This window comes from Falco cherrug, chromosome Z, assembly GCF_023634085.1.
Source record: "Falco cherrug isolate bFalChe1 chromosome Z, bFalChe1.pri, whole genome shotgun sequence".
NCBI classification, from domain to species: Eukaryota; Metazoa; Chordata; class Aves; order Falconiformes; family Falconidae; genus Falco; species Falco cherrug.
In genome coordinates, this window is record NC_073720.1 from 58,018,802 (window position 1) to 58,089,230 (window position 70,429).

General features: G+C 37.9%; 1 protein-coding gene across 1 annotated transcript; it reads right to left on the minus strand.

Moving 5' to 3' along the window:
• Window positions 1-28,140: 28,140 nt before the first annotated feature.
• On the minus strand, window positions 28,141-60,684 carry SLCO4C1 (solute carrier organic anion transporter family member 4C1). The gene is made up of 13 exons (XM_005446880.3): window positions 60,436-60,684; window positions 55,049-55,312; window positions 48,592-48,786; window positions 45,840-45,936; window positions 44,817-44,938; window positions 43,824-43,939; window positions 43,385-43,529; window positions 41,271-41,466; window positions 36,817-36,970; window positions 34,111-34,298; window positions 32,015-32,079; window positions 30,012-30,149; window positions 28,141-28,906 (listed from the first exon to the last, which is right to left on the minus strand). The coding sequence occupies exons 1-13, from the start codon at window positions 60,653-60,655 to the stop codon at window positions 28,782-28,784; spliced, it is 2,025 nt and encodes a 674-aa protein (XP_005446937.2). The 5' UTR covers window positions 60,656-60,684; the 3' UTR covers window positions 28,141-28,781.
• Window positions 60,685-70,429: the final 9,745 nt, after the last annotated feature.

A 70,429-nucleotide genomic window follows, 5' to 3' on the forward strand; every position in this document is an offset into this window, starting at 1 on the left:
AGGATTTTAATAATTGTATTTCAGACTTCACATGCAATTTATTTTACATCAATTACTTCATGCATTCAGAGTCCATACCCAGCAATATTGTTTTTCCCTTAGTTTGTCAGGAATAAAAAAAGCACTCACCTACTCATTACGTTTAGCTGTGGTATTTCTCTGAAGCAATACATTACAAGGAAGAGCATACTGTAACATCAGTCTTCCAAACAAAACCGCACAAACCTGCAGACCAGACCCATTCTGCCTGTGTTTACTCCAGTCCTGCTGGAGTAAAACTAGTTAGTGAAACTAACGTAGAAGGCATTTCAGTCTTCTTTTGTAATATAGAGATCCATAACAAATTGTATGCCATTCTATCCAGATCTGGAGCCTGGCTAATACTTAGCCATTACAAAATATTTTTGCATGTGTAAGACATTTTAACATATGGAATTTAATGGGGAAGAAAAAAAAAAAAGACTAAGAGTAGTTTCAATTAAAATGGTTGTTTCAAATAACAATAAAAATTCCAGGCATCCTACTAATTTCTCATTGAAAGTAAATTGGTCTTTAAGAATAACTGATCTGAGTGACACAAAATTAATGGGTTTAGAAAGAAACTAATCTATGAGTCATGATAAAACAATGTGAACAACATGAATACCATCTTTTTTTTTTACCAACACAAGCAAGCTACTCTCATCCTTAGTGCTAATTCTGACCCTGATCAGTAAATTAAACATAAAATGCTGAGGGCCACCCACCATCCTTCCTTTGCTGATTAACTGTGCCAAACAAGACGGTCCTAGGGAGAGACGTTTCATGCTAGTTCACAAATCGCTGAGTGAAATGATCAGTAACAGATCAAATTCAAACTGGCTCTGTAATACCATGTCAAGATTAACACAAGCTGGACAGAAGGAAGACAACTCTTTCTGGACACCAGAGGACTGAAATTTGCAGGAATTTCACACCACTAAAGCAGCAGGGAACTGTCAGTCCAAAAACACACGATCAACCAGGTACAGCAAACCCATCCAGGCTAGGTCTTGTCTGCCCTGTAAACTGCACCAGTTTTGGAGATACAAAGACTTACAAGGAGAATTTATTCCCTCGCCTCTACTGGCATGACCTGGAGGCCATCTTCACTGCCACACACCAGCAGTCACAAAGCCACGAGGTTGCACAGCCCTAAGGGAGGGTAGGGCTGAGCTCACATCTTACTTTAGCCCCGTGGTTGTACAATGAAGGTATCATTCCTCCCCATCTCTGTGAGGTGCCTTTCTACACTTTCTTATAAGCCCCGTAGACTTCAGCCAGCTCAAACATTTCTGTAACTGACTTATAATACCATGTAGTCTTATGACCTAATGGATGCAAAGCTAAACCGGCGCTTTTTCCTGTAAGTCTATAACTATTTTTTGTTGCCTTGTGGAATTGTGTTGCCTTGTTTTTCTTAACAACACTTAACACTTTTCTAATTTTTACAAGAAGTTAAGAGATGGGCAATAAACATTTAGAATATCACTTCAATAGAGCATATACTCCCATTTGTGCTGATATGGATTATAAATGCGATTAGCAAGATTTTCAAATGGCAGAAATTACATTAAAGTCATGATAAAGTATGTACCACCACACATGTGAATAAAGCTTAAAATAAGTTTAAGAAAATGTGCTTCAGCAGGAAGAAAAACTGTACATTGAACTTTTCCAGCATCCTTCATCTTGTCTTAAGGTAAATAGCACTGAATCTTTCACTACAGAAAAAATTCTTCCGGCTTCAGCTGACCTTTTCCTCTCATTGCTATCTACAGTAGCAGAGTCATTGAAAAGAAAAAAAAAAATGGAATTGCCCTCAATTGCCTGCAGAATAAAAATTCCAAATATAAACATATTTGTGAGTTTAAACATAGTACTTCATGTTGTGAGGTCAACAAATATAAATTAAAGGCCTTGCTATTGTAAATACATAGCCATCCATTTTTGCATTTTCTTATTCATTGATTTTAGAGGTTTGAGGAGTTTTTTTAGGTTCTGCTACTGTTTTATTGATCAGAAAGTAAAGTACATGTAGTTAAGTAACTTCTCTATGGTCAGGTAATGAGTCAAGGTTCACATATGTGGTTACTGCCAGTCCAAACTACTGATAAGTACTTAACCGGGACTTGATAAGCAACACTTACATCTAGAAAAAAAACAACAAAATGTTGGTTCATTCATGATGTGCTAGTTATCAAGACCATGTGCCTCCATAAGAAGTGCACTACTATGGGAGGTACATTACTGGAAGCATGCACAATCAGTAACCATTTGAAGGCTATGCTAAGTTAACTATAGCACAGACATCACATCAACAAGAAGAAAGTATGACAGTCAGAGGATTAATACCAAATGAAACTTAAATTAGCAAGTATTAATTTAATTCTGTAAATTTCTCAGAAAAGCACCAAATAAATGAAGGGGTTTTTATCTAAAATGGATTTCAAAAGTCACCAGAGTACATTTCATTGAATTGGCAATAAACCTACTAGTATTTGAAGTAGATTCTGAATTGTAAAATCATCTCTGTGTTGTAACACATTTTGTAAATTCATGTTTGTAATATCCATGTTTGTGATAGTGCATAAAGACTTCTCTCTGTTTCATTGTTGATGCATGGGTATTTGTCTGCACTTTACTCTTGCTGCTTGGAGGTATTATGTTTATAGCCCCTGACATGGTAACCAGAGAAAGTTCAGAGGATGATTACATCTGTTAGGGGAAAAGACTAAACAAAATAATCCCCATTAATGTAGAAAAGAGATGACTGAGGAAAGTTAAGACAAATATATATAAAACGATGCATGGCATGCAGAAGGTGAATAATGGATGACTGTTTTCTGTTTCTATGGACTATCCATTTTTTATCCTGATTTTGGTGCCAAATAACCATGCAAATACAACCTCTCCTGTCCTGAGTGCCCACCATAACAGATAGAGACCAAAGTCATGCACCAATTGAACTCAGTGGACATTTTGTGGACATTTGTGAACTTTCTACAGACATTGTACAGTGGTGGTCCACAGACTGGTATTAAATCAAAGGATGGGAATTGTGGTGATAGTTAATGGGGATGTGTTGGAAAGTGTGGCATGATATAAAATGGTATGGAATAAGGTGTGGATACTGTCTTGGTTTTGGCTGGGACAGAGTTAATTTTCTTGTCAGTAGCTGGTACAGTGCTGTGTTTTGAATTTAGTATGAGAATAATGTTGATAACACACTGATGGCTTTAATTGTTGCTAGGTAATGTTTATACTAAGTCAAGGGCTTTTCAGCTTTCTTAGGCCCTGCTAGTGAGAGGGCTGGAGGGGCACAGGGAGTGGGCAAGGACACAGCCAGGACAGCTGACCTGAACTAGCCAAAGGGATATTGCATACCATTCACCATCATGCTGAGTATATAAACTAGGGGAGGAAGAAGGAAGGGGGGTCATCCAGCATTATGGAGTTTGTCTTCCCAAGTAACCATTATGCGTGATGGAGCCCTGCTTTGCTGGAAATGGCCGAACACCTGCCTGCCCATGGGAAGCGGTGAATGAATTCCTTGTTTTGCTTTGCTTGCATGCGCGGCTTTTGCTTTACCTATTAAACTGTCTTTATCTCAAACCAATGAGTTTTCTTGCTTTTACCTTTCTGATTCTCTCCCCCATCCCACTGGGGAGGGGAGTGAGTGAGCAGCTGTGTGGTACTCAGTTGCCAGCTGGGATTAAACCACAACAAATGAAAGTCACCTGAAGTTTAAATCACATCTTGCATAATCTTAGGTCTTACTCATTGTAATAATTTTAAAGCAATAGAATTAGTGGGACCTAAACTCTGAACAGTAGAGTTCACCGTGTTTTACATGTGCTGCAGCTGCCATAGCTCTGAGTACAAATGGAAGTCAAAAGGACAAGTTTATACTCTAATAAATTGTGTTACAAAGAGATTAATCAGAGGTATCAGAAACTCAACATGTGCCAGTTTTATACTAGATTTTACGCTAATTGTGTGATTGATTTATGTACTAAATTGGTATATTACCTAGTTATGAGGAAATAGAAGCAAAAATGACAGGCTTGCACAGTACGTTTTGATGTTAGGACAGGAGTATATTAAATTTAGCTTTTCTCTACCACCCTTACCCAGGTTAATTTGGGAACAAATTTTTACAAATCAAAATTTTGGAAACAGACCATATAGCATCATCCCAAACCTCATTTTTTTCACAGAGATGGAAAAGAATCCTTTTCATTACTATGCATCATTTTCTTGTTAGAATAGTAGGCCTAGATTTAAAAAAAAAAAAAAACACACACACAAAAAACCCAACAACAAAGCAGATGTTGGGAAGATACTATTTATCAAGGCCACCATTTTGATGTGACCAAACTCTTACTTTTGTTCATCTGTCTGCTTTAGTAGGTCTATAAAGTACATAACCTTCTCACAAAGTTTTGTAAATAAATAGCATAAAGTTCATAACTGCTGAACATTAAGGACAAATGTATGTTTCACTAGCTAGAAAAATGGACTCTAGCTGCAAGGTCCTAAGTATTAGCATGCTTCCATTATTTCTTTTTTACACTGGCCTGCAATTCATTATTATTTAGTTACTTCAGCCTTGTTGAAAAACATGCCATTGTACCAAGGAAAAGTAAATGGCATACTCTCAAACGGGTCAAGACCTGTTTGCTTTCGGAAAAAAAAAAAAAAAAAAAAAGACAGCAAAATGGAGGTCTTTGATGTAACAAATACTTACAAGCATTCTCCAAGTCATGGACAGTCTTCCTTCACAAAATGTGTCATACTATTAAAACAGACATCTAAGCTAATTTTAAAAAACTGGCAAGCCTTTTTCTGTTCATTAAAACATTCTTGATTTAATTTATTTTAATTTTCACCTCCAATGTGCTCTGATAGTTCACTAATTTTCAAAGAATGTAGGAGTATCTCAGTCCCACTGAAAAGAAACTTAAAGCCATCATATTTTTAGATGACTGGTTTCAACTTCAGTATGCCTTCCATGGGGGAAAAAAAACCCCAAAGCATGTATATTTGAGTATTTTGATCCTAAAGGACCTCATTTTGCAGCAAATGCCCCTGAAAAAGAGAACATTGTTGGAAGATGTAGGGTCAGAGCAAGGAACTGGGAGGAGACCTGTCAATACAACTGAATATAACATCTGCTGTCCATAGATATTTTCCAAGGGATACTTTCCATATCCCTTAAATGGTCCTTTATCAACATCAGGGAAGTTTGAATCACACGTCAGAGGTTCAGCTCTAGACAATACAAGATGCTACGCTCAGCAAATCTTTGGCATCCTTGTTGCAACTCTTCACTGTACAGTTTCATGGAGAACATTTATCGTTTGGTTGTACACCATAATTCATTTTCATTTCTGTGCAATACCAGTCCTGAAGGTCTGTGAAAAAGCAAAAACAATGGGAACTTACTTTTCCAGATGGCCTTTCCTAACAGCAGCAACACCCAGTCCTGACAGACCAGAACGACTATTTTCTTCTAAATGCTCCTGAGGTGTGCACACTACAAACCCCAAGCTCTTTGCAGTTCAGCCTGTAACTGTCTCCAGGAAGGATGTGCAAACACCTAGTGATGAAGGGGACATGACAGAGCGAGACTCAGGAGTCACCATGTGGTTAGGGATTCATCAGAGCTTTCCCCTTAGAAAGGAGTATATATCTCTCTTCCCAGCATGATCAGAACATTGCTAGATATTTGAAGGCACTTAATAAAGAAAAACAACACTCAATAAAACAGAGAAATTCCAATGAGTCATCAAGATTTTGTGGAAAAGTTCTGTATCCAGGTTCTTCCATGATCTCCCCTTAACTAATGCAAATTCTGGTAACAGCATGTGTGTGTGGTCAGCAGGAAGTTGTTGTTTGGTTTCAGTTTTTCTTAACTCCTGGCACTGATCTGATGGCTTCCTGATATACACTGCTGCAGGAGGAAAACACATAGCAGAAGTATAAAACGTGCCAGCAGTCCTCAGTATCACAAAGGAGCTGACACAGAGCTAGTAGAATCAATTTTCTTATACATAAGGGAGAACCTCAGTCGCTCTGCTAACCTGCAGGTCTCAGCTCCTTAGTCATCTCAAAGACCGTGAAAAGACATCACCACTTCTTCCCAAAACACTTCAAGGAGTTTACATTGAATGAGGCTGAGAGTCTCATGCATGAATCCCGCCATGCAATCCATTATTTAATCATATGAAGAAGTTACTGTGGTTCTGCTACTGTTCTAGAAGAGAGCCCTATACTCACAGCTGTGAGCTCCTAGCCATAACATCTGTAACCTATAGACTTCTAAACTGAATGATGCAATAATTACTTTTCAGATGGCAGTGGGGTCTTTAAAATCCATAAAGTGCAATTATTGATGCTACAGCCTAACTAGTTATATATGTTATTGGACATATATTATAGCCAACTGCTCTTAAAATGTGATAAGAACTTATGCTGTAAAGAAGTTTATAGAGGAGTTCTCTAAAACTTTGAGTAGAAGCACAATAATGACTGTATATTGAGATATCCTAAATGGACTGCTTGGAGCAAAGCCAGCTGCCAGCAGCCTGCCTTTGAGTTCTATCAATTAGAGTTATCTCCATTACTGCATGGTTTAATGCTATGGTAGAGAATGCAGAGTAATTTACAGATCCATAGCCTCTTTCAATTACCTGAGCAATCTAGCTTCACTAGAGTTTTTCCTGAGCTTTAAATTAATGCATCAGACTGTTATGATTAGCTGCTTAAAAATTTAATTGGCATGTTCATAAATCCAGGCCACCATTGGCATCTGCTTATCAAAAAAACTAAAACAAGCACAAAAACAAAAAACAAAAAAAACCCCAAGGTTCTGTAGTTTTGTATTAATATTTCTCCCAGCACATACTTTCTCATTTTAATTACAAAATCTTTGGATCATCTCAAGTTGATAAATGAAACCACTGCTAACAAAAGATTGTTTAGACTTTTGCTTAAGCTCTTTTATTCACTTAGCAGGTGCTTCAGCACCAATTAATCTCAGTTCAGTGCTTTTAATTCAGTAGTTTGTATGATCCCTGGATATAAACAACATGTCAGCTTGCTAGGTTTTGCAGTACATTGAAGAGAGGCACCGTACATTAATGCAAGATCAGTATCATCTTCATATACCTATTATTATTTCAGTAGGTATTTCAACATACACTATGAAACAACAAGAAACAGAACAAGGTCTTAAAATAAAAAGATTAGTCAGGATGATTATGGTACAATGCTCTGGGTGATGCTTTGTTTGTGTTGAGAAAGGAATGTACTCTGAACAAGTAGAAAAGATAAGGTGGGCACCTGAAGGAGATAAGGAGACCATCAAGTCAGGAGATCGTTGAACAAAGAAAATTGAAAGGTCTACTCCACCTAGATCCCACCTATTGTGAATGGAATGATTAGGTGTCAAAATTAAATGAGTATGTATGTAAAGATGTTGTGTAACCTCTCACGAAAACTGCATAAAATACCTAACTTTTCACTGAAAACTTTGGAGCTAGTTTGTCCAGTGCAAATTGGCTAGCTCCCCAACGTTGCATGAAATAAATACCTTTGCTGCTTAAAGACAAAATTCATCTCTGAGCAGTTACTCTGTGCCATTTTGGCATCAACTGTTGGCTGTGAAGCTCAACGCTCAACCTTTTTACTTCTTTAAACAACTCCAGAAGATCCTACTGGAAGAGAGAAGCAGGTGGCTAGTCACCAGTTGATAAGGAGGACTGTAGGAACCTACCTAGCTTTAAACAGAAAAACTCATAGCATTTCATTATTTATTTACATTTTAGTACATACAAAGAGATAACCTTGTATGTCCCATCCAGACATTAGACACTTCTAATGTTTATACCTAAATGAAGTATTGTAATAGGATTTTTAACTCCGTTTCTGTTTACATACTTAAAAATATACACAATGCACATCAGTCACTTTTTGAAATGTATTTACTTTGGTTATTTGTATAAGATTACAGCCCATTCAGATAGTCATAGTTACTTTAAAATGTTACTCCCACAATAATCTCTGCAAAAAATATTTCAGCACATAAATTATGGACAAGCCATTAACTGTGAATATTCACTCTGTCAGTTCTTACTGAACATGAAAATTGCATTACAAGATTTTTCTTATCAGAGAGATGTAAAACAAATTTGGCACAGCTTTTCTTCCTGCAACTGATATGCAGTGGCTGCTGCTACTATTGACTGAAGAGTGGAATTTCAGACCGCTTTGCAAATTTTTTCCTAAACACAAAATACTAAAGATTTAGTTCAAATTATTTAGGAGTTAATAAGGGAATTTTATCTCCACTTTCTATGACACACTTTGAGCTAGTAGTTCTACCATTACATTAATATTGCTGGATTACTAATAGCAGGTGAATATCTGAAGTCTTATAACGATGACAGGATAAAGTTTATAAAATGAAATTAATTTTCTTACTAAAACCAAAGGCAGATGACCAAAGGAAAAAGAATGCTGAAACTTGACCTCTGCCTTTCAGGAAATGAGAAACTGTGGCTTGTGCTGGTTTACTGTTGACAGAACTAATTTTCTCTAAAATGCATTTTTCCTAGTGACTGGATACTAGCTAGAAATTGCTTGCTAAAGAAACAAGAAAGCAAACAGAAGTCCCAAGGACAAAAGGTTAGTTTAGTTCAATTACTGCAAGAGTTTTAAAAAAAAGTTTGAAATCCACTTTTAAAATACGTGACTTTACTGATATTGGCACCTCAGGTCACAGCCTGATTCTTTCCATAACAGCAACACAACATGGGGAAATGGATGGACTTCTGTCAAAACTCTGCATCATAATTTTGTTTAATTACAAATTAGTATAATGGAATTATAATAATATAAGCTACATCTTTCCACAGCACAGAAGTCAGTGGGCAAGGAAACCTTCCTCCCTTTGTACCTGCAATAAAAAATAAATTGGTAATAATAGCCTCTAAAGTTCTGCCCCGTACCTTGCCCTAACCACTGTGAATCCTAATATCCTGCGCCATCTAGCGGCTGAAATTCTGAAAATCATCAAGGAGACTATATGGACAACAAACATGCCATACCAGCAAGAGATGCTTTGCAAGACACGCTTATATATATTAATACTTATCTACACATATACACACATAGAAGGTGCAAATTATCAGCCATTAGAAACTGTGCATGACCTAATAACATTCTGCATTATTAACTTCTCCCTAAAATAATATTTATTGCTTTCTTAAACAAAATAGCTGTCCTTGATGCACTCTATCATCAGTAGGGCGGGCCCTCTGAATAAATATGCATTACAGTTCTGCAGTCATAATCTAATCAACATCAACAAAATGCAAATTATAGAAGATCAAAATTTCCTAATCAAATAAATTTGTATTTCACTATTTTATTCCAAAATCTTGAAAACTGTTCCTTAAAATGTCATTGATACCAAACCCTACATGTTACAAGGAAGCTAAAGTTTACATTTCAAAGTGCACAGCCCTTTTAAAACACGAATCCATAACTTAATATACAAAGTGTAAAAAAGCCAAGCTCCAGCACATATCCAAATGTGTTTGAACTTTATAAGTAGTTGCATTGCAGAAAGTGAAAAATATTTTTCAGCCCAACCCAGGGTATCACAACCTGAGTTTACCTAAATGACACAAATGACATCTTTTATAGAAGTATCTCTGGCAGTACCATTTCAGTGCTTACTTATTAAATTTCATGCTATGCAACAAAATCAGCACCATCTCTGTAGGATAAACCGCACTGCATTACTTAGCTAAAATGGTTTTGGAAAATTAACTGTCATTGCTGGGTTTTAGACTGTGGTTTTAGTGTCTTATCTCCATGAGTTTTATATATTCAACATGAACATGAAACTAGTTAAGTTTATAAAATGTATAAAATGCATATAGTTATTTCATACTATATGCAATATAGTATATAATAGTTATTTCATCTCCAAAAATAGGTAAAAATAAGTCTAAACAGGTAACATTAACACTAGAATTTATGTCAAGCAATCTAACAAGAAATAATTAATTTTATATCCTTAAAGGGATATAACTGTCTGCCCTGAGTGCCAGGAAAGGTTATGGAGCATCATCTTGAGTGCTATCATGTGGCACATACAGGACAACCAGGGGATCAGGCCCAGCCAGCATGGGTTTATGAAAGGCAGGTCCTGCCTAACAAGCCTGATCTCCTTCTATGACAGGATGACCCACCTAGTGGATGAGGGAAAGGCTGTGGATGCTGTCTATCTGTATCTTAGTAAAGCCTTTGACAGCATCTCCCACAGGATTCTCCTGGAGAAACTGGCTGCTCATGGCTTGGACAGATATATTTTATGCTGGGTAAAAAGGTGGCTGGATGGCCAAACCCAAAGAGTGGTGGTGAATGGAGTTACATCCAGCTGGTGACCAGTCACAAGTGGTGTTCCCCAGGGCTCAGTACTGGAGCCAGTTCTGTTTAATATGTCTTTATTCATGTTCTGGATGAGGTGATCAAGTGCACCCTCAGTGAGTTTGCTGACCACACCAAGCTGGGAGGTGAGTTGATCTGCCTGAGGGCAGGAGGCTCTGCAGGGGGACCTGGGCAGGCTGGACCGATGGGCCCAGGCCAGTTGTATGAGGTTCAGCAGGGCTCAGTGCCGGGTCCTGCCCTTGGGTCACACCAGCCCCACGCAGCGCTACAGGCTGGGGCAGGGCGGCTGGAAAGTGCCTGGTGGGAAAGGGCCTGGGGGTGCTGGGTGACGGCCGGCTGGGCAGGAGCCAGCAGTGTGCCCGGTGGCCAACAGCATCCTGGCCTGGACGCAAAATTGTGTGGCCAGTGGGACAAGGGAAGTGATTGTCCCCCTGTACTCCGTACTGCTGAGACTGCACCTTGAATCCTGTGTTCAGTTTTGGACGCCTCACTTCAAGAGGGACATAGAGGTGCTGCGGCTTGTCCAGCTGCAGCTTGTCCAGAGGTGTGGCTTATGAGGTGTGGCTGAGGTCACTTGGTTGGTTCAGCCTGGAGAAGGCTGAGGGTGACCTCATCACAGGTTACAACTTCCTCAAAAGGGGCAGTGTTGATCTCCTGTCTCTGGTGACCAGTGATAGGACACAAAGAAATGGTATGTATGAAGCTCCATCAGGGGAAGTTCAGATTGGGCATTAGGAAAAGGTTCTTCACTGAGAGCATGATGAGTCACTGGAACAGGGTCCCCAGGGAAGTGGTCACAGCACTAAACCTGTCAGATTTCAAAGAGCATCGAGACAATGTTCTTAGTCTTATGATTTAGTTGTAGGTAGTCTTATGAGGAGCAAGGAGTTGGACTCGAGCATTATGGGTCCCTTTATTCTATAACTCTTTTTACATAGCCTAATGTTGACAATGTTTTATATAAACCAATGACAAAAGTTGATTTTATCAGTTGATTAATACTGAGTCCAGTCGCATTAGAAAACTCTGACAGTGTTTGAGATACATAATAAAAGTAACAACAGATATAAAATAATTGCCTTGTGAAGATGATATGTCACTAGATTGAAAAAAAAGGTATTTATAGACATGTGAAATAATGAATTAAAAAAAAAGAGACAGAAGATGAGCTGAAGCATTCAGCTGCATCTGTCATAACATGAGAAGAAAGCAACATTCTCTGAAGCTGAAAAGTGATGACTTTGCCACAACACAGGAGGAAACTATCTTAGTGAGATTCAAAATAAACTAGGTACTGATATAGTTAACAAGAACAACTCTATTACATTAGAGAAGATAAAAACAGTCTATAGACTGTGCTGGAGAGTCAAAGATTAGGCATGTCAAGGTTTCAGAAGTGGCTGCAACTTGGTTAGTTTCATAATTACACCTTACAAAGATCCTAATGCCATTTCTCTGAACGTACAGCCATGGTGATGCTAGGGCTTGTTGCAAAGGCCAAGGGATATTAGAAAGCCAAACTGACAAGATGAGCAGAAGGCAGATGCAGGAGCTGGAAGGCAGCTGGGCAATGTGTATGAATGTGTGCTCTGAATACTCAAACATCTCCACTATCACTTTGATATCACTATCAAAGATAAGATACCAGAGTAAATTCAAAACAAGATTCACCAAGTGTATCGATCTCTTTTTTTCTTTTCATCTTTTTTTTTTGGATTGTAAGAAAACATAGTAGTGCCAACTCTTCTCTGGAATTTTTGAACCCAAAGCAAATTTGAAAAGCTACATTCTTGCTGTGTGAGAATTTCTACATAGAAATGGTGGAACCACTTCATTTTTAACAAGCTCAGAAGTTTTCCGTTTTGATCATCTTTAAGCCCACTCGCATAAAATTTGTCCTTTTTCCTGCAAGGCATGCTCTCATAAGCTACTTTAACACAGGAGATCATGGATGCATAAGTTTTCCAGAAATTAAGGGAAGAATGAACAAATTCATGGAAACTCCATCTGCTAATAAGCACAGGTTGCAGATACAGAAACCACTAACAAAACCCCTGAGTCTGAAAGCTAGCAAACCCTGGAATCATTAATGTTTGCTGTACTGTCTCTTTCCATTTCTGTTGCTCCTGTCTAGATGTCCACTCTTGAACCATAACAAGAGAGCAGAGGGAACAGTTGGACCCAGCAGGGCCATCTTACAGAACATTTGCCTTACAAAACATTTGTTTTCCGTCAGAAGCAGATAGAATAAGGAAACCAATTAAATGACATGAACCTGTGAAACAAATATCTTTGAAAAAAGTTGCAAGCCCTACATTACAACACTTATTATGGTTTCTTGATAAATTCTTTAATCTTTCCTTCAGATAACACAGTATGATACACTATGATATGATGAGATGAAATATGATTAAGTGGGGTCCAGATACAACAGCATTCTGGTCAGTTCCGAGACGTACAATTCCAGCCTTTCAGGACCATTTTGTGACCTTCTTGCTGCCTTTTCCTTTGAAAGTTTTCTACTTCATACAATCCCACAACACTCTCTCGTGACTGTCTAAATTTCTAACTTTATATCTATGGTAGCAGAATGGTGCATTGATGCCCTTTACTCTTCCAGTGTTGTCCTTTGGCAGAGGTGTGCCTGCCTTCATCAGTATGTTTTCTTAATAGCCCAAACAACTGTGACATTTCAGCAGAAAAGACAAGTTCCCATTTCCTTCTTTCTAGATTTTGCTTTACTGCTTGAATACTGAATAGCCCAGGCATATTTTGTTCAGTTTCAACCCCAAATAACAAGATATTTTTTCATAAATTAAGTGTTTTCAGATCAGCTATAAAGCAGAAGCAGATCACAGTGAACAGGCCTTCTCTAATTTGATGCAGCTCTGTTGTCCAGTTTGTTAAATATCACAGTTAAAGAAAAACAATTGCTTTTACTATACCTCCCTCCCAGCCAGGACAGAACTGTTTTAAAACATCTTCACATCTTTTACAGCTTTACACATCAAGCTCAGCATAGAACCTCTACTACAAAATAGTGTTTTATTGTATTTTGTTTGTCCAAACAAGCTTGGTTGTGTCTCACATGGAGATTAAGTCAATGAGAATAATGTCAGCAAATACATTTTGCCATGTCATTTTCAAAATTTATATGGGAAATCTGAAACATGGAAGCTGTTTCATTATGAATTCTTCTATGGGTAGTATGTAATATTATGGGGTAGAAATACTACCTCTTATAATAAAAGAAATACTACCTCTTATAATAAAAGAAAGAGAATGGTCTAATATTTTAGATTGGGGGGGGGGGGCACAAAAAACAAACAACAAAAAAAAAAATCAATTCCATTGGTAATTTCTAGAGTTTTCGTAATTTCCATGGCCAATATATAGAAATATTGAAGATACTTGCTTTATGTGAAAATTTTCCAGAATAAATTCACTAAAAAATCTAAGACTTTCCTTCCACTCCCATCATTTCTGTCATTATGTGCATCAACTGATTTGAGGCAGTAAAAGATTTCATTTTCATTCATCTTAAACTTATTTGTACACTTGTTGCCAATAAATAACAAAAGATGAATGTAAAGAAAAAAACTGTTACACATTGAGTGCATTTATGTGCAGTGTGCATATCCCAAAGAGTTATTATAGATGCTGTGCAATCCCAATATGCAACAAACCCAGCATTACACGAATTATGGAGATGACATGTAATCACTACCCTTGTCCTCATGCTATCCCCAAGCATGCTGTGAAGGACAGAAATAGACTAGAACAGACCAGGTTTTACACAACTTTTCCTCCTTTCTCAAGTGGATTAAGAAGAATGGATTTCTATTCCAACAAGATAAAATACTTTTGAGTATTGATTCCTTCATTTTTCAACTGAAAGGAACTTTAATTTTGGTGCTTTCTTTCATGACAATTTAAGTAGTATCAGACAAAAAGTTCAGGCAGTGACATCATATATGCAAAACCAGTTCAGGGAAAAAAACCACAAGCATTTTGGAAGACATTAAAATACATTTAACTTGTAATAGTGAAATGCTTAACAGTAGGCACTTCCTAAGAAATAATCTTCTAAGTGGTTAATGGTCCAAGATGCAGCTGAGGACCATTAACTCCTCCCAACTGGTCATTAAGTGGCAAAAGAAAAAGAATCCAACTGTGATTAAGATTAATTAATTTAGCTCTTTGGATACTAAGTCACCTTCTCCACATTAAAACACTAAGTCACCCCAAACATTAAACCACAGGAACTTAGCTTTTCTGTTTCTTCAGTTAAAGTTTAAAGAAAAGAGAATCACCATCCACAGAGTCTTCATCATTAAGCTGTCAACATTTGCAGCTCACCAAAATAAACTTCCTGCCTGATATATTCGGGGAATATATGCCTGCTCCAAAATATCCAACCAGCAGCTATCAAAGAGGATTAAAGGAGAGAAAAAAAATATTTCTAATGGTTAGTTTCAGATCATTTAGTGAAGAAAAATGGATAGTCCATATGCAGACTACCTCCCGCTGAATTGTAAGACCTGTGTTCTCTAGGCCATTAGGAAAAAAACTACCAAATTTTACCACAGCCTTAATATATAATCTTGTACAAGTCACCTATGATATTATCATAGGAACATAGGTTTGAAAGAAGTTCTGGAGGTCATCTAGTTTAAATTCCTATTCCAAACCCTAGTTCAAATCTGGAGCAAACCAATTTTCTCAGGGCTTTGTCCAGTCAAGTTTCTAAAACTTCCACAGATCCACAGCCTCTCCCAACTACCTGTTCAGAGTCATTGCCTCCTCTCATTATAAAGATTTTTTGTTGCTTAGAAGGTGCAGTTCAGTTGCCCCTTATAGAACAACAGAAAAACCCCTTTCATCCATCTTTAATCCTGTTTCAATAGAAGTTTTTTTAAACATAAATGAACAGTCACAGGTTAAATGAGATTAAGCCATGTCAAATGACAGATGAACAGGTTTACACCTTGCCTCACTCAGACCCTGCACTAATGCTCCCCAGACTTCCCAGCCTCTATGGCAGGGTGGGTATTGTTCCACTGATGTGTAATGAGCTCACATTAACTCCATCAAATACAATCAGAAGGTCATCCCTTCATCCCCATTCCACCCCCTCACCCCTTTTCTTTTTGGCTTTGCAACAACCACTTCTTTTTGCCAGCATAATGTTTTGGTCAGGAAAGCAAGTCACAGGAGTGACCAGGTTAAAACTATCCATCTGAGAGACAGGTAAACTTCTGGGGAATGTGGCAATTGCAGCTTGTAACTGCAAAACTGCGGCCCTGCCTATATGTCCTTCAATACTGGACTGAACCTCTGCACACAAAAGGTCCTCTATCCTGATTCACAGTCTCTCAATACTATTGCAGTATAATAAACATTGTGTCATGTTTTAAAAGTAACATGTAGATTTACTTTACATATAACAATGACCACCATCCTTCTAAAGATTTTCATTACTTCCAAGTACTGATTGGAAGGAGGTACTAGGATAAATTTCTGAGATTTTGGTCATTCTCTGTACCATAAAGCAAAAGTTTCAGTTTGATTTTGAACAGGGACAGACCAAAAGTTAGGATAAGCACTGAAGTTTTAGGGGTCTATGAAATGAGATTCATACATTCTGTCTCCAAACCAATTTTTGTTTACATTTCTGATTTTGAATGATTTTGGAAAAAAAATGTCATTTGCACGGAGATTGTAATTTTCTGTCTTCTGAGATACAACTGTTTACTTCTGTGTCCAAATCAAGTTTATGGTAATGAACACCACCAATGTCTTAGAGCCAAAATAACTGAGTAAAATAACAATGTTTCATTTGCAAATGCATCAACAGGATTGCCAATGCAATTCTGACTTCAGGCTGTTTAAATTAGTGATTAGTAGGAAGTGGAATAAACACAGCTTGAGTTTCAGATAAATCACTGGGCTTGCTGTGTGGCCTGTTAGAAAAATCTTGCTTTGACTTATTAACTAAGCACATCTGATATGGCAGCTTGAACAGAATACAAATATGGAGTGCAAAGACATCATTTTCACAAACACTTTTACAACCATGCTTTATATGGTTGTTTAACAGACATGTTGGTTTTTCTTCTTTTTATTGTCTGTTTTATTGCATGTTACTTTATGAATTATATTTTGTCCTAAAAGTAAAGTTGTTCCCCATTTATGGAATATGAAGGGAAAAATGAAAGAAAGAAAGTTTGCAGCAGATAGAGCATATTCAGCCTTTCTCTGTTCAGCAGCGTCCCTTATGTATGGAACCATTCAGTATCTGCTGCTCAGAGACTGGAGGTACCAGGACTGGAGACACATAAGACGCTTCATGTGTGCTGAGCCACGCAATCACATTAGCATGGTGCTAAGCTTGAGTTAAAATATCTTTTCTTTCAGTAGAGCTTATTAACTCGAGTTTGACATCACATTAACTAAAGTCTTCTGGTCAAATCAGAACAGAAGCAGAACTAGTTTCCAGCTGCTTTGCAACACACCATAACAATGTGTTATTAAAGCCTTTGTTAGGACAATTAGCTGGAAATTAGGAGATGCATATTCCAGCTCCAATTAGCACAGAAATGTAATTAGTTCAAATAAAATTAATGAGACTTACCCAAAAGCACATCTTTACGCACCTGGAGAAACTTGCAAACAGAATCCAATGCACCTCTAGACTTTGCACACTTCTTGAGATAAACAGCAACCACTCAGGGATTTCAATGATATAAAATTTGGACTTCTGTCCCAAACATAACTTTATTCCTGCAGGTCCTACCTCTGGCTCAGTGTTACCAGCCTTGCACAGACATTGCACTCCTCACAGACTGAATGAGTGTGGCTGCCTCCCTGTGCTGAATGGCTTTATGAAATGGGCAAAGGTTTTTCTGAATTACACCAACAATTAAAACCATTATGGCAATACAAAAACTCCTCTTGTGGTTTTATTGTTTTTCCTAAACTAAAGAGGAAGTAAATACTTCCATCAACAAGCCTTGTTGTGGATGTGCTGTGCACGACTGTCGTGAAAGCATGAAAATTAAAACATCCATCACTATGATCCAAAACAAAGACAGACACATGTGTGAAAGCCCAGACAACATTTCCACAAATGGAACATGAGATGACTGGGTGAGTTGCACCAAAAAATGAAGGAAAGAACCCCCAGTCAAAACCCAACCATCTCTAACTTTGTCTTGTGACATGGAAGCACCGTGCTATCTACTGTAAAATGCAGATACTATGAATTGGTCTGCATTCAAAGGTATAAAGTTATCCCTCATAGGATGGCTTAAATCACCCATGAATGAAAATAGCAATTAATGAACTTGGTTAGACAAAACAAATTACAACCAAGATCATATGCTAGCTCATTTCTCTAACCCAGTTCTGCAACCATGTTTTTTCACAGTAAAGCCCAGCACCAAGCAAAAATACTTCATAGTATTTTTGTACCAGATTTTGTTCTAGCCATTCACTAACTTTAATTACATTTGTAGTATCCTGAAGATAAAATAAGGAGATTATGAAAAATTGAAGTGAGAGGAACTAAGGGGCAAAAAAACCAGTCTCTGTACATAGAGAATGGAGTGGCTCGTGTCACTGTTTTGAGCTACAGATTTGTACCTTCTTGTCACCTTCAGGCCTATTATTGCCACATCAACAATCATTTTAATGGGAAGCAACTCTGAATACAAAACCCTATAATAGCCTGTAAATGATCTTTGTAGCCTGTCACCAGCAGATTTATTTTAACTTCTAGCGTGTTTCCACTGCTCAAAATCACATTTTTGAAGAGCTACAATTTAAGAAAAGATAAGATTTCTATCTGTTGTTGCAAGACCTGAAATAGGCTAACTAGGTACCTGGCTTTCTGAAAGCTTTACTGTTTTCTTTAAAATTGACTTTAATATTATGTAAAAGAATACAGTATCACATAGGACTTATGCTCATTAAATTTCTATACTGATGGACCCTTGAAAAATTCAACCTCCCAGTTTCCACTGCTAACGTAGAAAACTAAACCTTTTGAATCCCTGCTAAGTATGCAGTATTGGGGTGTGACATCTTGCACAGCTTCTGCAGAGCCATTTGGACCCCCTACGTGCACTGTACCCAACAGAGGCTCAGCTCCGTGCTGGGCATGTGGACACAAGTACTGCAAGATACATCTGTCAAGATTTTTGGCACTGGGTCATTGCTGCACTGTACACCATTAAAACAGCATTTAAATTTGTCAAGGAAGAAAGCGGACAACCTTTCTAACATGCTGCAGCTGACACGGCATGTTTCAGATCTGACTCCTTTTTAGACTGTGAAAAAAATAAACCTAATATTGGAAGAAGCTTTATTGGCCTAGTACACTCCATAAGAACTAGCAGGAAAATTCAAACCTAGGAATCTGAGACTACTACTGTAGAAGAGAAAGGGTGTTTTATACAGGCACGTAATTCTTAGAAAAACAGGCTTTTCAAAAGGGTTGAACTGGAAGAGTTAAAAAAGAAGCTGTTATCATCATCATCATCCCTTTCCCACTGTGAAGAGAACAATAAGGTTTAATGGCTACCAGTGTATTGTTCTGCATCAGATGCTGACAGTTACAATTTTGCTTTCATATTTATTTTCTGATACCAATATGCTGATCTCAGCAAATGAATTTGCTGCTTGAAGAAATAAACTCCCATTAGGATCATAATTTAAGAGAGCAGCAACAGCTTGCACTTCTATTGTTAGATCATGTAGTCACTACAGTGCAGTTAATGCAACAATTTAGCAGCATATGGGGAGGCGGGGAAGAAAGGGACCCTAGTGCCCCATTTTATCTAACTTCATTACTCTTACTCTCCTAATACCATTTTTGAAAAGAAATTACTCGCTCAAGAACAACTAGATGTGGCTCCCTGTGACAACAAATACACATTTAAAATGCCAGATAGAAGAATCACAGAACACTTTGCTTTTTAATGCAAGCTGAAGTTTAGAATCCCCTGAGGATGTCTACATTGAAGACTTCTGTTCATCTAGAGTTGCCTGTACAAGCATAAAAGCTGAAATGTTGGATAAATTATTCTATGAAGGAGCTCCTGTCTTCAGTATTTTAAAATGGAACTCAGTTACCTCTAAATTTTACTGCAGTTGACATATAGATAGTCCCTTCAGCTATCTAATTAAGTGGCCTTATTTTTCAGATTGCTGAGGACACAAAACTTTCAGCAGACTTCCCCGGGACACTCTGAAGAGTCTCCACAATGAAACACATGGCTCCTTCTAGCAATGCTCATGTCAAAATATATAATATGTTAGCCTCCTGATAAAATTCTTTTACCTCCTACAAGTAATGTTATGCAGTATGCTAAAAGTACATTATTGTTTAGGCAAGTACTAATAAATATAAGCAGCACATCTGCCATAAATAATGTGAAAAAGTTACAAGATAAACCTAGCAACCATCACCTTCTGCTTTGTTCATTTCAACGTGAACATGAAATGTATAATGAATGCACCAAGCAATCCATGCAGACTGCTACACAGTTCACAGGCGAATGAAATACCATTCAAAGTAAGTCTGAATCCGTTCAAAGAATACAGTCTTGTAAATAAGACACTATATCCCATCTGTGTATAAAAATCCCATGTGTGTATAAAAAGATTTCATACTTCTTGCACAGAGCACATAATGAGAGCATTGAGCCCTATTGAGCCCTGTTCGGCTGGTTCAGATTTAAAAAGCAGTACTTGCAGACACTGTTTATATATAAACAAAATACACAAGCCAACACATGGAAGAATTAACTAGATCACTGCTGTCAGTCTAGTTTAGTTTGTTAATCCTTCAGAAAGAGGCAAACAATCATTGTGCCCATACCAACTTTAATATTGCCAGTTACATACACAGGGGATATCATCTTGAATTGCACTTATTTCAGTTATCAAACGCCATCATAAGACAATGCACAAAGTTCCCCCGAACACTGAAATTGAAAAGTAAATTCCAAAAGGCATATTAATACGCAATTATACATAAATTATATATATACAAGCTATCACATAGAATGTTCGCTCAACCTATCATACTTTTTTTTTTCCAGATTTATCCCTGCAGCAATTCCATCTCTTCTTTCCATGGCTTTTCATGAAATTGACTTCATGGCACAATAATATTCATTAACAACTGGCATATATATACATATATACTACCTGAGTGGGGAACACCACTAGCAAAAAGCTAGTTGAATATAAAAACACCTAACTGAAATCTGTATAGATCTTTTTCCTTGTTAATTCAATTATATTATCCTGGAAATATATCTTTTAATTGGTTCATATTCTATTCTTGAACAACTTTTATGTTCATGGCCACTAAGTACTTTGATTAAGTAATAATGTGCTAAAACTTACCAATGTATTTCCAACTCTCCATTATTTATGTAGCTTTTGTGTGTAGGTAACGCAGCTGTGCCTTAGCTCTGGTGTTCAGGACAGATGTTCTACTGGATCAAATTCTATCCAGTCTGCATTGATTTCCATCATAGTTTATTGTCAACAGTCTTGCTCTGTAGCTTAAGGGCTTCAACATGTATATCAAACCATCCTGTCACATGATACACTTTCTGGCCTAGCAGAGATATCTCCATAAATATTTCATGCAGTTATCATAGCAGCTGCTCATTATGGTTTTTGAGCTTTACAGAAATTTTAGTTAGAAGTCCCCATGCTGTTCCAAGCAGGTTTATGTTTGCTATTTTAATTAAAAGGGGAAGAGAAAAAAATCCAAGTCTTTATCTCAATTAACGCAAACTCCAGCAACAGCCATCTTACCTGCTACAAGTGCTGACCAAACCACCAAACTAAACCAAACCACCGAAATAAAAAAACCAAACCAAAACAAAAAAAAACCACAAACAAACCAGAAAAAAATCACCACACAACTGTACATAGGAAAGAATACAAAGGAATGCAAAGCTCAATCAGATTAGTAAGTGCAATTGTTATTTAACAAAAATGTGCATTCCACACATCCGTATCATCCCAAATGCATCCATTACAGCAATTCCTTTAGAACAGCATGATTCTGAATTGACCAACAAAAGCTTTAACATTTTTTTTAAAAAAATCAAGTACATCTTTACCACAGCATGTACACTGCACAAGCTCAAAAGGAAAAAAAGAAAAACAAAATACTTAGCATCTACTCCTGATTGGCTGCATTCTTGGCCATCTTACTTGCTTAGTTTTCTGGTACTTGACTGGTTTTTTACACTGCTGCAGTTTTTTTACACAGCATGCTTGGATAGCATTTTTTTCTCCAGTAGACCACTTAACACTGAATTGTTTGGGTGTAATACAGGAAACCCCAGAAAACATGTACTGTTTGCTTTTCACACATAATCTCAACTTTTTTTTTCAGTTTGCATGCCTTGAAATGAAAACAAAAACACCTGATACATAACACAGGAAAACTTTCATTGCATTAGTCAATATTCCTCCAGTTAGTTTGAGGACTGCTCACTGGCAACTGTGTAAAGCACTTCAAAGCTTGCATGGGAGAGCAAATAACAAAATACAAAAAATTCTTAAGTAGCTTCTTAGACTGACTAGGCTAAAGCATTTAGTCCTTTTAAATACCTTAATGTCTGACACTCACTATTAAACAGGAGGAAAAATTCATTAAACTTGGATAATTTTTAAACTTGGGAAAGCTGAGGCATTTGTTAGTTCTCCTCACACACATAGCCTCAAATTTTTGAGAAATAAAGAACAAGCTAAAAAAAGTACCTATTTAACTATTCCCTGCACTGTAGCGTCAGTATTTAAAAAATACCCAATATACTTCAGGTTATTAACAAAGGAGGCAAGAAAACAAAGTGCTTTTGGTAATATATATATAAAAAAATTCTCACTCCAAAAGGCTCTGAGATAGACTTTCCATAATAGCTCAAGTATTCAAGAAAAAAATAAATGCCCCAAAAGGTGGTAGTAAGTCCTACTCAAACAGGCAGGAAGACCTATAGTAGGAAAGATTTTATTATTATACAGGAGTTGAATTAATAACATCTTATTGTTTTCCAATTGTTTTTATTAGCTTTGTCTTTTCTATTGGCTTTGTGCTTTAAACGAGAGCCTATGTTTGCCTGAAGGTGTGAACATGATGAGAAAACCGTTTCATGGTAGAAGTCACTGCCTCAGTAGCTCAGAGGTGCTTATAGCCCTTTCCTCACAAACATTTATGCATCTGCTCAGCTTGAAATCTATGGATACTTTGACAGAACAGCCCACATGATTGAAGTTAAATATTTGCACACAGAGTGGTAGGATCAAAACACTAGGCAAGACCTTTTCCGCCTGTTTGAGTTAACAGGGCGTGAGAGACAGTTCTTCAATAGTAAGTGCTAAGTAATGGTAAAAATGGTACCTACATGAAGTCAGAGCCGTGTTTGAATTAAAACTAAGTGAATCTGAAATTTGTGTTACTGTGAAGGTTTTTAAATATAAAAATAATTGCCTGTGTTACTCTTAGTATTGGTTACTGCAGCTTTAAGCCAACAGACTTCATTTTGTTATCCACTTCTTAGGAAACCATTTTGAAAGAATAAAGTTGCTTTTTACAGGGTTCTTAAAATTCTCTTATTCTGGGGAAAGAGTAAAACATGAGCAGAGAGGTATACGGTCACACAAAAAAGTAAAAATAAAAACAACTATAGCTAAGTGAAAGGAAAGCAAAGGGTCTTACAACTAGAAATAAGCTGATCCATGATCCTGGATCAACTAAGCCTGTCTCCAGGTGGACTTGCCCTACAATCTCAGCACAGCCCCCAGCCTTCCCAATGCTGTCTTACAGCCCATCTATGAGCAGCAATTACTGCTCCAGATCTACATGCAATCACCTAGCTGACTTCTAGCTGCAAAAAAAAGAAAAAAAAAATAAAAGGCAGAAGGCCGAGTTACAACTTTCTTTGTGGATGGCACCCAGCTATCTATTCTGATGAAGTCTGATGTACTTTCTGGAAGGTTCACATTTTCGTGTGTCCATCAAATTTGGTACAGATTCACCCACAGCCAAAAAATTCTCAAGGAGGATATGGAGGAAATCTTATGCATGAAGGAAAGTGACAAGAACAGGTCACAATTTGTTTTCTTAGGAGGTGAAGCTTAAGAGATCCCTCATTGCAGTGTTGTTTCAGATGATGGAACATCCAAAGAAAAGCAGAGCCACATTCAAGAGAATGTTGTTAAAAATCAAACCCAGGTAGCTGGAAAGGAAGCATTGACATTTAGCAAGCAAAAATCACAAAAATTAGATTAGCATATGTATTACACAGCCTTACAAAAGAGTAAATCATTTCGACATCAGAAAGTTAAAACAACTTCAGGCTGCATATAATGTATCTTTTTTCTTCTAGCTATCCTTCCACATACTGTAACATGTGCACAGTACCAGTTGTGTTTTCAGGGTTTGTTTCCAGGAGGTAATGCCTTTATGCAATCAACCACTGTATGTCCTTGTGTTCCCATAGCACAAATAATTGATTTATAAAGCATTTCAAATGAAGGTTATTCACTTTGACTAGAATAAAATACAATAGCAATGTAATCTTCTTCCTCTGCTACATGAATTTCCTGCCACGTGTCACATTTTCAGCCCCCATTTCTTTCACCTCATTCCATGTCTCCTGTTGTAGCTGTTTTAGTATGTTTGCCAATATCTTGCTGGAACTGCTTCAGTTCGTTTATTGCAGGTAATTACCTCAGTGTTTTGGACCCTCCATTACCTGTAGCCTGACAGTTTGCCATTCAAAGGAACAGCAACAGATGCCTAAGAAAAGCAAAGCACAAAGGGGGAGATGTGGATTTGCATTAATCAGCAGGCTTTTCCTAATCTATGAAACCAATCTCTACATCTAATAAATTAAAACATGACAAGTGAGACATTTTTAAAAGATGAGTAGGTAGGAAAAAAACCTGAAAAGCACTAATTTTCTCTCTCCAGCTTGCATTTTTATTACAGTTCAGTCATTTCTTATAAGGTTTATAGGTCACCTAATACTTTCAGTTTTTGTGACACAAGCTTCCTCCAGCTGTACATATGGTAAGTGCACCAAATATTAAACACTTTGCCTAAGCAACCTGATTCCCTCTAAATAAATAACAAACCCTTCACTGTCTTCAGACCAGCTAACCTTACCTTATGATTCTGTTTTACTTTCAAACAAATCAAATATTTCCTCACTTTGTTCCTTTAAAGACAATCTCAGAGCAAAATACTGGGGGCAAAACAGATCTCAAGTTAGCCCAGTCATTATTAGAAGTTTCTGTATAATTTGGAGGGAATGACGATCTCCACACTCAATTTGGATTTTATTTTCCTGATTTGTATTTCACCTCTGAGCAAGAGCTCCAATTCAATGCTTAAAGGTTAATCATGATCAGAAAAAAACTTTATATGTGCCCCTGGGACTTCCATTTTGTGCATTTCCTAAGGTATTCTGTAGACTGGAAAGGACTGGCTGTTTTACAACCAGTTACCAGCACACTGATTTTGAAATGCATATACAGAAGTAAGCAGCGCAGATCCATAAAACTCCTCTGTACAGTAGACCCACTTTTCAGATATATTTGTCATGGGAGCAGCACACAAATGTCTCCTAGCTTTTTTCCATCATTTATTATGGAGATACAAGATTAATTGGCTCCCTCTGTATTTCTGTAAAGCTCTTCTAATCCAACACTGAGCTTTGTTGGCCTGGGGATTTCTGTCTTTGGGGAAAAAGAAAGACAAGAACCCATACAAAAACAGAGTTGCATAGAGTGCTGCACAGACATGTCATAAAAAGAAAAGAAATCATACACAGGCATATCCGTGTATCTACCACAAGAAGAAAGTCACTGCCTCTGCAAAATAGAAATCAAGGAGACCAAAAAAACCAGTCACACTTCCATTAACAGAATATTTTTGCCAAAGCTGCATATTTTCTGCTTTGCACTCTAAAGAACTGTAATGTTCCAACAACAATAAAAAAAATATCTGACTTTTGTTAAGAGAAACAGACCCATCTGCTGGCAAAATAACAATAACAATAATAATAATATTTAAAAAAAAAAATCCAAACCAACCAACCAACCGAAACAAAAAACAAAATACCCACCCCAGGCATATATTAAATCACAACTTTATGTTCTGCTACTGTAACAAAATATTATAGACTTATTTCATATTCATTCATTCCCAAACTTAAACACTACTCAACCCAGAACCCTTTTGAAGACTTTCAGACCTGAAAGATGCTTTCTCAGTATTTTTCTTACACTTGTTTTACACTTATTCTACCTTTAACAGGTTTTAGACCAGCAAGCAGTGCAAGGCCTACACTCATCACCTCAGTAATGGTCAGCAACTGAACTTCAAATATGTAAAAACATCTAGCAAGCTGAAGCATTCCTAAGGTTCCCATGTTTCTGTCTATAATATATCAGGAGACATATGTGCATCTACTCTGTTTACTAACAGCCCGGTTCAGGTCATTTTGTTCAGATGCCTCTAATCATGTGCAAAGCAACCATGCAAGCAAGGTATGTATACAAAATACTTTACACTTTTAAATAATTATATGTATGGTAGCCACATGCAAAATAAAATTCAGATGCTCCAGTCCCCTAATGATCTTTGCAGCCCTGCACCACACCTCCTCCAATAAGCCTGTAACACTTTTTCTGGATGGTCCAGAACTGGACCCAGCACTCCAGGTGTGTTCTCAACAGTGCCAAGTAGAAGGGCAGGATCACCCTGCTCAGCCTGCTGGTAGTGCTTTGCCTAATGGAGCCCAGGATTCTTTTGGCCTTTTTTGTGGAAAGGGGGTATTGCTGCCTTGTGGTAACCTTGTCCATCAAAAACCCAAGGGACTTTTCTGAAGAGCTGCTTTCCAGTTGGGTGGCCATCTACATGTTACTAATGAATGGGATTATTTGTCCCTGGGTGTAGGTCTTCACTGTTCTCCATGTTGATCTTCACAAGGCTCCCATTTCCCCCTCCATCTTTTCAAGGTACCTCTGGATGGCAGCAGAACCATCTGGTCTATCAGCCACTTCCCCAGAGCATAATCTATCCCATCCTTCAGGTCTTTAATGAAGAGATTGAACTGAATTGGCCTCAGTATTGATCTGTGGGGCACAGCATTAGCTACTTGACTTAAACTGAACTTTGTGCTTTGATCCTCCGGGCTCAGTCATTTGGGCAGTTTTTAAATTCACCCCTCCTGTCCAAATACCTAGCACACACTTGTTCAGCTTGTCAGTGATGTTTGCCTTTACCTAGTAAAACCTCCGACACAACATCTGCTATCTGTTGCTGTACCTGTTAATTTAATGTTGCTGTGATACAAGGTAAATGGGTAAACTTGGCCAGTTCAAAATATTTGGTCTCTATTCTAACTGCTCCTCCTACACTAGGAAGGGTAATCTAACAAGTCATAGGCTAGATCATGAATTGCAACAGCAGTACTTCCTTCCTTCTCCACCCAAATAACCACTCCAGTGGAACTAAGGCTGATGATGACTTCCAAAGAAAAGGAAGCTCCTGTTGCTCTGCCCCACAAGTTTTGTAACCTGCACAATCACATGAAGCAACAGAAACCATAAACTACGATCTCAGCCCAAGACAGAGCAAGAGAAGAAAGTTTCCCATTTAGCTACCAAGACACTGCATGTCTTCAATACGATTAAGTGATTTTCTATGCCCCACACTAACCATGTTAGAACTGGAAACAGCTCAGAGTTTTAGGCCATATTCCCAAACATCATGGAAGGTCAGTATTTAGCTCTTTCAAGAGAAGTTACCTATCTTGTTGTGAACCCATTTAGCAGGAATGGGTTATCATCAGGAGACATTCAGCTAAACAGAGCAAGCATAAATTCAGTTGTTGCATTCTACCTCTTCCCTCCTCTGCCTCAAAAGCCATGAATTACTTTGTTTTCAGGAGGTGTAGTCTATTTAGCTTTATTTCCTGAACAGTTGTTTCTGAATAGTTAGAGGATCCTCTTCAGCTGTACACTTAACCTTGACCTAGTTTAACAGCTACATTTAAAGAATTAGATGAAACATGACCCATATGCCATAATCCTTTGATTTAGCACTTGTTTAAAGATCTCAGTAGTCAATAAGTACAATCCATGTAACCCAATTAAAAAGGTACACACAGCTACATAAGTGACATGCATAGCCAGTGCAACAGAAAGGAAGTTTACATTAACAAACTAAACAAGTGCAGAGAATACCTTGCTCATTAAAATTGTCCAGTCAATACTGAATATTTCAGTAGCAGGCAATACAGTTTAACATCTGGTAAAAGTGGCCAATTCGTACAGCACATCTATTGTGTTACACAATAAAGTTTTAGTACTATGCAAGGTATACGTCAAGGAATAACTAAAGCTGTATTTTCCTACTTTTCATGCTTGTATATATATTCTTTGCTAGCTTTAGACACTGTTTCTTAGAGCTGAGACATCTAGAACTCAGTCATTTAGAAATCACACAGCACATAAATAAGCAGTAAGAAAATAGGTTTTATTTTCAGATTTTATAGAAAAGTGTTAACAATGCTTAGAAGAAAACAGTTGGACAGCAACTTTCTATATATATTCCAGACAAACTAAGGCACTTTAATTAACAGATAATTTTGTTGCTACAAACCCAGCTATCCTATAATAACTATTTACATTTTTCTATAACTGCAAAAAAGTAAATTTATGCCATTAGGATAACATGTTAAGATATTTTAAAAACCTAGCTATAAATATTCCCAAATTTATCATCTATAGTTAGTCCCCAACTAAGGCACTAGCCCAGATTATGTGCACACTAAAATAAGTCCATTAATCATCTGCAGTACCCCTTAATATACCAAGTTAATTGTTTTGTCCCACTACGGTCTCACTACATATTACTTTATAAGCAGAGGGAAATGGGGCTCACAGTCAGCCCAGTTTAATCTGATTTAAAAAAAAAAAAAGGAAAAATGAGCTAATTTCCTTTAAATTATAACTGCGATATTTAATATTAGACTTTTAAAATTTAAGCATCCCTTTTTTGAATATACATAATGGAATGCTAAAAAGTGTGTTTAGCAAGTTGGAGAACACTACACATTCACAAATATTTTAAGCTGTTCAAGAACAGAGTATGATCTTTTATGGTTAGGTAATCGTGTAAAAGAACTTTTGTACAAGTGTTGTAATATTTTTTATTCTTACTAGCTTCTTTTGAAAGCCCCCGATTTTCTCATGCTTTATGTGCATATGGAAGATACCATTTCTGAATCCTTTCGTGACAGGGTTGCACTTGCTGGTGGAGGCTTATACAAGCATAGGGCTATGACCACAAAGACAATTGTGATGATTTTGCAAGCAGCACCTGAATGAAGAGAATAGAAGAGTCCTTGTTGCAGTCACCTTCAACAGCAGACAAGAGTATTTTAGTCATTTATAAAGTTTCACATGGTGAGTTACACTGTAAGACTTCTAGATGTATGCTGCATAATTCAATGTCTTTCACATGAACTGCACAGGGCAGGTAAAAGCAGTGTTCCAACTGACTTCAGATCCCTCACCTGCCTGCCAGTTCTTGTTTGCAGCAGCTACTGTCATTACTTCAGTTCTGTATTTCTTCATCCCATTCTAGCCTGAAGTGCAAGTCTTCCTTATTTCTCATTTCAGTACTGATCTTCATTGCATCAAGATCCTCTTTGCCACAAACTAAACTCCCCACATGCAAACCTGTTAAGTATTCTTTTCTCAGCTACCTAGAAAAGTTGTTCCATTTACTCATCGCTGATACATAATTGTGTTTATGCAGCTTGGGGGCAGGGCAAGGAGAGGGGAAAAAAACAGGAGGGATATTTTATCACAAATATGCTTGAGAGACACTGAAACATGAAGCTGTGACTCCTGCTTTTTCAGTTTCAAGATTAGGTGTTAGCAGTTCAGTTTATGCGCTGTAAGCATCACAGTTGCTAGTAGCAAGGACAACAGCAGTTATCATATATACCTCACATGTTTAAAGGGAGCAGACTGTTAAACAAGTTAAGAAAATTGACTAGTGTTCAGAGATATTTTCAAGATCTTGATACTAATTTAGGGAAAAAAAATTGAAATAACAAGAGGAAGAAAGCCCCTCAGACTTTAGATGTCAACAGACCAAGCCAGATAAGACTGCAATATGTGCCAATCCCTTAAAATTCACCAAATAAAGTGTGACAATTAAGAAAGACTGAAGAGCAAAACTATTTCATATTATTGCTATTTAAAGTTTTCTAGGCCAATAAGAGCTACTTAATGTGGTCTTGCTCTTTCATTATTATTCTGCTTTTTATTACTTATGAAAAAAAGTTTTTTTTAAAAAAACACTGCTGCTAAGAAATAAAAGTTTAAGGTTCTGTTTCAATACAATTCCCATCTAGCAGTCAAGGTCCATATATCTATTACCTAGTACATGTACTTAATATGAAGTCGTCACTTACTTATGCCCATCAGCAGATAAGCCATTCTTTCATTGTCATAAACCCAACAGGCTCCTTTAGTTTTACATTCATTAATATCCCACAGAGTACAACTGTTGTCTATAGCAACACCAAACAAAATTGGTCCAGGAATAGTACCTAAAAAGCACAGTAACATGTTAGAATGTTTGACTTACCTGGAATACCCTTATCTAATCTTAATGCATACAATGAAATGCCAAGCTGGTGAGGAAGATAAAATGGGAGAGGTACACACTAAATATAACATTTTAATCAAAGTCATAGGGCTCATATTACATAGCAAATGTGCCTCTTCCACTGCTCTCTTTTAGGATAGATAGAGTACCAGTTAATTCTTCATACAGCTCCCACTTGATTATCAAGCAACAAGTTTGTTCAAAGACTTGACCTTCTTGTAACTTCGTCAGTTTTCACGAGAAAAGAAAAACTGATTAAGTGTTTCCCCCCCTAATTTTAATCAGGAAAGCAGGATTTTAATTGAAGGAAAAGTCCCTTTCCTTCAATCATATATGTTAACCTGTTTCAAATGCAGAGAACTAAAATATTCTCTTAATACGTTCCATTGTCCTTTTTTTCCATCCCTCAGACGTAGCCCAGCTTCCAGGAAAAATTTCACATGAAATGAATAGTGTTTAAAATTATTCCTGCGCAGAATTTATTAATTTGTGTGATTCCTGTTATAACAGTGCTTTATAAAGCACAAGTAGTTTGCATCCAGGTATAGCCAATTTTTTAACAAACACTCCAGGTACATCACTGCATGTCTACCTAACCTGCTCAAGGCCTAAACTGCTCTTGAGCTAGCAAGCAGCTATGTACTCACTACAGCAGCTCTGTCTAGGACCTCTGTGTGATTCCTTAGCATAAAGAACTTGATAGCAATGCTGATAGTTACTGCCTTCTTCAGCCACAATCTGTACAGGCAGTGAAAAGGGTTCTCCTATCCTCTGCTCCACAGTACAGTCAAGAGTTAAGACTCCGCCATTGATAATTTTGAGTAAAATGAAACAGAGAACCCCTCATACAATACTTAACACTATCTCCCAGCTGATTTCTAGCTGTGAGGATGTTTATTCTTGCTATGCTTTATTGGTAAAATTACTTAGATTAATTGGAGTTTCAATAGGTACAGCAAAGCAGACCTAACACTGCTAGGTATTTGATCTCAAATGTCAGGGAATGGCTGCAGTACTGAATATTGACATAAAAGTCTAACCAGTAACTGAGCCTTGACCTGGTCTTGAATTACATATGCCATTCAAAAAGTGTCTAGACTAAACAAAGAGTTTAAAAGATGCCTGAAAAAATTCAAACTAATGGTTCAGAGTATATCTACATTAAGCTTTATGTTTTATTTAGGGTGATTCACCTATCTTACAGAGATCCTGGAGATGCTTAGATTTAGCATTTAAATAGTAGATTTCCCACATAAAAACTCAGTAATTATTCACGTACCAGTGCCTAAAATTTCAGTAAAGGTTAAAATTAGTCAAAGGAATTGAAAGGGAAGGCAGAAGAGGGAAGACTCCACCTATTCACTCTAAAATATACTGGCACGGCCCATAAGGACACAACTGTATGAGACAGTGTCTCTTTCTTTTAACTTCTGGAACTTGAGATGTTAACTACATTAAGCTGTTTTCTAGTACATCATTTTTTCTTATCTCAACTTTCAGAATAGGTCTTCTTTTCAGAATAGGCCTTCTTCTGGGGGAAGTGACAGCAGATGTCTTTTGCTTAAAGAATGACAGTGACCTGTATTTTGTTCATGCCAATAAGAACAAGAAAAGCTAAAATGAACACACACACCTTGAAAAGGAATTTGAATCCAGATGGCATCTGCCTTACAACAAATGTATTCTATAAGATAATGACAGGCTGCTTCAAAGTCCTCTGAAAGGTTCTTAATGCAGTATTTTTTAAGTCTAGAAAAGTGTCAAGTAAATTACTCTGAGGCAAGTGTTTCAATAAGGAAGTCATACCCAGTAGTCGTAGAAACACTGACTGTACTCCAAGAGCAAATGAGCGCTGCTTATCTGGCACACACCTGGAAACAAAATTTGCAGTTTAAGACCTGGTAAACAAGGTAACTCTTCCATGTCTCTGCTTTGTCCCTCAGTGAATACACTTTTTCTTAATACACTCTTTTAACCCATTAATTGCAGAGGGGTTTAGAAATCCTGTGTACAAAACAAGTAACAAAACTTCAAGAGGGGTATTGACAACAAATATAAGCAACGCCAGCAGCTCATCAAGGAATTTTAGATTGACCTAGTTTAACAAAACAGTACAAACAAAAACCTAGCTTACCAGCGGCACCCTGATACATTGTTGAACATTTTTTTTCCACACAAGAACCAAGGAAGTTAAGGACAGTGCTAGGATGCAGTCCTAAGCTACTATTCCTAAACAAACAATATATGAATTGAGACTAGGTTTCAGCACAGCACAGGTACTGTATGTCCCATAGCCTTTACATATGGTCACCTGACCTTACAAGTAATCAGTTCTGGCCTAGCTATACAAATCAACATATTTTGATTTCATAACTAGGAAAATTTACATCCTACCCCTTTCTTTCAGATATTTCTCCAGCAACAAATATTTTCTCCTGACAGTGTCTTAAAGTGATTAAACACAACCTAATTTATACAATTTCATTTCAGCACTGTTTAACAAACCGTATAATTGAAGCACTGTCACTGCTAAAAAAAAAAAAGGGCAGTATTCAGGAGTTATTCCCTCATTCTGGAGTATGTATGAGGATTAACCATAGAAAAACATCCATGATGAGCACTTACCAGTCACTGTTAGGATCTCCCTACCCATAAAGAAAATTAAAGGAAGAAGAATGAGTTTTGTATAGTGTGGGTGATTATTTCTAGCACTAGAATATTCCCACAAACATGTGGGTTTACACTTTCAGTTGCACAAAATAGGCCTACTGAAAAGACATCAGATTATAATAACTGACATCACATTCAACTATTTGAATTAGATTTTGCAGACTTAAACTGCTCTACAGTCCTCTCCAATAAAACCCATTTCTTCATTCCAGCCGAAGTGCACAAGGACTCAGAATTCCAAATGCTACTGCTTAGAATTACCTAAATAAAACATCAGCTCAGTTTTGAAGATAATGCAACACTTTACATTATTCTGCCCCACGCTGATATGACAAACTGTTCATTCCAGATTTACCGCAACCCTGAACAGGAAGCTACTACAAAGCTCTGTTGCAATGTATCATTTCCCTTCCCAATGCCCTGCCTAGAACATCTGAAAAAAGAGCATCTAACCACACCCTCCCCAAAGCATCAAGTGTATAGCACATGTATACCTATGCATCATGGACATTTTATCTCCAGAAGTATTAGAGATACAAGTCAGATTTCAACATAAAGTGAAACAGCTCTACTTTCAGAATAATGACCATACATTACAAAAGTTAATGTATCTAGCTTTCATGCATATGAGACTCAGAAATTTGAAAGACAGTCAGAGCACTGGTTAACAGCCACATACATGCTGTCACATTTTATATTAATCACTACCATACATATAACATCAACATTACATGAGACGTAGCCTGCAGTTCTTGACAGACTACAATTTTGCAAGTCAGAACTCTGAACTGAGGCAGGAAGCAAAGCTTAAGAATACAAGACTGATTGTTATTTTATTCTTTTCTTGGTAAAATTTGAAGTCCTGCAACCATTGATACACAGGCTACTTTAATATTTTCTTCATCCAAGCACATGGTGCATTATTATGCTTTGACTACAACAGTCAGGAGTGCTCCTATGAAAGAGGGATTTTGCTACAAGTAGGGAAGATTATTCTTTTTAATATATTCAAACAGTATGTACTAACTAAATGTAATTACAGAGATAATGAACAGTGGTATGACTGTCCTCTACCTCAAGTACTGCCTCCTTACTACACAAAGTACACTAAATCCCTTACACGTTGGTTTAAGTCCACATCCCAAAGCAAAACAAATTATAGAGTATTTCACTGACCTGAGTTTTCACAGGAATGCTACCTATTTTTCAGTTCAAAAAAAAATAAAACATACCTCAGAATGGCCACAGTTGTTGGAGTAACAGCCATAAATGTAAAAACAACAGCGAAAAAGAAGGAGGTCAGGAATAAAGGTAGAAGTCTGCAAAGTGTTGGACATTTCCCAGGGACGGCTTCATAGAGAAAATCTTCTGAACCATTTTCTCCTTTTGGTTTCCCAATACAGGAACAGTTGTGATAAGTCTACAAACAATTTATTAATCAAAATTTAGCTCTAAGAATGACACCAAGTGATACTAATATAGTAGATGTTTATTGGGTCTGCATCACACTGAATACAAGAATAAACCCTGACTTTACTGTATGGGAAATGGTCCATTTCCTGATGATCACATAACATTGTAACCATCATTTTTAAAACTGGTTCAGCAGAACTTGACCAATACATCTCAGCTAAGCAAAAGTTGTTTTTAGTTTTGTGATCTAAAAACACAGTGATAGTCTGCATTTTGTGTGAAGCAAGTTTTTAATTACAAGTACAGAAAACCTGAAAGATTTTCAAGTTAGAGACACAATTATATGCAGTATATAACATAAAAAAACAACAGAGTAATCCTTGAGACACTAAATTTCGCACTGAAATCTTATTACAAATCAGTGATGATAACACCAGTTACTGTGTACAATTAAGACAGGACAAGCTACACTGGCCCGTACAAGATTTTTTTTATATTGAGATATAAATACACACCCAATAATTTTGAAAATATGTAATTTTTAAACAAATCACCTCTTTGAGAACGTTGTAAAACTATGGAGGGTGCCAAGGGCTGGAAGAAGGAAGTAAACACCCATTTTCTCTTTCCCCATATGAGACTGGTTTCATTTGCAAAGTGTGATTTCTGAACAAAGGGTAGCCAAAAGCTGCATTTCCCTCACAGCAGAAGGTATCTTGCATTGTTCAAAAGTCATTTTTCCATTATTGAAATAAGCTAATATTAACCATTACCTAAGTTTGTTAACCAGAACTGCTGATTATTTCTGTACAATTCAGAAGTTATACTCCAAAGAATTTCAAGTGTCTTGACTACTAAAAACCATTACTTGAATTGGGTTAATTGTTTAGATTCACACCTATTTGTGCCACTACTTCCTCAAGCCTTGTTCTTCAAGCTTAAATAACAGATATATCCAGTTACAAACAGTAGCTGAACAAACTGGAAACCACAACAGTTCCCATTCTTCAGAAGTGCTGGCAATTCCCAGATCACCTAGCTTGGCAGCCTTGACTATAAACAGGCTGGTCTTTATACTGGCCTGTACTTCACAGGAAGAGATGTGAGCTCTACTCTAAGATTTAAGCAGGAAAGAACAGAAGCAATGTTGGACTGCTTTTGTAAACAGGTGAACAAACGGAATAGTTTTATGCTCTTCATTATAAATCCACTCAAGTTTGTTTTCAAACAAAAAAAATTAATACATATCAGTGAAGAGTGATGTTTTCACAGCAAGAGGCAGTCAGTCTCCTACATAATACCTCTGCTCATTTACCATTATCTTTTTCTGATATAAAAAGTCCCCATAGGCACTCCCTGGTTCAGCTTGCCTACCTGTAAGATCTTCCTGCACTCCTCCCACATCCCTGTTCAAGACTTTGTTGTACCAGTCAAGACAAGCACAAAAAGTCTCTCAGTTCTGGGAAGGCTTGATAATAACCAGCCACTTACATGGCTTACCATTCCTACATCAGAGGCAACTGATATTCAAGGTTTGGAAACTCACAGAAGCAGGTTGCCATGCATACAATAAACACTGCATTATGCTTAAAGATCTAGGTAAGTTTAAATGTCAAGGAAGTTGATAATTTCTAATTTTCTGATTGTTAATTCTATTTAAAGTACACGCAGGTTTAATGTCTTTTCAGCATTATAAATATTACTAGAAGTAACATTTGCAATATGACACTGCATAAGTGATCACATACTGTTATTGACCAATAAACCCCTACAATGAAAAAAAAAAAAAAGAAGAGATAGGGCAGGATGATTTGCCAATGAAGCTCACAGAACAATGCAGTGTGAATGACCACAGCTGTTGCAAAGAAAGCTATGCAGAAAAGAAACTATGTCTGTTGAGTGGACCAACCAACGGTGTAAGTGTTTCTCCCCGAGTTCATTAAAAGAGTGCAAAAGACTCCTTAAGATAGCCAGATCAGCATGGGGTGGGGAGTATGGCTAAGCCCAACAGAGTATACAAAGGCAGACAACTAGCAGAAGAATTTCAAAGACAGCAATGGCCTTGAGCTGGCTTCAGCCCACACACAACTCCCCATCAACTAGGGTGGCCCAACATCGTGAGGGTTATAGAGACCAGTAATGGGAATCATGCTGATATTGGGACTGAACTGAGTATTGCAATCAATATATTTTGCTAAGTGTAATTTAAATTTTTATTGTTTTCAGTATACTTTGTATCACTGCTAAATTAGAAATCCTGTGTAATATCAACTGTCATCAGGTAAGTAAATTTGGTATTAATCATTACACCCTCCAGAAGTGGAATATCTGAAAGCACTTAGCTCAGAGTATTGACTGGCACATAACAACATCCATCCCACAAGCTGGTGAGGATTGGAAACACACTGCCACTCAATACTCTGATTTCTTGTCATACTAAAGGAAGAATGTTTTGTTTTCTATATAGAAAGCATTTTGCAGGAAACCTGGACAGATCACATCAACTGTTTTGTAGCACAAAGTACCTTTTTCATGTTGTTAAAAAGCTGTGATGCACATCCTGCAAAACAGGGAGAAAAGTACTGGACTTCATCTCTGCCACAAACTGGGTAGTACATGGAGCGCAAACATCCACACTTAGCATTGCATGGTGCTGTGAAGTTATATAGCTTGCCCGTTCTGAAAGGTAAAAGTTAATATGTTTTCAATAAAGTAATTTATATATCTGCTGTTTTTAAATAAGTAATGCAGTCTTTATAGGATAATAAATCTCACGTACAATTCAGGTGATCTATGCACTTAATTCTTTTTAAAAAAGCCATGTTCCTAGCAGTTACAACTCTAAAAATTCCCATTTATCTGTACCTAGCTATATTCCTTCCATAGATTCCTCCAGTTTCCATCACAAAACTGATGACTAAAATTCTGTGTCTTAACCCAATTCTTAACTTTATCATCTCCTTCCCCACACACCCTTATACATTTTAATTCGTTCAATTTACAGTTTTAAGAAAAAAAATGTAAAAAGATTGAAAGCAGCATTTGGTATTGTTTATTCTACTGATCATATTCCAGTGTTTTTCCCCCATTTTGGATTCAAGTCCAGTTGGAAAACCACTGCATTTTTACTATTTTTAACACTGCTATGCAGACATCTAGACTGCACAAGCTAAATGCAGAGTGCCACAACATACAGAGTCTTACCATACCCAAAAGGATCTTAAAGATTTTCTCTGGCTGTTTAGGGAATAACTAATGAAGAACAGTTAAATTAAACACTTGCTTCCTGTAACTACTTCCAATTTAGGCAATTGCTTCCAGTATAGGCCATAGCCTGGTTGTATTTGAAGTAGTCCCAATATATTATTAGTACCAAAAACAAACAAAACAAAAAGTTTTCAATGTGAGAGGACCTTCTTAAGACATAACTGGAGAGAATAAAAACATGCTTTGAATTTCTAATAGTCTTGCCTTAAGAAAAGAAGCTTCCCAGGTTAAAAGTTCAGTCAGCTGAAACCGGGATACTAATACTGCTAGTAGTTCAGATGTTGGACTGTAAACTGAAAGTTCCAGATTCATTACCTAAAAGGCAGATCTTTTTCAAGGGAATTTAAGATGGTCACAAATACTAAGAGGAGAAATAATTTATCTAGGAATTAAGCCAAACGCTTACAAAGAATTCAAACCGCACATGGAATATTAAGGACTTCACAACTACCTATAGACTTAATCTGGTTGTAGTACAGTTGAACCCTACGAAGCTACATTAGTTCATTTTTCATACATATCAGAATTAAAGTTAGTTTGCTCTGGCTTAAAGCACTAAGTACACCATAAGCAAACTCCCTGATCACCGTTTTTTTCATACAGTGCCTTGTTAGCCTGAGGCATGTCAGGCCCAGAAGTATTTAATCAATTCAGTGGCAACATTTGTCCTCTACATAAGCAGACAATGTTGCCTATAGGTCAGGCCTTCCCTGACCTATAAAGGTTCAGTCCCTCTTGGGTTATGCATGGTCAAAAAAAAAATTATCAAAATAGAGAAGAAATACAATGTGGTGTACGTAAGTTTTTATGAATCAGTTTTCTAAAGAAGCCCAGCAGATCAGGCCATTAAATGGGGGTTAAAAGTTCTATAGGTTGGGTATTCTTTCACAGCAAACCAAAATAAGGAGTCCCAGAGACTTGCAGTGACAATTTCTGTAGTTCTGTTTGTTCCTGCATTTCTGTTCCAAGTTTTCAAGGAAAAAAAAAAATGGCCAAAAGAATTTGGCAAAAACAAATCCTTTAAGTGTTTATTAGACAAAGCAAACCACATCAGTTCTGCTTATAGCCTAACTTAGTAATAAACAGTTACTACAGACAATATACTTTGCTCATTAATATATGAGCTCAAAATAGATCCTCTACTCATGTGGTTCTAGTACTGAATTTGCAAAAGCATTCCCCACCCCCTCCACCTCCAGGCTGTTTTTCAACAGCAAATAAATGCTTGCCATGAAGGATTTCTTAAAAATCTCCACAAAAATTACGCTGCAACAATTTTCAAGTCAACTCTCAAAGCGTAGCCATAACTTAGTCTTTCAGAAGCATTTATTCAATAGCATAAACAGAAATCAGACACATAGCTATTCTTCCACAAGTTTATAAATTTGTTAAAGCTACTACAATTATTTCAGTTGCTTACTCCTTCATGGAAAGCAGTTTCAGAACTGGCACTGTGTTAGTGCCACTAACTATTCTGATGTAGGTCACATGCCCAACAAATTACAGTCCAACATGTAACAGCAAATTAGATAAAAATGAACCCTTTTTGTAGTGGATACTGAGTGGAGAGACTTACTTCAGGACTGGTCAACTCCAAATTGCTGTAGATAAGAGGTTTTCAGCAACAGTTAAACTATATAACTGCTGAAGTTACATGAAACTATTAAATACAAGATAACTGTATTTAACCTAGGGTGAAAATCAATTCAGCTGTACCTTTCATCAGCTGCTTTTGGTCATGGGACCTGGTCTAGACACATGGATAACTTCATATACTATTTTCTATACAACCGCTTCAGTATTCAGTTGCTGAATACCGATTCTTTTCCTCAATATATAACTATAAACTTTCCACAACAAAAGTCTACATCCTACTGTTCACAGTTCTGAAGTGTCCACTGTAATCTTACAGCTAGCTTCTTTTCAGGTACTGAAGCAAAGCCATGTTTTAAGCATCAAATATCAACACTGGCCTTTGAATATACTGCCAACTGATACTTCAAGTTGTAAACTGTTTGTTGTATCTACATTTTAAGTCAGTCAAAAAGCATGGTAAGTATCAAGTGAAGAAACCATAGAAGCCTAATTGTTGATTAGATGTTTATCATTTTTTCCTAGAAGTATCACGAGCTTGCATATGTATTAGAGGCTACAAAACCAATCCTTACCCAACCCATCTTCTGCATTTTCATGCTGCACTTCATGCTATTGTGACAGAAAAGTGCAAAGATCCTCTTCCACATCCTATTTAGGTTTAAATGTCTTCTTATGGATTAGAGCATAACTTACAGATTCTGCTTTTGTACAAGACAGTAGTACCTAACTCTTGTCTAAAATGGGGAATTTGGAGAAAAACAACAAAAAAGTATTGATAAGTTATCCACCCAGTTGTACAGCATGCTGCTCATGCTTTTGATTTTTTTCAAATGGCAGCTAGCAGTCCCTAGCTACCACCCTACTAGAGTTATTTTTTACAGCAGCGTCTGTTTCTTGGCAGACCAAACTGCTGGAGTTGCCTCTGGCTCTGTCAATTCATGACAGAGTAACAGATCCCTTGAATGAGAGCACAGTTTTGGCACAACTAGCTGACCTACTCCTGATTTTAAACACTGCTCATGCTACAGAAATGTGTACTATTTAAAACAGAGAATTTAAACATCACAGTCTTTTAGTTAATTCCTTAATAAGGCATAATTGGGCATTTTATACAACATTGTACCTATGGTGGTGATTTGATCACACACATTCAATGCCGAAATTTTAAAAGTGGACCTAGAAATCCATTCTCTAAGGAATGCTTATACTTGCAGATATTTACTCTTGCTACATTTTTGGTTTCACTTTAATGACATTTTTTCCCCACTGCCACACTGATTTCTAGCGTAAACTTCATTTGCAGAAACAGGAAGAACATTCACCCTAGAATTTTTATTAGAATTACTAAAGAGATTTAAAAATGAGTGATAGACTGCATTCTCAATAGGAATGAGAATTATATTGTTTAAGCAAAAGAAGAGTAAATACTGTTTAGAGAAGTCTCTCCTATACATATTAGCTAAAAATATTTAGAATTATATTCATTAATCATGTTATTCCACCCATTTTATTCTTCAATTTGGGTCACTGAGCTGTGGTCTTTTTGCAGTAAGTTTTTACCTCTCTCAGCCATTTTACCAGGAAAAAAAAAAAGAAAGCTTCCTTTGTAAATGGAGGCTAGAACCTGGTGCTACAATAATGTCTTTATCTTCCTAGGGAAAAATCTGCAATCAGTTTAAGCTGCAGTATACCTCCATGCACTCAAGAAATTGTTGCACAGTGCAGACTCCTTCCAGGCACAAACTGCCCAGATTGTGAAGAGCTGGTTAACAAAACAAGATACAGAAGGCAAGCTACTTCTACAGAGATCCAAAGTTAGCAGTAGTCAGTAACATGGCTACTACACCTAGAATGGTTACAGAAGCTAGGATACTTTTTTGTTGTTGTTGAGCAGGACCAGCCTGCTCAGAACATTTTTCAGGCAATGTATCATTACATTTCCCTTAATCATCTATTACACAAAAAATTTCAAGAACAAGATTTTAGAGTTCCATAAAGCATTTCAGTTTCATACATCAAGGCAAAACAGTATTTTTAAAAGGTTTTGTATTCTGTGATGTAGCTTATTATTTTGAATATTAACACCAAACCCAAGAGTGCAGTAAAATATATTTACCCATTATATGTTTCAGAGACACCTGCGAAAGGTTGATTCCCACATTTAGCAAATAAAAACACTGTGTTTAAAAGTAGGGCCACTGATGAAGTGCCTATCATGAACTTGATTATGTTTTTGCAATCCATTTTGCACTTGGAAATCAAGATGCCACTTATGATTTGGCCTAGTGCTGCTGCTGGAATTAATACAAGCCCTAGAGGAAAACAAGACACCAGCAATTACACAAAAATGCAAGATATAATTAGTGAAGCAATTTAGAGTGCAATTTTATGTTAGAAAAAAGTCATAACTGTTACCTGTATCTTAAGATGCAGTCCATGTGATGTCATTTTGAAACCATCCTACCAGAATCTGTTTGAGTGAGTGACTTATTCTACCCTTACATTATCTTCAGCCTTCCCAGAAGTTCAACTTGACAGCGTAACTTATAGCTGTCCAAAACCCAAGTTGAACACAGCAAAACTAGATTACTGAGTAGTACTACATACTGGGCAGGAATCTCTGAGCACCAGTAGGCCACTTCACAAAAATAGAAAATGTTCTTTCATTGCTTCAGGTTTGTTGGGTTTGTTTTAACCACATGTCCATGTTCTTTGTTATACTTCTGTCTTATGTTTGACTAAGAGTATAATCACTATTTTACATGAGACAGCACAAGATACAATAAGGCATCAACAGAAAGATTAAAAAGTTTCGATTAGTGGGTTAGTTTTGCTAGTTCACATAGTCCATAATCTTCTTGGCACTATTTGGACTCCAGATATAAAAATGCTCAGTTATGTATGGCTAATCTACAATACAATACAGAACACATTGTAACTTGCACTGACTTGAGACAACTAATTTGAAAGGCAGCTCAAGTACAGTGGTAGAACTGCACAGGCTGCAGACCTCCACAGTCAGATGTCATTTAAATAGCTAACGTGGCCATTAGTAACAGACTAGCTAGCTCAACATTAGTTCAGGTACAGCAAGCTTTCAACATTAGCGTAGCCACTTCTTTAAAGCTGTACATTTGATTAACACTATCAATATTTTCAACGCAAATGAAAAGAAATTCAGACAAGGTCTATAGACAATGAAAAGGAACATTCATTTTTCTATTTCACCGCTGATGACTGTTAACAATTGAGCATGTATTCCAATGTACATCTATTTAAAACTTGCAGATAACTGTTTAGAAGCAATGATGTCTGAATAGCAACAGTACTACGTAGTAGTATTGAGGGGAGTTACTAATTCAGAAAGTCTTTCCTAAATATATTTCTGTTGGAGACAGCACTTCAGCTAGCATACGGTTATATTGCAGCACTATAAGCTGAAGTAATTTAGCAAGACATGTTCCAGAAATATTAAGTCTGCCACATTGCAAGCATCTGTTGGCCTATCTGCCTTGATCTGGTTACTGCTTTTCAGAAGTAATTGTGTCAGTGTTAATCTGGTGACCCTACCTAGCACAGGTTTTTCAGACTTTTTCCTATCTGCTTCTCCAATAGCTAACTTTTCACAGCCTTCCTCTGTTTTACCTATTTCTATTATCTGATGTGCAGAAGTAACAGTGACAGTAAGCCAAGTATAGAAGCAGTTACATAGGAGTTTTATAGTATGTCCTGAGCAGTCATTTTATTGTAAGCTATCTCACTGTAACACTATGGTGGAATTGAAGAAGGGAAAGGCCAAGTCAACTCCCTACTTGTGGTAAGCACTACTTTTTTTCCGATCTGCCCTTCATCTTGCTTCCTTCAGTAAAGACTAAGGGTTAATACTCATTCAGCTGATTTTAAAGGACAAAATTAAATGGTTTTCACCAAGAAAGGAATAAGTTTCAGCAGCACATAAAATTCTCATTCCACTTTGAATAAGAGTATCAAGTCTTCTGATCCTACAGACAAGTAGATTTGCACCCTTAAAGAACGAAATACCAGGGTTTTTCACAGGGCAGGCAAGAATAATATAAAAATACTGTTTCTGCTGTGAAAACTGCATTTCGTGTAAGTATATGCACAAATATCTCAGGCAAACACAATATGCTTATATAAGCTTCCACCTACAATGTTAATAGTGTGTTCAGCACAACATATTTAAGATTTAAAAATGAAGAGACACATTACCTCCAAGAGTTGCTGAAAAACTTGATGTCTTTCCAAACTGACTTTCTATAAACTTTGGTAGAAATGTGGCAAAGCCAGTCGCAACTAAAGCTTCTGAAGAACTGGCTATTATTAGACTCATAAGCACTGGATTCTTCAACAGTATCTATGGAGGAAGTTAGCATAACAGGAAATTATTTCATTGTATCACCATGTAAATTTGAACGCACTCTATTTTAAAGCAGATACTCTCAAGTGGAACTTCACTGATATGCTTAAGATTTTTAAGGCAAGAAAAACCTCAATAAAATGGATATGCATTGAATTATCAGCAGCACCGCAGACTTCCCTACCACAACACAATAGAGAAGCAATTACCTTTCTGAACACTTACATATTGCCCCCCAAAAAAAATTTTCCTCTGAATGTATCAATTTTAGTACATTCAAGATTTCCTTACCAGGAGAGCCACAGGAAAGTCTTTGTAACTTTTTCCAATGTTCCTGGCCTCCACAAGCAATTCACTTCCATCATTATGGGTTTCAGAGACTTTTTCAGCCTGTATTTTTGCTGTTCCTACAAATGGGCATATTTATTGACAATGAAAACATTGAATACATGTGCTCTTACACTTAATTTGAAAAAACAAAGTGTTTCCTTTCCTTGGGAAAACCAGCTCAGACATTGTAAGTCTTCTTGAATATTTTATTGGTACAGATCCATAAAAATGTCAATAACTTATTGCTGTAGAAAGAAGACTTTGGCTGAAAGCATCATGCTTCCATAGGAAGGCCTCAGCTGCAAGATATCATCAGGGATATCCTAAGGATTTCAGACTATCCTGAAGCCCATTCAGTATTTTTTTTTCTTAAATCATCCTCATTCTCCCCAGTTCCCTACTTCATTGTTTCTTTTCCTCCATCATTTCTCTTTCCAGAGAAGCACAGTAACTTCCTTTAGATGCTCTTCCAAACGACTCCTAGATGATATCTGCCTGAACAGAAATTATGTTAAAATTATTCTTTTTAGAAGGCTGCTCTGGGATACTTTGATTCATGCTTTATTATTTCACCCAAAACAACAAGACAGTAGAGACAAAGACAAAACGCATATTAAGTCAAGACAATTTCCTGATTCTTGGCAGATAACATAACAGCTTAATATACAACCCTGGGTGCCAAGCGTCTTCCAAATTCAGACCATCAGTTTCCATGCTCTATCTGCTTCCAGTCCTACCATACATCATTACATACACAAGATCTGCCCTCCAGCCCATCCACATTGCTTTAAAGGTTGCATATTGGAAGCAAGGTATTTATCATCAGTTTTAGCCAAAGACAGTTAACTGAGAAACAGAATCAAAAAGAAATCAATCACTCAGTCCAGCAGTCTATAACCCACACACATAAACAAATGTCTCTTCTGAAGTAACCCATTACTGTTAAACACTTACCTGGTAGGTGTTTTGGAAAGCATGAAAAAGGTATTATAAGAAGCCAGATTGCAAAAAAGCATGCAAGAAATGGTATCCACCATGCTCCAAGCCAACGTGGGTCATCTTGATCCATCTTTATACTAGAAAAAATTTGGAAAAAAGCAGGTTTACTATTCATGAATTCAAATCAGCAATTTCAGATGTCAGTGAGCTGGATTTTTTTTTTAATCCTGATTTAACAGAAAGCCTTTGCAAGTTGTCATTTTCTTGTTTTCTACATATATTAAATTTAGTGTTTTCTTGTTTAAAGCACGTTCATCAGCTCTATTATAATAATATTCAATCCTACCATTTAGTATGCTTCAACTCATTAGTCAAATTCACTCCGATTCAAAGGCCACTATTTGGCCCTGATTTCAAGGTCCTGTAGCATTAAGATACTGAAAAAGCTGGTTTTAGAAAGAATCTTCCTAATCAGTTAGTTATGTGAAAGCCAATACTTTCACATACAATGAATGTCATTGCATTGATTTGAAGTCCCTAAAACACAGGAAATAAAGGTGTAAATAAAGTTGTTGGCTTGGACAGTAGTACAGTTTATAACACTATCCTTTAATAGTAGACTATTACTCAGCTAGTACATTTTCTAGCATGCTCTTCCCAGGAGGTAAGTAGCAGCATCCTTCGCTTCGTATCCCACCTCAGAGAAACTTTTTGCACAAGAAATCAATCTAATCCTAAATGAGCTACTAACCAAAAGACAAAGCATTGTTCTTGATCAGCTTTAAAATACCTAGTATCTCAAAAAGCTAGAACTACGTATTTGCTCTACAGAGAAATTTTCACACACAATGGATTGACTACTCACTGTGATAAGTAACTTTCTTGCTAGAAGCTCTTGTGAATAAAACTTGTTACCAAGTTAAAGAAACTCTTGAAAATGCAGTATTTTCCAAACAAAAACTTTCTCCTCCTCACATGGAGAAAAGCTGGATTTTAATAAGAATTATTGGGAAAATAGAAAGCGAAAGAGTATCTTGCCTTTCTGGGATCTGGATATCAATATAAATATTAAGTAGCTGCCCTCCTAAGACATAGCCAATAGCAGGACCCAGCAGTGACATGGCATAGCCAATTCCTAGAAGAGAAAATACATCAAGTTCACCATACATTTTTAAATCTTTCTTTTAAAGAATTCCTAAATCAACTTCAGACCAAATGGTTTAAGTCAACCTGTTCTTTCACTGTCATTACCTCAACTATAGTATGTTGAAAACAAAATTCGTGCTTCTCTGGCAACAAGAAAATTTGAAGCTCTCATTAAAAGCTGCAACTCTGAAGTTCAGCAAAAGATACTTTGCTTAGAGCATCTTTATGCTTTAGATTGCCTTTTGCACACCTTGTGCCTACAATCACAAGCTAGCTTGTGAAAAAGTTTAACTAAGGTTGCCATGAAACAGTTGTTAATAGTTCATGCCCACATCTTTAAGAACCTACTTAACTTATATTTTTATTTTGAGTCTTAAGTTGGTTTTTAGATCTGCCAAGACGAGAAGCCAGGATTCCATTAAAACTTGTGACTGGAGTAATACCTGCTGCTTGAGTTCATTTAGAACTCAATCATATGCACTTCAGTTTATTGATATGTTTTAAAATACAAAGCCAGGGCTTTTGACAGCTCCTGACAGTTTAAAAACAAAACCAAAAACCCACATAACCACAAAAAAAACCCCACAGCAACAAAAAAGAAGCCTAAGTTGCAGGTATAACCATATCCTGCTAAAGAACACTTAGGTCTTTTTTTTTTGCCTTAGGACAAGATTTTCCAAATGTCACAATAGTCTTTCTGGTCTACCAACCAAATTTTTGTGGTGCTTCAGCACTGCTGGCAGAAGCATTGTCTCTGCAAATAAAGGCTTGCACTAACAACTAGATCTGCCTAAATAATTGGTAAGACACACATCCTTACGCTGTTATTCTATGCTTTTCCCCAACTTGAAGAATCTGGATTTCTCATTTATTTCCAAAGTTCCTGGACCCTGAGTATTTGGTATTATTTTGCCCTCTTTAGACAGCAAGAAGGAATGATGGGGGGGGAGGGGGGGGGAAGAAAGAGCAAGAGGGAGAAGCAACACAGAAAAGGATACTCAAGTATCACTAAGTCCAAACAAATTTTGAGTTGACATATTCCAGGTTTTCCTGTATTTTGGAAATATGACATGCTCACAGGATCTTTTTGAGTTGAGTATACACTCATCCTACAGGAGTTTAAACCTACCTTAGAAGGTGCCTATTTCCTGCTACAGACCTTTCAGTTTAAATTACCATTTGGAATTGCTTAACTTTTCATTGGCTTTCAATGTAGATGCCCCAGTTTAACAAGAAAACGGTCCTCATGAAAACACACCCAGCTTCAGAAGAGAAGGAAACTACCAACTCATGAGTTGCAAACTTACAGTCTAAGATGCCAGCAGCTATTTACAGACATTTGCAGAAAGTTTTACAGGTTTGGGTTTGGGTTTTTTTGCTATGTTACACAAGCCTTCCTACATTACAGGCAAAGCAATGCCATTTATTTTAAAATACTCAATCCATTGCATAAAAGCAAGAAAACAATTAAGGCTTAATGTAGCTACCTATCCACTCACTTGCATTCTAGTTTTCTCATATTAGGCAAAATACATTGTTGTTCTGAACTCAGAAGTTCTCTGAGGATTGTGCAAGCATTAATGTATTGCATTGTTTTGGTTTAAGTATGAACACTGACACCATTCTGCTGAGTTTTCAGGCCACTTCCGATCCCGTAGTCATGCAGACAGCCCTAATTCTGCTCCATTTATTTCACTGGCCTTGTGGGGTGGGGTGGGTGTAGCAATAAACTTCTCTCTCAATATAAAGAAACAGCAAAAATAAATGTAGTCTTCGTTATTTAAGATTTTAACACATGCAACTATGCTATTTATTGGCATCAATTGAGTGGCTTATCTAGAACAATTAATAACCTATTTACATAGAATTCTTGCTTATTTCAATTTCCACAACTAAACTATTGATTTAGTCTAGAAAACAGACCAGGAATCTAAGATGCTTTGAATTCCTCCTGTGAGTTACCAGTATAGCTAACATGCTTTTATCAGCTTATATCTATAAAGGCAAAAACAGCAAATATCTTCATACCCATAGAAAATGCACTTAGACTGCAACGAACATGGCAGTAAAACTGCACATAACCCAGAGAATGCTGACCAGAAAGATGAAAAAAATCACTGCTAAGTATTAGTATTCCTTAGCTTTCAAGCAGCCCCACAGGAAGACAAACACATTCTTTGTGCTTCTAAAAAATCCCTTTACTTTCAATTAAGTAAAGATACTTCCAGTATTTCCCCCTGAAATGCCAAATTTGTATGTGGCTACAGAACTGCAGATCTGGCTACTGACCTGATATACAGTGGTTTTCAACACCTGCGACACAAAAGCAAATTTTTGCTACAATTTATTCTGTTGTTATCAGACAGCCTACATTAACCACTTAATCCCTTTCAGGTACTGACATGAAAAAACAGCAGGACAGGTGAACAAAGTAGCCTTACCATGCTCTGCAAAATAACTATTGAAAAGACTCGATACTTAGAGCAGACCAATACCTAACTTGCACAGTAACTAGTATAGATGCTTTATGCACATAAGTAAACAATGACAAGATTGATTTAGAAGAATTAATAAAAGCATTTGAAAGACATTGCAGTTCTATGATTTATCTGGACAATGTGTTATAAACAGTTTTAAAAGTTACCTATATAAAGGGAAGACTTGTGCTTTGGGACACTATCATCAATAAAAGCTGTCCCCAAAGTATATAGTGGAGTTCCTCCAACTCCCAGCAGCAGCTGTCCCAGGATAAATATATATAGATAGTTTGGAAGTAAAGACTTTGTGCTGGTACTGCACGTCAAGTTTGCAGAGCTTGTTCCTGGAATTTGACACGTGTCTGAAAGACAAGAGACAGCAAGACCTTAAAATAAAAAATAAAAAAACCAGCTCACCACAGTCCAACTGAAGAAAAACCTGTACTGAGAGCTAAACTACACAGGATGTGCTGTTAGTGCCAGGCTCCCATTTTAACTTTCAGGCCTACTAATACATCCTATATGACAGTGCCCTAATCTTCTACGGTATCATATGCCCTAAAAGAAGTATCATCATAGCTTCTTTTTTTTTCCTGCTTTGGCTTCTTGAAAGCATTATTGACTAGATGTATGCTAAAAAAATACCCCCAGAAAACTGTAAAATGGTCATTCAACAGGTTAGTGAATACTCCTAGGTAACAGACACTTCATTTTGTTCTTGCACCTTATAATGATTCTGAGTAGGATTAAAAACTTCCAATCTTAAGTGACAGAGCAGCCTGAACAAGCTGAGGAAAGCTAGACTGCTAGAGAGGAAAGTGCAGTTGTCAGTCACAAGTTGGAAACAAAGATAATCCTCCCTTCTCATAGTCTTGAGAAGTGTTTCCCCTGAAAAAAAAAAAGCTTAGAAACCTACACCAATATCTCTCATAGATCACACACTGCCATATTTCCAGAATGAGGTTAATGTAAAGCCTCTGTACTTGTCCACACATACACACAGAGGAAAGCAGAGGGGGAATAGCTTAAGATTGCATCTTTTCCTGTAATGTTTGGCACTACGAGGAGGGAAGAGAAAAAGAGGAAGTGAAGACAGGGAGTATGTTTTCTCCTTCTTGCTAACTTTTCACTTCTAGCAGCAGACAGTCCCAAGTGATAACATCAAGAGGAGCATGGTTCTTTGCAGGTTTTTCCACACAAGAATGTACAACCCTAAGGAAGAAGATAAATCCATTAATTTAATGGAAACAAGCCATACTGCACAGATACATGAAAACATCCTTCAAATCAGATGAGTAGACTGCTTAATTCTCAATACTTTGCTACAAAATTACTACTTAGTTTTTCTCAGGTCCTTTTACATTTGAGAACACTTTTTACTCAAGCAAAGAAAGGGCAAGCTTGTCCACACTTTGGGCTCACAGGACACAAACACAAGGAAGTGCTTACCACATAGCAGGTATTTAAAGCCTATGTTGATGTTACAAACGCATCCATGGGCTTTATCATGCCTTCTCCAGAAGAAACAGCACTGTAGTGGTGGTGGCATCATTAAGCACACAACAGATGATTCAGTGCTGTTGCACTGAAACTGGATAGGAAAACCTCACTTCCAGAGGAGTTGTCTAAAATTTACCTTCCTTTCCACTTAGGAGCAATCCTTATTTTAATGCTATACTGAAGCCCCATGGGGAACTTTTTATTATGTATCACTACTCTGAAAACAGAAGTTTTTAAACTATATTTTCCATTTATTGTCAATCTGATTTCTTTATCAATATTCTTTTCTGCATGAAACTAAGTCTTAGATCAGGTTAACTTTGCACTATTTACATGCACAGCATCTAAAACCGATTACAGATTAACACCATGTGCTACAATACCTTGTTAACATACACATATTAATGTACAGAACATATAACTCTTCTATATATATTCTATATAAATTAGACTCTTAATACCTACTGGGCAAGTCTAAAACTATGTTTGGCTAGTTATTTCATTGTAGCACACAAATAATAGTTAAAATGGACACATCAGAAACAAGTAATACAGAGCAAGAAAATGCCATGAATGCTGTTAAGTGACAGAAGTGTAGCCTAATTTGAGATCTAGAAATAGCTTCATGAAATAAGCAGATTACATATGGTAATGGCAATCAGACTCTGACAGACTGTGTTTCCTCATGAATCCAAAGTCAATGTCTCAGTTCATGTCAATCTGGAAGCCTGTGCCATTGCGTATCTAATTGAGTATAGCTTTTCTCCTGTAGTCTTTTAGCTCTTCAATTTATATGCCCTAGGAAATTTATGCTGACATTATGATGAGAAGCTTATCATACCAGTTTGTTTTCAAAACCACGTAATCAGGTTTAACTACAAAATTAAGAGACCCACCAATACACACTTTAATACAATTATAACCCTTATTTGCATCAGCTATCATGCCTTTTTTTTTTTTAAAGTCAGCAAGTACACATGCACTTGCCAAGTGGAGTCACAGACCACATTTCATGTTTCCAAGAACATTTTAAAAACAAAGAGAATCTACCACAAAACTATGAGATTAGCTTAAACCAGCGTAAAGTCAAAACTGCCATCAAACAACAGTTTACCTCAGCCATTTATGTCACCCCCTTCTTGTACAGTTCAAGGTTTAAGCAGATTTGTAAAAGTGACACAGTTTAAACCTAACCTGGATTAAATTCATAAGCTTGTTTGTTGCTGTCATGAGAATGGTGGAGAGAGAAGGCACTGGCTTTCACATGATCAAGATAACCTGAGATAAACCAAGCTCTAGAAGTTCAAGATGGGTGGCTGACCATTTTTTAGTACCTTTTCTCATTAAATTTGTTTTTCCTTCTAAAATTTAGTGGATTAGACTTGCCTTTTAAAGATCAGAACTGCATTAAAGGCAACACCATCCAGAGTTAGTCATCATAAACCATCTTGCAAGCTTTTATCGAACACATCTACCTCAATCCAAGTTATGTAAAGGCCAAACATTCCCAAGTATCTGACACAATATACTAGCCAAGAAGCCAGAGCCAACTGTGAGATGCTTTAGCAGTTACGTTAATTAGATTTAAGACAGGTCAAGGCTAGTTTTACTCAGTTCTTAAACTGCAGCAAGTAGGTGTGGGGTTTTTTGTCTTTTGGGGAGCAGAGAACAGTTTATAAAGAGAGTTGAGCAGAGTGAGACAAAGAACATCTTGTTTTCTATTCCTTTTTAATCTTAAAAAAAAATCTGTCTCCCTTCTAAGTCTTTAATGGGAAAGTCATCAAAGCTTCAATGAACATGCTGAACGAAGACTAAGTTTTTAGTTTCTAAAGGCAGATGTTACAGTATTACAGAATATGTAAGTGGTACAGAGAAATAGGTCAAGCAGTGCAAGCAGTGTAGAGAACAGCAGCACTATCAGTTATTCAACTGGTCAGATAAACTCTTCAGAAAGCAAAGCCAGCAGAAAAACCACAGACATACTGATTGTGCAAGACAAAACAGTCAAATTAGAGACTGGTATCACACATTCTCTCTCCATTAGTACCATTTTTCTTCACTCTTTAATTGTCCTTGGCATGTTCTAGGAAGGAAGATCTCTTACTGCCCTTCAGAGAAGATTCACTCACTCTCAGATACTAAACAACTTATGTACCACTTGACTTTCCAGTAGAAAAGAGAACTGAAGAAAAGTGTTCAAGTCATTCTCCCTCTTCTGAAATCACACCACATACTAATTCAAATGGCTAAGACTTGTTATTAACAAAGATCTTTTTTCAAAAGACATCGTTCACAGCCTGTTATTGAAGAGACTCATGGAATAATTCAGGTTGGTAAAGGCATCAGGGAGTCATGTAGTCCAAACTCCTAATTCAAACTGTGCCAAAACCAAATGCAGACCAAGCTGCTCAGGACTTTACTCAGCAGCATCCTGAAACCCTCCCAGAGATACAGACTGCACAGTATTCCCGGGTAATCTGTTCCAAAGCTTGACTGTCTTCACATTAAAGTTGTCTTCCTTGTATCAAGTTAAAGAACTACATTTCGCATTTGCTGCGACCGACTGATTTTACAGACTTAAACATGTTTCAATCAGATCTGAGAGAGAAGTTTAAACGTATATTGCTTAAAGCATCTGCAGTTTTTACAGTCCTCTACTGTCTACGGGTGATCAAATACGGAATGGTTTCATTTCAGACGAACCACTAGATGGAGCTCCTGCCTACAAAGATCAGAGCCAGCTCACACTGACGACCCTATGTAACCTAAAAAACGTTACCAGAACAAATACTGGTTACATCTAGGTTATAAATTTGACTCTTAAGCTTTTCTGGAATCAAAATTAAGACCTTTCCGCGGTCTGATTTTTTTTTTTTAAAATAGGTAGACCATTGGTTTGCTACTCTTTCAATATGAAATGTATTAAACTATTTCTAAATTGTGTTACTATGATAACTATTTCCAGTGGAATAGTTTTGCAGAGTAGGATATGTATACACTCAGAATAAAAGTAAATTGATATCTCAGGGTACAACAGCAAGCTTCAGGAAGTCTATAAACCTTACACTGGAGGCTAGGTGTATTTTATATTCTAGAGTAAATCCATTAATTAATTTGGCAGCCATATTAAATATCGCTCTGAACTATACTTTGAAGTTGTCCTGCAGGTAAATTTACTGTACTTATATGAAACAATCAGGTAACCAACTAGGAACTGTTCAAAAATAAACTAGATGGCAGTTTTTAATGCAAAACATCAAATAAAAGTTTACTGTCAATATATTAAAACTTCTATAAACTACTCATCCAAACAAATAAGCAACAACAAAGGGTTTTGGGGTACAGTGCTATTAAATTCTGCAACTAAATGTGTAGATAAGATGCTTCATCAACATCAGAAGTAGCCACACTAGACATCCGATAAAGTCACATGCTGTAATTTACTTCACTGTTAAAGGATGCCATTGCACAGCACCTGCAGACTCACATCGACTGTCATTGTACAGACATTCCCTGTACTCCATAGTCATTTATCTTTGGTAGTTTTTTGTTTAAATAAGCTTAAGTCTTTAAAACTACTCATCAGTCACAGCATAGGTACGGGCATTACAGCAGTCAAAACAGTGTGAATCCAGCCAGCTTACAGTGCCATAGAGAAGAAAGCAGATTTTCCACTTAAAATTCTCCCTACAGCTTTTAGATTTCAGAAGTCCACACAGAACACGATCCCTAATAAGGCATCAACACCTACAGAATCTTTAATGGTGGATGAAACAGCACACGTTTGATGAAACAGTAACAGATTCTGAGATTTCAACTAAAACTGGTAGGAAGGGGAGAGATCAGTTGCAATAGTTGGCCATCTCTCTTCACACACCTCACCCTGTCAGCATCCTTTTTTCCAATAAAAAAGTTCAAAACCAATTGTAGTCTCTTTTGTACCAAGTTCATCTTACCTTCCATACTAGTGAAGTAGGGAGGGTAATAGTGAAACTGCTGAGAAACAGGACTGTTTAATATTCAGGAGCAAGTAAGCTGCTGCCCCTCTATTAAGGGTTAACAAGTAATCATCTGCTCATAGCCTCCGAACACTGAAGAGTTTTTTCTTTTAGCTTTGTTCAGTTAAAATGTCAATTAACTTCTGCCTCATATCCTCATTTCTTAGATGGGGAAAAATAGCTCACCGAAGTTATTAATGGTCAATATCTGGACAGCTCATGGAAGTGTATGATATGATTAACACTTAAAAAAACCACTAATTTGACAATCAACAACTGGAAGACTGAGGACCTTCCATCTGATTCCTTAATGGCTACTGATCTTTTTAGTAAGCACTCTAATATGCTTAGTCATTGAAGACAAATCTGATTAAACCCTGCAATAGCAATTAAATAATCCTAGAAGATTAAATCATCCTGCCTTAAACATATCTGGATGTTTCTTCGTTAGTTACATGTGTGCCACTAGATTAAGAGGCAAATAGCTGGCTTTAAGCACACTACACTTCAAGTCTTGTTCTATGAGAAAAGATAGGCAAGATCTGAGAGCTGGATGCTCCTGCTGTTTCAGTACTGCTTTGTTCAGTGTAGTTCAGGACTGCTTGCCAAAGAAACCCACAAGTTTTAATCAACATTTTAGAAGAAGTCAGTGAAACTTGTTAATTACTTACTCAAGATGCCTTTAATAGTTCAAAATCCAGAACTGCAAAATTTAGACACCTTTAAACAAGATGTTAAATTTAACAGCTTTCCTTTAACATTCATTCCACATCATTGACATAACTTCCATTCCTATTCACAACGAAATGCCAGATCATTTTTTTTTTTTAACGCATAGTGAATCTTAACTGCATTCATCATGCAAGTCAAAAAAAGCATTTTATGTAAGTGTTGCTTAACTCATTAACACTCATACTTCTTCTGAAAAACGAAGTTCACTATGCAGACAGCTCTTGAACTTAGGGATTTCACAAAATCATTTTATTTTCAGAATTAGAAATTATGCCCTATTATTTGGACTTTGACAGAGATTAACTATTGTGCATGAAATTAAGAGTTGCACCAAGTTGCCACAGTTTTGGGGTTTTTTTTTTACATCATTTTCCAAACATAAGGATAAGCTTACCTTCAAGTTTAGCTCCATAGTGGTATTTTCCACTACTGAAGTGTGGTAAGGAAAATATAAGTGAGCCCAATCCTAGCATAAATGCTGAGAAAGCAAGCCATCGTGGTTTGTGCCCTCTTTCTCCAAAGAAAGATACAAACAGTGACAATATACAGAAAGCAATATCATAGCTTGCAGAGATTAAGCCAGTGAGGGAACTGTTCAACTCGTAACGCTTCTCAATTGTTGAAATACTAATGTTAATCAGGCCGTTTACCACAACACCTAAAAAAAAAAAAAGACATAATTAGTCAAGGATACTTTAACTTAAAAAGTTGCAAGGCTAAACTTACCATTGTGCTATAGAAGAGTTAAAATTAATATATTTACAAAGCTACATTTTTAGGTATTTATTTAGCTATGTAAAATCCACATATATAGCGGATTGATATAGTGCCCGCTTAAGCCAGCCATCTGATACAGAAACTATTCTATTTTCTTATCTCCTGTGGACCCTGAAGATTTAACACTCAAGTATTAAGCCAGCAAAATACAATGCCTCAAACTCTGGAACCTACATACATGAACAGATTCAGTATGAAGCACAGAGATTTTAAACAGAATGCCGTAAGATATTAGATTGGTCAAGGTTATGACTTGTATTAGAATACAAATTACAAGTGAAGCAAGTTCAGGACACAGCTTTCAAATAATGGTTGTTAAACAAACATCATTTCCTCCTTGAAATCACAAAGGGAAGATATAATAAGGCTTTGAACAGACATCCTTTCCCTGCAATATAAGAAAAGGTTAAACCATTTAAAAATACTTTACAACAGTTTCAAAGCCACCAAGGTGATTTAACTGAGAAAAATGTTTGCCCTCTGAACCTTGAAGTTCCCCGAAGCAAGAAGTATCAGACAATCTGGAGAAAAGGCCTCGCAAGAGCTGCCCTACTTCAGCACAGGTGAATTCCAAGAAATAGATCCAAAAGTAAAGGATGCATTGACAATTGCAGCTACAGACACTGTCCGTTTTTACAAGAGTGTTGTTTATAGGTAACTAAGTTGAATCTCTCATCCTGCCTCACATTCTGTCTCTATGTGGAACGCAAAGGAGTTAAACTTACTGTAGTTTACTTTTTTAACAGTACCAAAATATGATTCTGTTACAAGTTATATGAACAGCTGTACTCCATAACAGGGTCAGATAATTTCATGGTAGTCTAACTGAAATGTGCCTGTGATAAAATATATACCCTGGAAAAAACTTAGGAGGTCTTGGAGTCACAGGTGCCAATAAGATTAAGAGTTCTGTAACCTCACTGATCATCAATTAGCATCTCTCATGACACAGGCCCTACAGTTATCCCTCCTCTTTCCAGAATTCAGCTGTGATTCTCTACTGTTATTTCAAGAACAGAATGATATGACTGAAATGGATTTAAGTTAGTTTTCAATGAGCATTGTACCATCCAGAAGTACAGCTACACAGCCTGAACTTCAACAGATCTCCCCAAGGTGCTCTACGTGTTAGAAAAATTTACTCCAAATCTGTGATCAACCAGCTGGGTTTTTTTTAATCAGTGCTATTCCCATCATTAACTAAACACTTTTCTGTAAGGAGGCAGCTCTTGGCACAATCTTAATTTTCTAATACACTACTACAGCCTCTTTATTGAGGATGACAATTTCATCTGTCTGTTGGACCACCACACTTAAATTCATACAGGATTAACAGAAGTATTCAAGTATTCCTCCACTGCCATTATTTATATATTTGGCAGCTTTCTTCTTCTTAAGGAGCATTGACCAAAGAACAATACTAGCACAAAGGAATGAACAAACAAGGGTTTTTTTCCATTTGCCAGCACTTCAAACATTTACTAAGGCCTTAAAACATTCACATGAAGTAGGTGTGCTACATAGAAAGTTGGTTACAGAACTAGAAGACATTGTCTTTTACCTGTAGTTACGTTGCCACCTTTAATTTACATCCTAAAAGCCATAAAACCTTGCAGTTACTTTTATTGGGTAATTAGATTTCACCTGTAAAAGTGTAGAAGTGATGAACGGCAGTATAACTTCTCCAATGCCACCATCCAGTAATTAATCACTTAACTCTTTTCAGGGAAGATGGAACATTGCTAATACTAACTTGATCCAAAAAACAAATCTTACAAAGACATCAACACTTAAATCATAGTATAGATTTTTTTTTTAACTGTTCTCATCCAAAACCTTATTGTCCTGCCTGTTAGAAGTTTAGCTACAGCGTGTACTGACCCACAAAATCCAGGTTAATCATAAACCAACTTCATTTGCCCTAATGAAATACAAAAGTATTTTTTCTTCATCCATTTAACAAAAAAAATATGGTCTACAGTTTTTGTAAGTATGCTGGCTTTAAAGCAGTGTTTTGCAGATAACTGCACACAATTGAAAAAAACAGAAGAGTAAAATTATTAAAAAGTCCTTCCAGTAACAAATCTGATGAGGGTATAAAACATTAGTGCTTTCCAAAGTTTTCAGATAGATTAGACTGGACCAGTGTCAAACAGTGATTCTGTTTGGTTTAATAAAATTATTAGTGACATAAGGAATAAACAGTCCTTCTTGTACTCAAAATAGTGAGATAACTTCTAACTAGTCTGCTACTACAGCTATGAACTGCAGCATATCTGGTTATTGTAATGCAATCATACATTTATGCAATTCTAAGTACCATACAGAAAGCTGGTATTAGTCATGTAACCATGTTCTACACAAATAAGTGTTTTCTATTCTGGAAATACAGGTTTCACATCTACTTGAAACAGAAACAGTCAGAAATGAAGAGTTAAGTTTCACCTGGAACCTTCTGAGAAGCTGAAACAGAGCTTATCAGGTGCTAATGATAACAATAACCTCTTTTCCAGGGCAGCTAGAGCATAGCCTAATAAATACATACCTTCAGTTAGATACACACATGCAAAAATCTACACACATGTACCAGGTCACTGCAGATAACTACTGTGTTCACCCATTGTGTAAAAAGTCTAGTATAACAACTTGTATACATTAGAAGTGTGTTAATGATTACTTCATTACTTTTCAGTGCATTAGGAAATAAACTTTTCCAGAGATATACTAGCATTAGCGAGTTTTAAAGATATATTTTATCCTCCTTATTGACTAATTCTGTAATTTGGAGGGTAAATTAAATGGACCCAAAGCTGAAGTACTGTAGTAGCTCACATAACTTCAAGATCCCAGTTGTGTTTTGTGTACTTTTATCTAAACTCTGAAGATTCAAGACCTGAACATTTTTGCAGTTTCACGTGCAGCACTGAATTTCTTGTCTGAAGATGATTCTTGTTTCTGCTTCTCAAATAGAGTTGAAACTTGAGTCTTCAGTGCCACATTTCCTTTCTACAATCTAGTTAAAGGAAAGGTACTTCTTCAGAAAATCCAGATAATACAACATTAAGAATGCCACAAGACCCATAATAGCCATACCTCATACTTTCAGCTTTCAAAACAAGCATCAGAAAATTCCTTACATTAACACCCTAAATCTGAACTAGATCTGAGGTCTGGCATACATCTACAGTTAGGTAACAGGACCAAGACCTGGGTAAGTGACATAACCAAAACCCATAGTATTTTAAGGGGACAGATTCTAACAACACAAGACCTTTTTATGACTGGAAACCTATACACACTACTAATAAGAGAGAAAATTTAAAATTATAGTGAATTCATTATTCAGCTGAGCAGACAATCAGATCACCACAGCAAACTGGATTTTAAGAAATAGTGCTTGAAATATTCATGATGCTTTGTCTAGTGTAATATAAACGGAAACTTTTCAGTGTCACATTCAGGGCATTTTTGGTTGCCTGTGTGCATTCTTAAGCTACAAAAATATACATGTACAATCTAAAAGTATTCTGCTACTCAGCTGACATAGAAATCTGCTATATAAGATCTTTCTCCACCCCTCCCTTTCTTTTTTCTATGTCAGAAACAACAAATTTGAGGTAACAGCAGGACAATTGCAACAGTCATCACTTCCTGGTCCTATCAGCTGTAACATGGCCTTTCAAATACAAGCCAGGCGCAACAGGCTCTGCCCCAAACTCTCTAGACACTTCTTCTCTAACGCAATACCTGTACACTAAGAAAAGATCAGATTCTGAACAGGTTGAAATCAGAAACTGAGTTTACAGGAACACATACTGAAGGACACTGTTTCTTCTATGACTCAGACCCTTACAGGTTTTAAGCTGAACCTCCTGTGCAGTTCTCTTCAGCCCAACCCAATTACCTCAGTGTGGTTCCGGGCAGGAAGGCAGCCATCCATATCCCGCATGTCTTCTGTGTTAAGTTACCAGCTCTTATAGCACTGAATTTCTTCTTCTGCATCTCCCACCACCACTCTAAAGCAGTCTCATTCTTTATAAACAACAAGGATGAGCTTTAAACCTCATTTTTTTTCAGGAAACAGTTTTCTTTCCTAGCTGGTCCAATGAAGTTGAAGGGTTCTGAACATTAATCCAGTATCGCTCCATTTGACAAATACCTAAGCTTTACAAACCTCAAGTTTGCCTATTTGGTGCACTAACACTTCCCCTCAGGCATTACTACTACTTTACAAGCCTAAGGCTTACCAAGGCCCTAACAAATGTTGTTAGAGAAAACAAAAAATATGGATAAGAATATCTGAAGCTTAACGACAGAAACTGAGGTTCCCCCAAGGTTAAGTCAAGCCATTAGTTCAGTGTTAGAAAGACAGCTGCACTGGGATCCACACAACAAACAGAGAATTTTTTAAAGCCATCTTAATTATTTGAAGACCCACCCAACCATGCCAAGGTACCTTTTTAATTGGCAGGTAACAAAGTACATGCTAGGGCACTACAGCTTTATCTATTGTTTTACATCATGTGTTTTATTCTCTGGCTCATGTCTCAGCCTGTGAGGTGCACATGGAGCACTATTTCCCTGTGAGCAATGGGGCTGCAGCATAGACAACAGCACAAAGCACAGAGCTGGTGGCACCACAGACACACCAGTGATCAAAAAGGTAAGTGGGAAAATAAAAGAAAAAAAAAGGAGGAACAGAGCAAAGTACAGAGAGTAATACAGTATGAGCAACTTCCCTGCGCAGGGCATCAGGGTACTTTCTTCCCCGGATGAAGCCACGACTGCCACTTTTCAGCACCATGCACCTGGAGGAGCCCTGCCTCCCCGTACCCCGTACCACCCCTCCCCGGCCTTTCCCACCTGGCTTCCCCCACGGCTGCAGGATGGTGACCGAGATACGCCCAGGGCAGCAGGCGGCCTGCAGGTGCAGGGTCCCGCAGAGAAAGTGGAGAGGTGAGCAGCCGACCCGCGGCTCCGGGTCAGGCAGCGGGGACAGGTTACCTTGGAAGATAGCCAGGAGGCTGTAGGCGGCCAGGTAGCCCTCAGGGTTGTTGCAGAGCTGCAGAGCCTTAGGGGCGCAGTGGCCCCACCCGCAGGCCCCCTCCTCAGCCGCCTCCGGGACGCCGGCACCTGCCCCTGCGCGGCCCGCCCGGCGGCGGTCGAGGTCGAGGTCGGGGCTGGGTGGTTCGAACACCGGGTTCTCGAGCCCGCCGTGCCTCATGGCGCGAACAACTCGTTGCCCCGCACCGGCTTGAGCAACACCCGGCCGCGACACTCCGCTAAATACTACGAGGGAGGGCTGGCCCCGACGGGGGCAGGTGGAGGCGGTTTCCCCCTCCTTCCGAGGAGGGCGGCCCGGCCCGACCCCGCCCCGCCCCGCCCGGCCCGCGTCCCGCCGGTCCCGCGGCTGGGCGATCCCCCTGGGGCGGTGGGGCCGTTGGAGCCCTCGGCGGAGGGGGCTGCGTTGGCCGCGGCCGGTGCCTGCCCGCCCGTCCCGCGCACCTGCCCTCGACCGCTGGGTGAAGGGCCCGCACCCCGCGGGCCGGGCTCTGCCGGCCGGGCCCCGCACGGGCCCCGCGCTTTCCCGGAGGGAAAACGCCCCGCGCCGGGCGCCACGTAACGCCGACAGCAGCGGTTAACGCGCACAGCCGCGGCGCGCTGAGCGCTGGGTCGCGGTTTGTGTCAAGTTCTTGCGCCCAGCTCCAGTGCTTTGAACTCGCGGTTGGCGGCCGGTGGAGCGGGCGGGCGCCCACCGCCTGGGGCAGGGCCCGCACGGCCGGCGCGGCGGTGGCAGCGACCCGCGGCAGCAAAGCGACACATCGGTTTGATCGGGCAGCATTCGCCTGAAAAAAAAACAAAAACAAAAAAAATAAATCACGCGCCTGAAAAAATTCCTCGTGAATGTTCCTTCCGAGAAACCAAAAAAAAAAAAAAAAAAGAGAACGTTCGTTTTATGTGCTGGGAAAAGTGAAAGGGCTGTTTTTCTGGATACGGTGCTTTCCCACTTCAGGCAAGTGAGTTGGCATATGACCCACTCGGATGTGGAAACCCATCTCCAACATAGAAATGAACCCTGAACACTTGCAAATGTCATCCTTTGGAAATACTGTTCCCCTACTGTACCACTGAAAGTTTCCACCTGCAGAAGCGACCAGCCATTGAATAAGTTAATTCATTTGCAGACATCAGCAATGAGAATTTGACGAGTGTACGAGGAAGTACCACGTTTGCATATAGTGGGAATTATTTTACTCATCTGCACAAGAACAACTGGGAAGGAGTCCAGGGATCAATTAACTGTCACCACTGGTGTCAATCTCTGGGCAGTACAGGTTTGTCTTGAAAAGGCCTTCTCCTTTCAAGAGTCCAAAACATTTCAGAGACACGTGAAATACGACTGAAACTGGAGACATCAGCAGTGGCTTTTGTCTCACAGCAAAAGCCAGGGCATCCTCCTGAATTCCCAACAATCCTCTTCCCCTGGTGTCACAGCTCTTCAGAGAGAAGCACACTTTTTCAAGCATTCATTAGCAGCACAGAAGCTACATGGAAATAGCCTTCTGCAAAAGGAAAAGCAGTACATTTGAGGAGAGAACATGTGTCATATATATATGTAGAGATATGTATATGTAGTTGTATAGATAAATAGCAAATGAGAAATTGGCTGCTGCTGCTGCTGCAGCTTGCAGGGGCAGTGGCTGGTGGCTGGAGCTGGAGGGCTGTGGCCTTCCCTGGCTACTGGGTCTTCCCCACTCTCTGCCTTGGATGCCTCAGGATCCCTCCCAGGTGCTGCCCTAGCACCACAGCCATCAGTGACCTTCCCGAGCCTGCAGGATCTCATATAACCCCTCCCCAATGAAGCATTCCTTTGCTGGTCACTGAAAGCCCCCAAACCCTGAAATTTTAGCTTGTCATTTCAGGCTATAGTCTGGAATTCTTTTTCCTCAACAGTTTATCAAGAAATATCCTAGTTAACTCTTGAGAGGCCTAAGTATGTGCCTAAACCAGCTGGCACACTAACCCGTTTCAGAAACAGCATGTAAAATCAGCATTAAAAATCCTCTTTTGCCTGTGTTTGTTCGCATTGTATTGATTTTTGTTTTCTTCCCCCTAATTAAAATGAAGTAGGACATGTCATTTGAAATAACATCCTGATCTTCACTAGAGTGCCTACATGCTGGAGTAAGAATAATACATGACATTTCTGAATCATTATACTGCTAATGAGATGTAAAAACCTCCCTTGATCTGCCAGGTCAGCTAGGTTTGTTGTTATCTTCATCTAGTTGTCACCATCCCAGCTGATGGTTTTGTTTTTATCATTACAGGAAGGTGACAGAAGGGAAGGAAAAAAGATAAGTGAGTTGAGCTTGCTATGTAAAATACTGTGTTCAGCTGAAGCCAACAACATTTCTAAGAAAACTGGGAAGGGTAGCATTGTGGTATCCAGTCTAGGCCTAGTCTGGTAATTAAATAGGGAATTGAATAATCCAGGGAATTAAATAGGAGTGAACTTTCCAGAGTTTATACCATGCTATTAGAATATAGATTTTAGGAGGAAGGCACAGGGATGGGGGGGAGGGGAGTAAAATACAAGGGAATTTTGCACTGGTTATATTGCTGGAGTGATACTGTTGTGCCTCAAGAAGCAATTTACAGATATTTGCAGTAGATCAAACCAGCTTTTATAGATCGCTTTAACATGTGACATTACTTAAAGCTATTAAAGAAGTTTAAATACCTGACATTTAAGACTGAATACACAACCTACCTGAAAATGGCAAAATACAACTGGTTTCTAGGAAAGTATCTAGAATGCTCAGATAAAAATGATAATAGACTGTGAGGTGTATAATCTGTTGGACCAGATGGAGGTTGCTCATGGAAAAGGCAAATATGACCTACAATTTATATGTGTATTGCTATCAGAGCAAATGGAGACCTGCAAAAGTTGTTCTACAAAGCTGCTATCTGCCACACGTGTACCACTTGGATCCTCAACTTCCCAGAAACCACTTTTAAAGGAGAAAATATGCATAAAGGTTACTAGAGACATTTATTTTCCAACAAAGAATTGAAAGAAACAGGCTTGTTCACTCTAGCAAAATGAAGTGCTCCATGAAATAATAGGCTACCATAAGAGGAAGGACAAAAGCTAGAAGACAGTTTTAGAACAGATGAGCAAACTGACCATGATTAATTTTCTTTCAGAAATTAGAAGGCTTTTAACCTTCATCAGAGGAGAAGTTTGGAACAAACTTCCAATTGTTTTAGTGAATTCTAGAATTCTAAAAATCTAAAATCAGATGGAGCTTGATCAAATTATGACTAGGATAAGGACATGAGAACTAATTAACCAAGAGACCTTTTCCAGATTCAAAGTTCCTGTGAAGTGGGGGTGGGAAAGTATGTTCTAGGAAAACACTGACTGTTAACTCAGAAGAATATCATAAAAGACACACTGGAATACCTTGCAGAGAGACAAACGAGTATTTTACAGAAAAAATTGCTAAATTTGTGGAAGGACTATAAAATATAGCCTTCTAATTTCACAGCTATTGTATTTGATCAGCTGCTGCTTCTGCATTCTCACAAGTCATAGGAGTTCTGTTGCATGGTATCATGGTGTGTCATGTTTTTGATCATAAACCCACTGCAAGAATGCTAGATAAAACCTGTGAATATGTTTAAGAAATAGAGTTACATTTTAAAAAGTCTGAGAACAGCCATCTCTAACTGCAAAAGTGATTTAGTTTTTGCCATCAGATAAGGCAGGTAAGGCAAAAAAATAAATATTTAAAACAATTTTTTCAAGCATCTGAAAGCCATCCCCTCTCATTTAAAGGCCAAGGCGTGCACAGACCCCCTCTCACCTTGAAAGATTATCTCTCAGAAACATGGCATTACATTTTGTCACTACAATACTCCCTTTGACTCTATCAGCTATAAAATGAGATGCAAAGTAGATAACCTGGGATCCTTACAAGGCATTTTCCAGGCAGCTTTTCAAGTGTTTACTAAATGTTTCAGATGCCAGATTCTTCCACAATTTTATTTCTGATACTTTGGCACTCTGAATAAAATCCATGTCCTTTGTGGATTATTTTATCTCTACTGTGGTAGCTCTCTCCACATCATTTTCTGTTATTTGGTCTAGGTCAGAACTCATTCAAAGGAAGTTGTGAAAAAACAGCGCTACCTTTTTTAATCAAGAATCTTCCTTTATGTCTGCTTTTTTCCCCAGTGAAGAAAAGCCTTGGGTCTTGAATTTTTATCTACTTTATGGTATTTAAAGATGCAATTAACGCCTCTACCAGGCATATTTCCCTGTTTTCAAACGGCACATGGACTGGGATATCTTAGCACCCAGAGACAGCAGAAATTAGCCTGCTTACTTGGCTTGCAGAACCAGGAATTTAATACTTTAGTTACCTTTTCTCTTGACTGTCTTCAGTTTCATATTTCTAGTAAAATATTAATTCTACTTAATTCCTGATGATGTATTTGTTTTGGAATCAGTGTAAACCCAGCTTTTTGGTTGTCTGTATGTAGTTTTCTAATTAATTATGCAAAAAAATGATCTGGTTTGGGGGTTTTTTGAACACATTCTTTTGAAAGTGAACAAGGCAAGCTTACAGCTGTGTACTCTTCTGCTGTAGGATCTGAACTAGCTCAAGGTATCTCTAAATTGCATTGTGCCTCAGGGCAGTCATGTGCTTCTAGCAACACAACATTAACCTCTCCGCTTTTTTAAAGTTTTGTATCTATGTTAATTAAGATAATGTAGTTCTTAATCTACCCTGTGTCTAATTTTGCCACGAGTATAGGCCCAAAGAAGCAATATCAACTTTTCCTCTGTTTTGAATATATGGCAAAGAAGACATTTTCTTGAATGATTATCTTTATTCAGACATTAGTAATGGATCTTCTATTCTTAACTTTTGTGCCATTTTCATCTTTGGGAAGTCCAACCAACTTATCCTGATGTGAAATACATTTGTTTACCTGGTGACAGTAAATCAGTTAAACTGATATCCTATGACTAATTCCTATAGTTATTTCCATCATTTGTTAAACTGTCTAGTGCATATACCTGTGTGAAAACTCAAGGCATCTCCTGGTTTTGTTTCACTTCTAACCAAACCTTGCCTGTTTTCTGTAAACTTCACGTTCTTTGACCTTGACCTTTTTCATTTTCAGAGCCAATAACTTACCACAGTCATTGATTTTTCACATAGGAAGTTCCAAGTTCCATGGATTGTTTTCTGCCCTTGGAATCTAATGAGTAGATGAATAGAGAACTAACTAATTCTTTTCTTCTCAGGAACACTGCTTTCTGTCTTTTCTAGAACTGGGCAGTCTCTTCTGTTTTCTTTCCGCCTGGTTTCCAGTTTGAACAAAAACAAAATAAATTTGTTCTGCCTTGTAGTTTGTTTCATCGGCAAATACATGACCTCTAGTGGCAGGCAGTTAGTAATGATTTATGACGTTAATTCTATATATACAGAGCAGAAACAGGTAAATGTACAAAAATTCTCTCTGATATGCTATGCTTATCGTATGGCAGGCAAGTATGTATACACCCTCTGCTCATTCTGCTTCTCTGGCTTCATCCTCAGGTCACTTCTACTCAGCCACAGCTGGAGTAGCGTGTCCAGTTCTGCCTAGAGCAACAGACAAATGGAGCTAAATGCAGAGTCCAGCAAAGGGCCTCTACAATGGTGAAGGAACTGGAATATCTCTGCCATGAGGAAAGGCTGAGAGAGCTGGGACTGTTCAGCCTGGAGAAGAGCAGGCTCTGGGGGCAGAGCCGATCAATGTCTAGAAATACCTGAAGGGATGATGTGGAGAGGACAGAGCCAGGTTCTTTTCAGTGGTGCCCAGTGAAGGGACCAGAGGCAATGGACACAGACTGAAACATAGGAGGTGCTGTCAGAACATCAGGAGACACTTGTTCACTGTGAAGGTGACCAAGCACTGGGACAGGTTGCCCAGAGATGTTGTAGAGTCTCCATCCTTGGACATATTCAAAAGCCGCCTGGATATGGTCTTGGGCACCTGGCTGTAGGTGGTGCCTGAGCAGGCAGTTAGGCCAGATGACTTCCAGAGGTCCCTGCCCACCTTGACCACTCTGTGATTCTGTGATCTGTCACAAAAAAATTTCAGCAGCAGAAAAAAGTGTCTTTTTGGGGGTGGGATGGTATAATTCTCTTGTGTCATCCTTTCAGTTACTATTGACTTTGCCTCTTTACTAACAGAGAACACTGCTATGAATGTGCATTTAGAGAGAGAGTATATCAAGTCTCTCCATTTGGGCCTTTAAAAATCCCTAAAAGAAATATGTACAGAAAGAAACTTGCTAGTATTTGAGATGCCACCGCAAAAGAAGTCCAATCAATATTAGAGCTCTACAGTCTGTATAACTAAGTTTCCAAAAATAAGTGAAAAAATCGTGATTGTTATATCTGTATTATTTTATTAATAATATTTATTTATTTATTATATTTATGGCAATAGGAGATGTCTCCTGTCTTAAAAAATGACAGAAGAGATACCTGAATTTTTTAGGATTCTCAGATTTTTCTGAGAAAAGGATGTTTTCAGTTTTGGAAAATCCATTGTGTTTTAAGGAATAGATCAATTCATATAACATTCTTTGCAATTCAAGGGATCAAGATTATATGGATTTTGTAACAAAATTGCAAATTATAGCCACACAGTGCATGAACAAGGCTTCTTATCAGCTAGATACTTCTGTCTAGATGTTAGGTATATATGTAGATAGATTTATAAATCCTGGATTTGCTGCTTTGATATTCACAAGTGTCTTAATGTCAAATACTTGAAACTGTTCTAGCCTGTCACAGGAAATTTTTACTATTAAGTGTAATAAAGACAAAATTACACAATTCTGCTCCATGTTTTTACTGAGGCAGCATAATTTTGCCCAGGGTTTTTCAAGGATTTTCCCTCTTTCTAAATATATCAAGCTTCTGTTTGTTTAGGAGGCTTAAGTCTGATTTCATTCACCAACTATTATCCTACTAGCCAAAAAAAGTATTTCTGTGACTGGTTCTTGGACAGGTTCTTTTTTAACTGATGTGCTTAGTCATGATATATGACATCAAGAAATATAAAAGCTGGAAAGTATTACTATGTATTACAAAATAGAGAATATGTACGTGAAAATTGTTAAGTTGATGAACTCCATGGAATATCTCTATTAAAAAAAACAATCTATTAACAAATTAAGCTTTAAAAAATTGCCTTGCACAGACAAAACTCTAAAAATCAACTTTGCAGTTGATGATTGCTTGTTTTATTTCTCCTAAACTAGAAAAACAACAAAATATTGGTATTAACTTTAAAAAGCAAATGTAAAAATTAAAAACTGTAATTGCAAAAAGAAAAATTGAAAAATTAAACTCAGTTGCACTGGAGTTTAAAATATTTTTAGCTGCAAATTAAGCAATTTTCCTGCTCAATAGTCCTCTGAATATCAGGTTGATCAAGCAGATTTAATTGACAGGTTATATAAAAATAGATGTAAGGAAAAAAAAAACCCAAACCCTTTGTATGCTCACTTTTAGCTAAAGCAGTAGCCAAATTATGAAGTTAAGCCATAACACGGGGGGGGGGGGGGGGGGGGGGTGGGGTGTGTGGGGGTGTGGTTTGCAAAGATTCTCTAGTGATTAAGTGATTTAAATGACTGGAAAAGAAATGTTGATCTTCATGAAATGGTTTATTTTTAAGGAGAAGTTATAGAAGCTATACATAGCACAATAAATCACACTGTGGTTTATACATAGAATCATAAAATAGGAGTTGTTCAGAAGAAACCTTAATAATACATTTCCATTTCTTAATTTCTGATTGAAAGATTGTATCTACCAGGTTTTAAAAGTTGCTTCATATACAGTTTAGTTTTGTCCTAGATTTTTGGTTGGACTTTCTTAAAAAGTTATGTAATGGAACAAGAAGATTTCTACTTTGGGGCACATAACTAAAATATGTCATAAATAGGTTATCATTACCTATTTTACTGAAGATGACATGATAGGGAAGCTGAAGCTCTGAGAAAACAGAAGTCAGAGTGATGGCCTTCCATCAGCTAAATCACATTCACATTTTTACATCATTCACTGAGTTACTAAAGTAGGTGATGTTAAAGAAGCTTTGCAGAAAAAAAGGGTTGTGTTCAGCACGAGATAACCCAACCCAACCCCCCCACCCACATCTTATACTACATCTATTTAACAGCTAAACCACAGTGACAGGAAAGCAATAGAGTGAAAAAGGATCAGGGGATTTCCAGCCATTAATAAATCACTAAATACAACAGCAGAGGGTATAGCATACCCATCAGATGTGGCAGAAGACATGACACCAACAGCAGTGGGGAAGCTTTTGACAGATCCAGGGGCACCTCATGCTGTCACCAGCTTATGGGAACCAGATTAGTTTGCCTGAATCCCCAATAGTTTGTTAAGCTCAATCCTGTTCTGGGCAGAACAAAAACACTGTTTTAGCAGTCTAATCAAGGAATGATTGTTAGTCCAGTTACCATGGTTTTAACATTTGTACTTCAAGTTGTATACAATCAAAATGACATGCACAAATTTCTGGTGTCCACCCCTTTCTTTGGTGTTGTATTTACACCTCCATAGTCCCTCTAGGTCTGAAGGTTGATTGCTTCAGTTTGGATTGTGGGGAAGAGTGTAGCAAGCCATTAGCATCCTGAGTCTCCAGGCAGGTCCAGTGAAGTCCACACAAAGTGTAGCAAGCCCTGAGGCCTCTCTCACCAGATAGACACAAAGCATGTGGCTTGTTACAAGCAATGGGAGCCATATCTACTTGGCTAGAAGGCTGCTATGCTCTTTTCACCTGTGCAGCACAGAAAAGGATATTGTAAAGGGAAGCCCAGGAGAGCAAGACAGCCTAAGAACCTATCTACTAGTAGTCAGCACCTCTCAACAAGCGAGAGCTGAGGAATGAGCTAGCAGTCTGTTTCTGGCACACTTAGGTTTCCCCATAAAAAGCCTGAATTCCCCAGGTGGAGATGTCAGCCCTGACACATTGAGGTTGTGAAACCTCAGAAGGCCTGAGTGAGTAAAATCATGTCGAGACTAGCAGAAAGCCTTGAAGGAATCAATGGCACTAGACAGGACTGTTAAGGGGCAACAGTTGTTTGAGAGACCAGGTAGCGTAACTCTTAACCCTGAGGTCAGGGAGCAGCAAGGGCCAGTGCCTGCGTGAGGGATAGGGAGACAGGAGCTAAGAGCAGCAACTTGGCCAGCAAGGCAGGGGCATCCTCAGCTGCAGCAGCGTCCCTCTGCACCCTCCCCTGCAGCCCCAGGCCCGTGGGCAAGGTGTGGGTGGGCACCCCACATGAGGCTGGTCAGGGCCTGTTAGTGCCCTGAGATGCCTTAGGGCGCATCACCAGAAGAAAGTCAAACTCCCAGGAGTAACTGTGGATGTCTTAACACTGAGAGAATATCCCTAGTGCTTTCTGGCATCAGAAACACAGGATGGACTTTCGTAACATGGCTGTGGGACTGTCATAAGAAAAAGAATGGGGAAAGTAATACAAGTTGTTACAGAGGGCAAGAGAGTGAGCAGTGGCCAAGGCTTGGAGATGGTACAGATACATCATTGTTAGGCTTGTGATAGTGTTGGAAGGACATTCATGATTGGTCTTGTCAAAGAGCAGCAGCACTTGCTGCTGTGAAAGGGCTGGGCAGCCAGGTGCTGAGGGCAGCGGCAAGGCAGGCAGGGGGACCTGAGCCTGGTGCAGCTCCCAGTTGAAGCAGTGACAGGCCCTCACCAGCTCCTGCTCCTGCAGCTCTGCTCCCAAAGACCTGATCCAGGGCAGCACATCTGCGCCATGTCAGAGCTAGCATGCGCACAGGCAGGGAAACCACAGTGAGAGACATGTGGGAGGAGAGGCTGGTGCACTAGAGGCCCTGACCGATCTGAGACCCTGACTGATCTCATT

Bases quoted from the DNA above. Each gene is read 5' to 3' on its own strand.
- SLCO4C1 (XM_005446880.3), bottom strand. From the start codon at position 60,655: ATGAGGCACGGCGGGCTCGAGAACCCGGTGTTCGAACCACCCAGCCCC. The intron at 55,313-60,435 runs GTAACCTGTCCC...TTTTTTTTTTAG, and splicing joins CCTCCTGGCTATCTTCCAAG to GTGTTGTGGTAAACGGCCTG. The intron at 28,907-30,011 runs GTAAGTGACGAC...CTCTTCATTCAG, and splicing joins TTATCTGCTGATGGGCATAA to GTGCTGCTTGCAAAATCATC.